The 72,089-nt window shown below is 34.2% G+C and overlaps 3 protein-coding genes, 1 long non-coding RNA gene and 2 pseudogenes across 10 annotated transcripts; all 6 read left to right on the top strand.

The window, feature by feature from the left end:
- Positions 1-2,696: 2,696 nt before the first annotated feature.
- Positions 2,697-7,005, top strand: LOC115990187 (protein LYK5-like). Its single transcript, XM_031114036.1, has 7 exons — positions 2,697-3,411; positions 4,153-4,275; positions 4,364-4,569; positions 5,919-5,982; positions 6,154-6,337; positions 6,455-6,605; positions 6,694-7,005. Exons 1-7 carry the CDS (start codon positions 2,697-2,699, stop codon positions 7,003-7,005), a joined length of 1,755 nt encoding a protein of 584 aa, XP_030969896.1.
- A 6,823-nt stretch (positions 7,006-13,828) lies between these two features.
- LOC115992540 lies at positions 13,829-15,858 on the top strand. 6 transcript variants are annotated; one of them, XR_004092547.1, is made up of 4 exons: positions 13,829-13,989; positions 14,142-14,262; positions 14,857-14,948; positions 15,721-15,858. It is a non-coding gene; the product is annotated as an uncharacterized LOC115992540 (long non-coding RNA). The 6 variants fall into 6 exon arrangements; XR_004092545.1 differs by having other exon boundaries at positions 14,797-14,948; XR_004092548.1 differs by having other exon boundaries at positions 14,793-14,944.
- Positions 15,859-22,139: 6,281 nt separating this feature from the next.
- LOC115990185 lies at positions 22,140-28,179 on the top strand (annotated as a pseudogene).
- Positions 28,180-36,642: 8,463 nt separating this feature from the next.
- On the top strand, positions 36,643-46,332 carry LOC115990184 (annotated as a pseudogene).
- Positions 46,333-60,740: 14,408 nt separating this feature from the next.
- LOC115992421 (G-type lectin S-receptor-like serine/threonine-protein kinase CES101) lies at positions 60,741-65,605 on the top strand. 2 transcript variants are annotated; one of them, XM_031116618.1, is made up of 7 exons: positions 60,741-61,577; positions 62,339-62,461; positions 62,546-62,751; positions 64,178-64,388; positions 64,511-64,748; positions 64,862-65,012; positions 65,099-65,605. In XM_031116618.1, exons 1-7 carry the CDS (start codon positions 60,836-60,838, stop codon positions 65,408-65,410), a joined length of 1,983 nt encoding a protein of 660 aa, XP_030972478.1. In that variant the 5' UTR covers positions 60,741-60,835; the 3' UTR covers positions 65,411-65,605. The 2 variants fall into 2 exon arrangements, with proteins under 2 accessions (XP_030972478.1, XP_030972477.1); XM_031116617.1 differs by having other exon boundaries at positions 62,333-62,461.
- Positions 65,606-68,895: 3,290 nt separating this feature from the next.
- Positions 68,896-70,650, top strand: LOC115990183. Its single transcript, XM_031114035.1, has one exon. It carries the CDS (start codon positions 68,896-68,898, stop codon positions 70,648-70,650), a length of 1,755 nt encoding a protein of 584 aa, XP_030969895.1.
- Positions 70,651-72,089: the final 1,439 nt, after the last annotated feature.

Raw genomic sequence — 72,089 nt, 5'->3', positions numbered from 1 at the left:
AAATTTCAAAGTGATCTTTTGAATCAAAAGTTTTTATTAAGGATTGATTGTAAATCTGCAAAATATGTTTTAGAAAAAGATGTTCAAAACATTGCATAAAAACATATTTTTGCATGATGGCAAGCCATCCTTTCCATTTTTGACTTTGACATTAAATTCATACAAGGAACTCAAAACAGTATCCCTGACTTCCTAACCCGTGAATTCCTGCAGACTCCAATACAAGATGTCCGGGAAAAGACCCGTACAGCCCCAACCTCCAAAATTGCCTAAGCAACAAACCTCCAAAGATACTAACCAGGCAAAGAACCCTGGCCCTTTAGTACCCTTTTCTCCCAGACCAACAAAAGCCTTACTTGTGTCACCATCTGTTGTTGCCAATCGGTATCTGGTTTCCACCATTCCAAAACCAAATTACGAAAGGCCCCAAGGACAACACAATTATAGCTCTACCTTAGCCACACCTCCCCCCAAAGCAATCACCCCATATATAGTTGAAGAACCTTTTGGTCCAATCGTGCCCAAAAAGCTTCCCTCTCTTCCTCCTAGAACAGGAAGATCCTTCTATATTAAGAAACCCTTTGTCCAGCACATCTCTTATATCGAACCTCACTTGGTCCACATAACAAATCCGCTGGCACTGGCAATGGAAGTCTTGCCCACAGGTTGGCACTTTCTCCCCAAAAGCTCGGAAAAGAACATCAAATTCTACAAAGGCATCCTCACTCAAGAAAAGTCTACTCGAGTAGAAAATATCATGGATCATAAGAACCCCTCTGAAGTCCTCTATCATAAATTCATAATCCAAATTTTTGTAAGCTGTAAAGATTGGGGACACCCCTTCTCACTCAGAACACTTACAGCCCTCAAGGGATCAGAACCCCAGTACAGTTATTATGATTATATGGACGCCTTCGAAAAGGTTTTGTTTTACTAGAATAAAAATTATGATCATTCATGGTTCATGCAGTTTGACAAGAAGTTCTCCAGTCCAATCCCTTTATGGTTCCTTAAGTGGTGGGAAATGTTTGGATCGATTCCTCATAACTTCCCTGAACCCCTTCAGGATGCATTAAGGTATTTCAACACCAGATTCCAGGTCGACAGCCATACTTCCCAATTCCCAGCAATTTTGTACATGACAATTAAGTACAAAATTCACTGGATTAGTATGTGGAATTATGCAATCAACCAGAACTTTTTAGACAGAGAATTCTTTGTGAAATGGTGGGATAGTTTCAGGTTCAATGAGATTATTGCCAAAACACACAAAGAATTCCCCCCTCCAGTTCCGAAAGCCATTGCTCATAGTACGATTACAATCTAGTCTAGACTCTGTCCAGATCATCGGGAAATCTAGCAAAGAGCTCAAAGATCTTGCCCAGCAATTTCTCCTCCAATCAGAACAATTAGAGTCAGAAGAAAAGAACTCTCCTGCCTCTTCAGAAGCCTCATGTAATTGTGCTCCAATAGACCCATTCCAGGACTCTCAAGATCCTTATGATGGTTATAACTTGGACAGCGATTATGCAATTCAGAACAGCTCCAAGAAGCTCCAGAATAGCTCCAAAAGCCCTAGAATAGCTCAAGAACCACCTTTGCAGCCCAGTTACTATTCCAAAACAGTACCCGCACCAGCAAAGTTGCAGACAGGCTACTATTCATTCACAGTCCCAGAACACTATGCATGATCACTATTCAGAAAAGCAAGGGGACAAATCACTATTCATGAACAGTGACCATTACTGTTCATCAAACAGTGCCCAGACAGAATCATTCAGTTTACTATTTGCTTTCGGTGGAAAAGAAATTCACCCAGAGTAAAAGTACATCACTCTCCGTGATTCCAGCAATCTCCTAAAAGAATCCAAGGCTTCCTCCAGCTATTTAAAAAACCCTTTGCTTCAGTCTTCAGCAGGTCCAATTGTTAGTCTCCATTCCCAGAGCTCAGAAACCTCCCTTCTCTTTACTTTGTAAACAGATGGCTTTCTCAGTTTATTTTCAAGTTTACACTTGTAACGCTATAGTCTTAGCCTTCACAACTGTAACCTTTTACTTATGCTTCCGCGCTGTGACGGCCTCAGTTGGCCTTCATCCCCTTTGTCTGTAACTTACCCCCTATATATATATATATATATATATATATAATAGTATGGTGAATGATTTAAAATTTTAATTAAAAAAGTATTGATTTGAATTAATGAATTTAATATAGACTTTAAATAAAATTCCAAATAAAATTATTAGCTTTGTTTGAAAAAAAGTAAATAAAATAAAACTCAATTATAGTTTAGAACAATGGACTTTTTATTAAAGCGCGTTTCTAAAACTACACCAAACACGCGGTTTAGATTTTGGGTAGCAAAAATGGCTTTTTAGGCTCCTAAAAGCCGAAACAAACACACACTAAGTCAAAGTTATGGCAAAGAGTTATGAAATAATTTGTATTTCTAAAACCACACTAGATTAAGTCCCAAAAGTCCAAGTGGGGAGCTGTAGCCTGACAGCATTTCACAGAGACGGTATCTTGTGAGACAAGCGCATGCGCCCATCGCCCATCTCCCACAAGACTTTTTCCCTCCCGCAATAGTTTACCCACTGTGCACTTCTTTTACCTGTCTCTACTATTCATCTTTATCTTCACACATCAGTCTCACAATTGTATTGCATATCAATTTGGTAATAGCAATTGGAGCATGAAGAAATATGATTTATTCCCCATTTGCTCCGTTTTGTTGTTGGTCGTGTTGCTGAAACAACATCCATCAGAAGCCCAACAACCTTACGTGAATGACAAGCAGTTCGACTGCGGCCAAGACCTAAACATCACGAATGGGTTTAAATGCAACGGCGCCGAAACCAGTTGCCAATCCTACCTCACGTTCCGATCCACTCCTCCTTACGATTCTCCACTGTCCATCGGCCTCCTCTTGCACGCTGATTTTTCCTTCATCGCCGAAATCAACAACATCACAATCTCCCAGGAAATCCCCACCGACACCAAGACCATCATCCCTATCGATTGTTCATGTCTGGGTCATTACTACCAGCACAACAGCTCCCACCAGGTGCGGCCGTCCGACAGCTATTTCAGCATGGCCAACGACACCTTCCAGGGCCTCACCACTTGCCAGGCCATGAAGCGTGAGAACCCTTATACAGTTGAGACTCTGAGCGTGGGCGTGAAAGTAAGAGTCCCACTCAGGTGTGCTTGTCCCACGTCCAACCAGACAGCAAGTGGCTTCATGTACTTGCTCGCTTATATCACTACCTCGGGAGATAACATCTCTACAATTGCCGATTTATTCGGTGCGGACAAGCAGAGCATACTTGATGCAAACGAACTATCCGAGGATAGCATTATATATCCATTCACAGCCCTTGTCGTCCCATTGAAGAGCAAGCCCACCGGTATAGTTAAAAGCGTAATTTTAGGTAACCATTCTTGCCAATTCCAACCCCCCTTCTCCTATTACTAATTTAATATCATACTATTTTTTTTTTCTTTTTTTTTTTTAAGTATCCTATTAGTCGGTAGCCAGTGCAGAAAATTTTAATATAATATGAAATTTAATAATTATGAACAGAAATTTATGATGATTTTGTTTATTTATCAAATTATATTTTCAATCATTTAAACAATTATGATATGCCACAATTCTTATGAATAGTTTATGTATAGAATAGAATTTAAATTCATTTTCAATAGTGATGTGTAAAATTATAAGATCTCAAAAACTTATATGACACAATGTTATGAGATCAAACAATAATTAAACGGTTTCCAATACTTTGTCAAATTTCACCGGTTGGCCCTAAAGTTACACTCACTCTGGCTTACATCCTTGTTGCAGTTCCTTTCGTTCTTGAATCACCCAACTACAAAGTATCTAAATAAGAGTTTCAATTATTAAAGTTATGTGTTATTTAAATTATGGATGAAGAGTCCTTACTTTAAAAAATATATAAAAACAAAGAGAAGAATCTTGAAAGATTTGAAGCCCCTATAGGTGAAGGACGAGAAAATGAATTTTATCAATCTTATTATTTTGTTTTCTAAAGAACAATTAGTCCCAGCATCTTAGAGCATAGTAAATGATAAGAAAATGCTATTGCTAGTAGAACATTAAAATTTTGGTTGTCCAAATGCAGGTAATTCAAAAAACAGGTCGGCTAATAGGTGGTGGATATGGCTCATCGTGACAGTTGTGGGAATTATTATTGCCTTGTTGTGCTTCTTATGTCATTCAAAATGGAAAAAACAAAAAGCCGAAGGTAATTGATGCTCCTACCACAGATTTTCTTTTATATAATTAGCAACATATTTTTTAAGTTATATTTTGCTTAATTTCGTGTTAATTAGGGGAGAGAAAAAAGAAACAAAAGATGCTCCTAATGGAACTTGGAGGTAATGAAATAACTTTCAATGTACATGACAAAGTGAAGAAACAAAGCAAATATGGGCAAGATGGATTGCAAACATTCAGCTTCAAAAGCATTTATGATGCTACAAGCAATTTCTCAACTGAAAATAAATTAGGAGTGGGTGGTTTTGGACCAGTTTATAAGGTTAGTTCTTCACATCTTTTAGTCTCATAAATTTTTTTTTATAGAGTTTCAACCTATAGCGTCCACCAAAGGTTTTGAAGATTTTGAACTAGACACATTATAGCAAGAATCTTTAAGCAAAAACTTGAGAAGAAAGTGAAGAAACTTTGCCCTTTTTGCTGCTGGAACCGTGTGTGTAGAGAGGAAGAGAGCTTAAGCTTTCTAGCTCTTTCTAGTTCTATGTGAGAAATGAGAGGAAAAGGAGCTTAAGCTTTCTAGCTCTTTCTCACATGTATTTGTGGCTTGCTACATGTCACACATGCATGGTAAGAAAAACAAGTGTCCTCTCAAGGATTGGGCAAAGTGTCTTAAGCTTATTGGTTCATGTCTCTAAGAAGTTACTAAAATACCCTTCCCTTAAGTAGCTAATTAAAAGAATAACTATATATATATATATATATATAAAGTATCAAACTTAGTTGAATGGTCCATGGTAATTAAGATTTAACCCTCCATTCCTAATTAGCTAGTGTAGGGCACCACACATACAATATATACAACTCTAAAAATAAAATTTTAACATTTTACGTAAATAAAAAAATCAATAGTTAAAAAGATGTGTGCAGACATTTATATTTATATATATATATATATATAATAAAAAATAAAAAACTCAATGAGGTAATAGATCTAACACTAATAGCATTTATTTTATAATTGCTGGTCAAGTTGGGGAGTAATAATGTTAGTGTTTTTTTTCATCACAATACATAAAATTTATTATATTGTTATTATACGATGATATATTGAAAATGAGTCAATAATAAATTTAAGTTTAAAAGTTTACGATAAGGTCATAATAAAATGGTCAGGTTAGTTTGGTACTAGTCAGAAACTAATCAGACTCAAATGGGTTACAATTTCTATTACACCTATTCTATTTTTTCGTTCCAATTTGGATGGGTTATTGGATCCTGGTCCAATTTAATTTGCTAGATCTATCTACAACCTTAAATTAACCTATTTCATCTCTTTATTTTTTGTTAGGTTCAACATTTAAACTTAAGACCTAATCAAGCTAGCTAATCCAACTTGACCAATTAATTTGCACTTGAACCTCATCCCAAGTGCTAGATAGAAGTTTGATAGAAAATTAAATAATGTAATTGGAGATTGATTTAAGGTAATGTGAGTAAAATATGACTAAAACAATATATTTTTAGGGTAAATTACCTGATGGGAAAGAAATAGCAATTAAGAGACTCTCGAGAAGTTCTGGACAAGGATTGCTAGAGTTCAAGAATGAAGTTGTTCTCATTGCCAAACTCCAACATATTAATCTTGTCTGACTTTTAGGATTTTGTATTCAGGAAGAAGAAAATATAGTAATATATGAGTACATGCCCAACAAAAGTTTAGATTTCTTCCTCTTCCGTAGGCTATATGTTCATTACTACGAAAATTTGCTTATATGATGATATTTTTGTTTTCATTTATTCTAAGTCAATTAATATATACACTTATTTGCTATTATTTTCTACTATGAGTCAGATTATACTAAAAAGTATTTATTAAACTGGAAAAAACGCTTCAACATCATTGCAGGCATTGCTCAAGGGCTCGTTTATCTCCACAAATATTCAAGGCTAACAATAATTCACTGGGATTTAAAAGCAAGCAACATTTTGCTTGATAAGGAGATGAATCCAAAAACATCTGATTTTGGCATGGCAAAAATATTTGGGTTAAAAGGATCAGAAGAAAACACAAATAGGGTTGTTGGAACATAGTAAGTATGCATTTCCTTTCAAGCATGCATAATTGAATTCTATTTGTGAGTGTGTGTGAGTGAATATATGTGCTTATGCATACACTAATTAAATTTTATTGTTAATTATTATTTCAGTGGTTATATGTTCCTAGAATACACAATGAATGGTGTTGTTTCAATAAAAATTGATGTATTCAATTTTGGAGTTCTACTATTAGAAATCATTAGTGTCAAGAAAAACAATAGTCGCTATCACTCTGAGTATCCACTCAACCTTATAGGATATGTAAGTTTCCCTCTTGATCCTTCTTATCATGTGCATGGAAATTTTGAACTTAATAGCTAACATTTATGAATAATTGGGCTTGTATCAGGCATGGCAGTTATGGAATGCAGGTAAAGGTATAGAGTTTACAGAGCCAACAATACTAGATGAGTCATTCATTCCATCTGAAGTATTGAGATGCATTCATGTTGGTCTCTTATGCGTACAAGATCAGGCAACAGATAGACCCACCATGCTAGATGTTGTTTCGTTTCTTGCAAATGAAACTATTCAACTATCTACTCCGAAACAACCTGCATTTTTTATCAACACAATCACAAAAGACTTAGATGTTTCTAAAAATAAGTCAAAAAATTATTCAGTAAATAATGTCACAATTTCAAAATTGGATGCCAGATAAATACTAAAATACTTGACTTAGGTTTCTAAAAATAGGCCAAAAAATTATTCAATAAATAATGTCACAGTTTTATAATTGGATGCCAAATAAATACTAAAATACTCGAGTTATTATGAAAATCTAGTATGTATATACATGCCTTTGTGATAGGGGCTATACTTGATTATGACTTAACAAGCTTGTATGGTTCAATGATTTATTACAATTTTTAATTAGGGTTATATACTTATATGCCTATATCTGATTACATTTATTTTTAATTCTGTTAAAAGTAATGAGAAGAATTAACAATACTTGTGTGAGTTAACTAATGTAACTAGAATAGATTGATTATAATATGCATCACTACTGTATCTTATTTTGCGGTAATAATTGTTGAGCCCAAAGGATTTTTCCCTTCCACAAGGGGAATCTGGACAGGGTGACCTACTGTCTCTAAATATTCTTATTTTTTGCAGAGAGAGAGAGAGTCTACAACACTCTTAGGACTGTAGCTAAGAATGAGAATGAGCTAAAAGGAATAACAACAAGAAAAGTGAACCTTGTTTAACCTTATTTTTTATTTTAAATTATATCCTCTTATTTTATCAAGCTAATATGGGAAATTACAGCAAACTTTGCAAGTTGCCATAGATATATGAAGAGGCCACGGCTCAATAGCTTAATAGGGAGAAAACTACAATTTTCTTCATTAAGAATACTAAGGTTGATATGAGGAGCCATATAAAAACCTTTTAAGGGTTTCCAAAGTTAAAGTCACTAGTCGCTAACCCGTGCAATGCACGGAAGAGTCAAACAAAAGTTATAAATTTTCACTTATAAAAGTTACAACTTAAGAGGAAAAAAAAAAATACTAAGACCAAAATACTAGAGGTTGCCATCTTTTGTTGGGAGGTCCAAACAAAATACTTTTTTAGGACTTTTGAATACTGTTTCTTGAAGGAGAATTTGCTATCAAAACAGGGTTGAGAGGTGCTTATTAAAGCAGTCACACAATCCATCCCAATGTACACTATGACTCTATGAGCTGATCAAGAATTCCCATTGCACTATGCAATGATTTGATTAACAAAGATGATGAGCGATTTTTTGGTACAAGTACGAAAATAATGGTCATTGGATTTATTGAGGTTTATTATGCAAACCTCAACAAGACCAAGAGAAGTTTGGTTTTCATGATTTGAGAGCATTTAAATACCATTTCTTGAAGGAGAAGTTGCTATCAAAACAGGGTAGAGAGGTGCTCATTAAAGCAATCACACAATCCATCCCAATGTACACTATGACTCTATGAGCTGATCAAGAATTCCCATTGCACTATGTAATGATTTAATTAACAAAGATGATGAGCAATTTTTTGGTACAGGTACGAAAATAATGGTCGTTGGATTTATTGAGGTTCATTATGCAAACCTCAACAAGACCAAAAGAAGTTTGGTTTTCATGATTTGAGAGCATTTAACTTGGGCTTGCTTGTCATATACTCGTTAATCGTGGACTCATTTTTGATTAGGTTATTCCAAATTAAATCTAGACATTAGAATTATTAAGATAATCATCTACATTAAAAGATAAATAATTATTGAAGTAATTAAAGAAATCACAAATTACGTGTCAAGATTATCATGTGATTTCATGTCTATCATTCTTTTTCATTTACACTAAAACAAATTGAGTTTTTTTATCAAATTTTATTTAATATTAAACAATGAATTAAAATCAACTAAATTTATCCTATGCATGAATGTCTATGGTAAAACCATCCATATACCAATAAAAAATCCTTTTTTGATTCTTTCTTTATTTTTTTTCTTTTTTTTTTGGTATTACCTTGGTCAAAACTTCGAATTTTGACTCAAAAACCATTTTACTCTTTTGTCTTATGATGGCCTGATATGATGAGGATTTTGCTGTCAGATCAATCATGGAATTTTTCACCCATGTGAAATGACTATTTTACAATTTTGAGTGTTGTGTAGCTAAAAATAAATGGTTTTGATTGTTTCCAAAATTGGGTGTCTACATATGCCCCAGTGGCAGACTTACTGAAAGTGAACACCGATTCTCCTAGAAAATACCACATTTCATGACCAAATCAAACTCATAATCATAGAGATATGATGCGGAATGTGATTATGTGAGTTCAAAGTTCAAACCACTTAAAATGTTAACTCATGGTGAATGATTACCGCTCAAGGGGCTCAGGGTGAACAATTAGCACCTAAGGCTTCACTTTGGGGTCAACTATAACCACTTAAAAGTGTTAGTTTGGGTTGAGCAATAATCACTTAAGCCGTTGGTTTGGAATGTCATACTAGGAAATGGTTTAACATATTTTCAAAAACCTAGTTTTTGGGATCTAGTTTCATGCTAGAAAAGGATTTTAGTTGTTTGATGACAACCTAGTCTTACAAAAACAAGATCTCATACTAGGAAATGGTTTTAATGTTTTGTTTTTTATTTCTTATTCCAGAAATTAATTATACCATTTTGGAATATATTATGAACGGTATTGTGTGAACAAAAGTTGACATATTTACTTATGTTGAACTACTCTTAAGATATTTTTAGAGGAAAGAAGAAAATCAATCTCTATCATTCAGATCACCCACTCAATCTTATAGGATATGCAAGTAATCCAAACTAATAAAACTTTGTAAATTGTATATTAAATCGGACCTTGATAGTCATTGCGTCTAACTGAATTTCTATCAAGCATGGCAAATATGAAATGAAGGTAGAGGTTTATAGGTAACTGACACAACATTGAATGAAGCATATATGCCCTCCAAATGAGGCATTAAGCCGCTTTCATGTTGGTCTCTTGTGCATACAAGAAAATGCAACAGACAGATGACCTAACATGCAAGATGTTATTCACTTATTTATATGCTTTTTAATGAAACCATCTAAATGCACTATTCATAAAAAGAAATTTCAGGGACGGATCCTATAGACAAATGCACTATTCATTTCCAAATGTATATATGTTCATTTAGGAATAGGTAGGGTAGTATTTTTAATTTATATAATTGCAGATTTAGAAGGATTTCTTGTAGGCACTATATGTAAGAGCATCTCCAACAGTGTAGCTAAACCCAAAATTCTCTCTATAATAAAGAATGAAACCATAATTCATTGCTCCAACAGTCTCTCTATATCTCAAAAAGTTTTTTGCTCATGAACAGTAACTCATCAAGTTTGATGAGTTACTGTAGATTAGGAAAAAAATTTATCATATTAAAAATTTCCAGAGCTAACTTTTTTGTGCCAGTGTGAATAAAGGAAGAATTAAAAAAAAATATTAAAGAAATAATATTTTAATAGAATAGAGAAAATATAGAGATTCTGTTGGAAAATTTATTTTATAAAGTGGGTAGATAAAAAGTAAAAGTCACTGTTCACTCATCAAATAGTACAAAAATTTAAAGAAATTGCTGGAGATGCTCTAATTAGTCTTCTTGGGTTAAAAATATTATAATCAGATTTAGAAGGAAATATAATCAGACTAATTATATAAAATAGCAGTTTCTTCTCTTTTAACTTGAGGGGTTGGGGTGGGGGGGGGGGGGGGTTGGTTGTGTGAGGGTGGTTTCTTTGTGTGAAATCCTCTATTTCTTGTATCAAAAAAAGTAAATTATACTTTGTCAAAGATATTGTTGGTCTTTCTTATCCTCCGGAAAATAGGATTATAAGGTTTATATATAAACAATAAATAAAGGTTTTGATGTCCTTGGCCCAAGGGTCCTCTAATATTGGGTGGAAATAATATTTCTAAACAAGAGTTTTCTTAAAAGAGAAGAAACTCTTCAAAAAAGAGTTCTTTTGATGGCAGAGAAGTCTTAGAAGAAGAGTAGTCTCTTCATAAAGTAGAAGACACCTAGAAGAGTAGTTTGATAGTTCTTTTAAAATTGAAAAGATACCATGATGAAAGTGATGTAAGAGAGGTCAAGAGTTGTAATTCTTCTTGAGTATAGTGGATTTGATCTCTCTCTCTCTCCATGGAGAAAGATTATTTACAAAACCATGTAAATTATTGTATATTTTTATGTTTATGCTTGTTGATTTATGCATTTATTTAGTGCTATTTGTTCAAATATTTTAGTGCTATTTGCACAACAAGTGAAATAAGAGATTGCACGATCGCACAACAAGCCGCATTAGAGCCCAAGGTTTATTCTAGTATAGTTCAAGAAAATTTTTGGTAAGAGTTTGCAATTGGTCGATATAAGCACAAGCGATGATTTTGGTTTGCAAACGATGATCATATTATTCAAGAAAAAGACGACTTGGATTAAGGTGGAGCTATCACAACAAGGAAGAAAAATTGTTTGATAGGATTTGAAGCAAGGTGAATATTTGTTGGAAACTGTCTCAAATTTCTATTTGGACTTTGTTATTTATTTGTATTGTCTTGGTGTGAAAGAAATGTTGAATTGATTACTTTTCTGGGTTTTGCACTATATAGAAGAAAGTTTATTCTTTGTCCGAAAACAACCCAGCCAAAGGTACTAAGACTGGACCTCTGTCATGTACCCAATATGTTGCTAGTTGCTTATAGAAGGAACGAAGACCTCTTAATTTGATAAATAGAGTTCAAATCTCCAAATTAGACTAGCATAAATTTTGTTACTCAGAAAGCCATGATTGATCTTTATTCATTGTTAATATTTTACGTAATTCCAATCAAATAAAAGATAATACAAACTTACTATAATTTATCAATAACACAAATCATAATTCACTAATCTAAGTAATCTTAATCCTGTCTCTCAACAAAAAAAAAAAAAAAAAAAAAAAGTAATCTAAATTCAAACTAATTTATTTAAATAAATAAAACATATCAAAAGATTGTACTCATTCTTAATCATTTTCTATCATTCTAAAGGCCGATGCCATGCTCATCACTCAATAATTTTCCGTCAATTGAACTGGGTGACTCTAAGCAATGGTGTACGACATGTCATTTTGCAAACTATGTGCTACAAGGATCTGAACAACATCAACCTACAAGTCGTTAACAGAAACACGTGCTAATGAGTCTATTCAAATGGACAAGCCGTCTGAAGTGGTTTCAATTCCGCCATTAAAAGCTCCTCTGGAGCTCAAATTGATAATCACATATAAACCCTCTTGCCGGTCCAAATGTACGGTCAGCTTCTCTATCACTTTTAGAAGCACACTCCCTTGTTAATGCTGATTGGGAGAGCAGATTCACTGGGTCAGAAGCAAATTTTCTGCCAGCTGGAGTATCTGACCATTCCCTTATGGTTCCCCGCCGATCGACATTGATAGATGGATTCCCGGTGTTTATTGAAAGCAAACTCACCTGCAAGAGAGAGGAGCAACGGACGATTCTACGATTTTTTTTTTCGTAAGATCAAGAATGTAGGGTTTTTTGGGGTAATGGCACTGGCACACTTTTCGTCTAAATAAGTTCTCTTTCGTCTTCCGATAGTTCTGACCTGCAAAGTGAGCTCTGAAAACTGGCAACCTATGACCAAAAAGCTAAAAATTAGGCACAGTAGCTTATAGAGTGGAAGGTGGGATTCTATATTCTATAGCCTATGCGCCTGCTTAGCCTAAAACATTCTTCATTGCCAATTTGCCATTTAAAAGAGCTCGAACCATGACCAATGTTGAACCCAATTTTCAAATTTCCCAAGCAAATATAAATATGAAAGAGAATAGGGATTTTCTAAATCTATCTATAGGTCACCCTTCCACACCATTCATTTCTTATCCAATTGCTCCATTCAGTCAACCTTAACATTTTCCATAAGATATTGACATCTTTGTTGAACGATAAATGTATCGTTCTCACGTGTTTGGCCGTGTAGACTAAAGGCACTTTTCCGCGTGGGTGTGTATACTATATATATTATTCTCAAGGACAGCTAACTTCTGTGGAATTTGGCGAAGTAAGAGAGAAACAGAGGCAAAGACCAGGCGGTGAAGAGAAAATCTGGTATCTATCTATGTAATGAAGGAATAGTAACTGTATTTTTCTTTCTTAAGTTTGGTGTTAATCTAACGATATATGCGGCCCCAGTGATAGAGTGTTGAGCCATTCAATGTGCCGTGTGAGATGGTGAGTCTAGGGCAAAATGGTGAAATAGCACTTTTTTGCAAAATATTCAGCAAAACAGCATTGTTCGTGAAATACGTAGTGTATCCTTGTGTTTTATGATTTTTATTAGAATTGGTAATAACTAGTACACACCTAAGCCTAATTTTGTTTATCTTTCTTGTAAAAGGGTCCTAGCTTAGTTAACTAGACATATCTATATCTATATCTATATCTATATATATATATAAAAGCAGAAGCTGAGAGAAAATGAGTTCCTAGAATTAAGGAGGTAATGACAAATAGGAAAAGTCCCTACCTAAAATTCAGACATGTGTAACTTTAAAAAGCGATACATTATATTGTTTGGCAATGCTATGCACCGTTTAAAAGCTTCTCATTATAAATATCAAAAAATTAACCGGTTGAAATTAGATGTGCACCAAAATAGAAATAGATAGGAGCGATGCGGACACGGAGAGTAACAGAGAAAGAGAGAGGCGATGAAATCAAAAACCTTCAAAAACTTTTTTGCAGACCCAAAATACTGTTTACCGCAAAACAAAACCCAATTCTCTTCTTAAAAACTGAAATTAAAACCCGTTATTCCTCTGCGTTAAAACACTGTTTCGAACCGTCTTGGTATAAAAGGGTACTAAGCGCTTAAAAAAAAAAATACAACAAAGATTGCTACAGGGAGAAAGGAGAGAGTGATCAAGAGAAAAGAGTGAGGAATAGAGAGACAGAGATAGAGAGAAGAGCGATGAAACAGAGAGAGGCCGAGAAAGAGAGAGGCGATGAAATAGAGAGAGGATGAGGCCTGGGACACGGAAAAAGAAACAGAGAAAGAGGCAGAACGGTTAACACTGCATCGATTGGGCACCATACATTGCTTTTTTTCCATTTTTTAGATTTGGGTATGAAATGTTACTTTTTGATTGAGTTTTTTTGTTGGATAGGTTTAGATTTGATTCGTTTTTGCTTTGGGTTTCTGGATTCTCTATCAAAATTTTTTTTTTTTCAATTTTAAATATGATTTAGGCTTTTGAAGGACTTGATTTTGGTTTAGGGTTACGTTTTTGGTCCAGCACCATCCATCTTCGGCTCCATTCAATCACAGCCTCAACGGTGACTTTGATTCCCAGTTCGTTCTCTGGCCGAGTTCGTCTCTGCAACAGCATATTTTGAAGGTATGTAAACTTTTTTCCCTCTTCAAATATTGTTTTTGTTTTCTGAAATCTGCCATGTTTTTTTTTCCATTCAATTCGGTTATGAACTTATGAGTTAGTTTTGGGTATTTTGGTTGGGTTGGTTTTGATTTAGGTTTTTGGGTTAGATTTATGTTTTGGGTTAATTTTTTTCTTTCTTAAATATAATCTATATCTATATCCATCTTCTTTAACATTATCTACTTTTATTTAACCAAACCGTTTCAAATAAATTTTTCCCACCGATTGGTGTTTTGTTGCCTATAATAAATTACATTTTTTTTCCTGTTGCTACGTTGCTGTGAATTGATGCTCTAACATTTTTAGGTTTCCATTGGTTGAGATATTTTCTGACCCACACCATTTTTATAATTTATAACTGGGTCTTTACGTTAGTGGTTTAAATATGTTACATGGGGACGTGATTAAGGGAAATTGTCAAATTTGATACTATTTGGATCCTAAGGCTAAGACTGGGTTGATTGAATAATTTGCTTTTGTTGGGCATGTAGAAAGATCTATGAGGAAGAAGCTTAACTAAAGGATTGAGCTCTTTCATGTCACATGCAATCACAGCGTAGACCCATGTATCTATGTGGATTGGATCAAAGTGCCAGTGGTGGTGAAACTTTTGTAGTGGATTCGAATTGCAAAGAGCCCAAGTGTAGGTATATATTTTATTTTGAATCCATAATGTTTGATAAAATGCTTGAAAGAAAATTGATTAATTATATTTCTATCTTGATGAATTTATAATTTATTTTCGTTTCTTCAGTATTTTGTTTGGGACTAGAAACAATTAAATTTGTGAAAAGTTGATTGAAAGAACTTACAATTACAGATACATAGCTTGCGTTCATTGGGTTTTCTTCATTTTTGCTCATGCTGATGTTGGTTGTATGATGTATCAGCCTCTAATTGACACAGGTGGAAACAAATTAACTTACCTTTGGATAAAAAAGCGGTTATTTCTTTAAAGATATACTTTGTTTTTAACTATTGACGGTTAAGGATAATTTAGAAGTGAATTTTTAAAACAATTACCATAATCTGCACATATTATATATGTCTTGCTTATTGTAGACTTTTACCATGTAGATGGAAGCAAATTATCTTAAGTCTATGAAATGAGATGTGCTTAGGGTTAATAATTATATTCAAGTTTCTTTAGAAGCCTCTAAAGTGACACCCCATATTATCCAATAATATTTATTTTAAGCAGAAAATAACTTCCTAAATGGGAATATTTAAGAGTCATGTCCTTCAACCTAAGAATACATGTGACAAATGTAAAGTGTGTGCATTAATGCTAAGGATGACAAAAATTAAGAGCGATATGGATATGATGATTGTATTTTACTTTGAAGAAAAAGACAATATATTGCAATGATTGTTATATTTAGTTTCACTAATGATTGTTATTAATGATTTCTTTTTCAGGCATAATGGCTATAAAACTGTGTTATTAAAACTTTTGGTTTGGTATTGCTTTACAAGTGTAATCTGTGTAGGACAGTCAAGCTCCTTTGTTTGACTTGCTCTTCCTTTACATTTAAAAAGGTACTACTGATGCTGTAATACTCTATGCCTCTTTTATGCAGCTTAGGTCGTATGCAAGGTTTGTTGCAAGAGGATATATTAGTTCCTAAAGCTAGCAAAAGTGCTTTTGGCTTTCAGTAAATTTCTGTTGTATCTATAGCAATTCAATATCTTCAATTTTGCCTTTAAAAACCAGGCTTTTCCAAGTGGCGCATAGAATTGAAAGACTTGCTACATTCTTTTAGCCAGTAAGACTTTCCTATTAAGTGCCACATTAGCTTACTCTCTTCAACCTATATTTTAGCATGCCTGAACTGCTACACAATCTCTTCTAACCTCTTGTCATTTGCTATTTCTGTCTCCACTCTTTCCCATTCATTTGATCATTTTGCTATGAACTCATTTGGCCTTTGTAAGGTTGAATTTATTCAACCATCTAATTGGCTTTATTCCGTGCCAAATTTGCTTGTAATTCAGCATTTAGTAACCCTGTATTTAGGTGGGTTTGATGTAAGGGTAGTGAGTGAGATAGAGTGAAGTTTGCTCAAGAGTGTGCAAGAAAACAGAGTGTCGCGGCTGGGACTCGCGGGTGACTCGCGGCTGCAAGCCGCCAGAAGTAGCACACGTGCCAAGCATGCTGGAAGATGAACAGTCATGCTAACTGGAGCACTACAGGACAAAACAGGACAACTGGCTATACGGTTATCTCGCGACTGGATCTCGCGACTTAGTCAAGCCGCGAGCCACCCCTGTTTTGTAAAAACCTGACGTTTCACATTCCTCTCCACTCCAGTATAAATACCCCTATTACCCACGATTGAAAGAGAGCTTCCAGAGAGAATTTTGAGAGAGAAACCCTAAAGAAAAACCAGATTTTTTCACCCACAATCTCTACCTTAGAATCTCTTCAAATTCCTCAACTCTCTTCCTCTCCATTGTCAAATCCTTGAGAGGCATTATACCAAACCTGGTTCTCACCATCATCATCACTGTGAGACAGTTGTTTGGATTTCTGGGAAGCAGTTAGGAAGGAGCCAATCTTCATTGGTTGATGCTACGGTCTAGTAGAGGAATCCGGGAAGCTAGAAAAGAAAAAGGTTCGACGCAACCTCGTTGGAGCAAGAAGCTTGGAGGGCTTAGGTGCACTGGGTAGATTAGGCTTGGAGGGTCTATTGTTGTCCTTGTATCCCAACTATATTTTCTAGTGGATTGATTACTGCTTGGAGGGCGGCGGAGAGGTTTTTCGCCGAGGGCTTCGGTTTCCTCTTCGATAACACATCGCGTGTTGTCTTTGTGTTTGCATCTTCCTTCCTCTCTATCTTTGCCTTTTATTTATCTGCTGTGGATTTTATTCTGTTATGGCTTAGATAGTTTTTAATCAATTTCGTATGATAGCATATGTTAAGTTTCCGCACACTTGTTGTTTGACATATTGCTTGAATTGATTAAGTTTTATTTTGGGGGTCTAAACGTTCAAAGGTGTTTTTACACGTTTTTGAACTTTCAGCCTTAACTATAGGGTTTGTCTTGGGTGATAATATTTAGGTTCTATTAAACCATTTCTTTTGTTTATTTTTCTATAAGGATTATGTCAGTAAGAACAAATGACTATATTTTCCAAGTGTTTATTTTTCCAGTAAGTATTTTATTTTGAAATTCTCATTTGATCCGTCTTCTTTTGTTTCTATACAAATAAATCTCTTGTGGTGGAGCTTAATGCTCTAAAACATTGAAAGAGAATCACAAGTAGCATATGCAGCCAGTTCTTCCAAAGTTCAACACATTTTTTCTTTTGTTTTACTTCGTGACAAATAGTGATGTCTTTATTTAACTTCAATTGAACTGGTGCTTCTTTTTTTGTTTTATTGGAGTCATTTGCAATTTGTGGAGCCAAGAATAAATGTTATGTTAATCGAAAATTGTATTGATGGAGCATGTAACTACAATTTTTTTGGTTCAATGACAATTAGCGCTGCCCCTATATAACTTCAAGTGAGTTGATGCTTCCTTTTTTCTTTATTGAAGTCATCTACAATTTCTGAAGCCAAGGATAGATGTAATGTTTATGGAAAATTGTATTGATGCAACATGTAACTAATTAGTGAATGCCATTAGTAATTTGCATTTAGCTTTTGTCTCTTTCTTTTTCTTCTCCTTTTTTCCCCCAAATTTGCTTTAATTATTATAATTATTTAATGCACTTAGAAATCTATGACTTCCCTCTTTAATATTTCCAATAAACCCTCCTTCCTCATTTACTACTTCTACTTTCTATTTATTCTATTGAAGTGTCATATTATTCATCCAACTCACAAGACTCCTCATATGTCCCATTAAAACACAAAATGGTTAACATTTCTCCGTTATTTACTTACCCATTAAATCAAATTCGTTGTTTTGGCCTTCCTTTAACTCTCTTTGTTTGGACTTTTCCTCCTTTTATCAAATACTTCAATGGCCGCCTCTTCAGAACTAAAACCCATTAATTTGGTTTTTTATATTTATATATAGATTTTCAATTCTCCTTCCACCTCCGCAGAAGTTGCCAAAGTACAAGCAGGGTTGGAATGTCTCTTTGAGGTGAGTTTTTCCTTTTCTGTTTTCCCTCATTCATCTTCAGTTTGTTTGGTGCAAATTGCATTTTCTCCCATTATGCAAAAGTTTAAATGTTTGATTTGCATGTTACAAAAATCTGTTATAGCTCGCTGCTAAAGTGAACCAGTGTAATGGGTCTTTCAAAAATAAATTATCATTTTTGGACAAGGCTCGCAGCTTGATATTTTATTGTTCAATTCTTGATACTCTTGGAATATTAAAAAATGTGATAAAAATAACATAGATAAATAAAATAGAATGTTGATCTATTTTGTAAAATGTCAATGTAATGCATATTTCTTCTCTCTCTCTCTCTCTTTATATTCTACTAAATTTTAAATATTCTAAAAGTATTTAAATTGATTAGAATGGATAAGGTCAATATATGAAGCTCAAGAAGTTTTGCCAAAATAATAGGGATGATCTTTAGCGTTAGCAAACCAATCATTGCTGCAATACTATCGGGGTATGACTCAAGAGAATTGTATCTGCATTTAAGTATTGAATTTTGGTGTTTTTTTTTTTCCCTTAGGCATTTTGATGGGAAGTCAGTAATCAGTTTTTCATGGCCTTACTTGGATGTTTTCTAATGACTCATTGTAATGTACACATTTTGATTACTTAAAAATTTTCTTGCGAAAGCTGAATTGGATATGCCGTTAACTCTTTTTTTATCAAGCTTGGTGCATTACAAAGAGGTCCCCCTCTTCTCAACAATGTTCAACTCTCTATGCATAGTCAATGTAACAATTTGCCTTTTATGTAATTTAAAAAAAAAAAAAAAGTGTTTGGCTTCAGCTTTGCTAAGTTGATAGGTTATTTTTCTAAAATCATTGGTTTATATGTTCTGCTTTGGGTGAAAGCCATAGACCTTGAAAAGATAGACAGTTCCAAAGCTACTGCATGAACCTTCGGAGAACAGGAGTAGTAAAGTTGATTTGGAAGAACAATGACTTTCTTAGAATCAATCAATGCCCATGTAACTAAAGTTCAATTGGCAATGAGTAAAAAGTATTAATTTTTCTGCTCATAAGAAGTCATTGTTTTTTACTTTTTCCCTCAAACTTCTTAATGAGAAGGGAATTTGGCATATAGTTACAAATTTTCAGGGGAAATCAACCTTCTAAGAGTTTTTATTTCCCTATTGCATATATGATATTCCAATTATGCGAATTTTTAGAAATTAAGATGATATTACAAGTAGTACCTCAGCATAACATAGAGATTCTTCATCATTCCATGATATTACAAAAACAAATATTGGTTTCAAACAAGATTTAGCATATGAACATATGCATGATCTAGATATTTACATAATTTTTTTTACAAAAGCATAAAATGTATGATCAATTGCAAACTAAATCATGTTCAAATCATGGTGTCATTTCTCTTTCCTACAACAATTCAGGTTTTAAAAATGGACATTTATAAACAGTTGTCTTAAAAGCAAACTGTTTATAAATGGAGTTTATAGCAAACTTTTCATAATTCAAGTTAAAAGTTATTGACCACTTAACTTACAAAATATATAATACATTATATCCAATCATACTCGATTAGAAAAATAATTATATAATTTTGAGTTTAAGACTAATACTTATAAGCTTCACGTATTTATTTCTTCTTTCACTTATCAGTTAAAAAAAATGTCAAAATTTCCCGCGCATCGCGCGGGTATACAACTAGTTCGATATAATAGATGCAGTAATGGATATGTAATCTTGATCATTAGTTAATAAGTCATAACTGAGGTTGTAATTGAGTATTGACAAGTAGTGAATTGCTGAACTTGACTCAACAATAATAAAACATTTGTTCAAAATCGATTCAAACTCAAGTCAAGCCTACAGACAATATTTGAACTCAATCTTATTAAAAAACCCAAAAGTTTAAACTTGACTTGACAAGATTTGATTCATTACTTAAGTTGAGCTCAAGCTTTATATTGAGCTTAAAAATCAAGCTCTTGAGTTGGAACTCAAACACAATCTTGGTATCAAGCTCATTGCACTCAAGCGTAAGCTAAAGCACAAAATCAAATGCTTAAATCAGAAAGAAAAAAAATCAATTTGATGATAAAAGATACAAATTACAATTAAATTATAATCCTAATTTCCCAATCCATTGTCTATTATTTATTAACAATTGTTCAACTTACAATATTACCGAACTGACATTATTATTATATTGTTAAGTGCATATGCCTAAACTTATATTGTTATTTTTACATTAACTTTAAAATTTGGTACATAAATCAAATAAACTGAATAGATTAAAATATAAATATATATATATATATATATATATATATATATATATATATATTATAGAAAACAGTCTCTCGGATTATATATGATATAACACCCTAAAGAGACCTTGCCAATGTTCTTCATTAGCCCCGAGACTTAATCTAAAAAACCTAATCAATGATATTATAAAGATTATGAATCATCTTTAGAAATATAACTGGATTAGGTAGTGGATAAAGGATCATATATTACGAAGCAGAACTGATATTTTGATGTTGATTGGCAATGTAGTCCTCCTCTGGAATTATTCTTATTTGTCAATTGGATATTCCAAATTACGTGGTTTAGGGGTATAGACTTGTCAGTCATTGATGAAATACTGTATTGATTACTATGGTCCACTTTGTTCCTTTTATTTATTTATTTAATTTCATATTATTTCAAGAAATATAACTCATTCCACTCTGAAATTTGAATAATTGGATCAAGGTTCCTCATAATGGTCAAGACACCAGTTGAAAATAGGGAGCAACAAGCCCAATTGAACATTTTCCCTGTTTTGGACCCGCACTAGCAAATTACACCTTTAAAAGTTTGTGGTGTTTGGATTTTATATCCTTAAATTTTAGTATTTGAATTTTACTCTTAAGTCTGAGAGTGTTTTGATTTTATTCCCTAACGTTTTAGAATTTAAATTTTATCCCTTAAATTTTAGAGGTGCTTTGATTTTACTCCCCAAAGTTTTTGGGTGCTTGAATTTGACACCTTAAGTTTTTTAATTTGGGAGTATAAAATGCAAACACTCCTAAACTTTAAAGGGTGAAAGTGTGAACATGGATCCTATATAGGAGTATATATATGAAATTTTATATAAAGAATCAAAGAAATTGAAGGTGAAATTTTATTTAGAAAATAAAAAAATACTAATAATTAGGTACACGTAGTCCCATGATTACTCTTTCTATATAAAAAATAATCTTTGGTCCTATGCTTCCCCAGATCCCCACCCTAATTTATTAAAAATTAGTGTTCGTTAGTTATTATGCCCAAATTGTTCTACAGGGTTTTACAAACTTGCTCAAAAGCAATTGGAATCGTGACTTAAAGTTGAAAGTCATGTTTATTAAACACAAACTATTTCCCATAATTTTAATGTTCCCTTCAAAAAAATTAAGTTTTCTAAATAGGACTAACAATTTGGAACATAGGTAAAATAAACTTTTGTAAAATTTGAGAGATCTCTCTAGTGCTTGAGTGAGCCCTTCAGTTGAACCAATCCTTTAATAAGTTGAAAATTTCAATCAATAGGCGGCTGATTAGTACCTGGACTATGACCTTACCATTTTTTGTTAGTAGAATATGAACCAAAGTACGTTTCTTTCGTAATTAAAGCCTTCCAAACTGTCTCTTTAATTACCGTCACTGTGTACTCAGTGAACAAACACATTTCTGACCATAGCTAATTACCAGAAAGAATCAGAGGCTGTCTTTCATGGCAAGCATAGCACGAAAATTTATCCCCAATTTTTTATGTCTGCTACTCTTCCTGGGTCTATCTTCTTCTGAGCAGCGAAACACATTAGTGCAACGACAGGAGCTCAAAGATGGAGATGAATTAGTTTCAGCCGATGGAAAGTTTAGATTAGGATTCTTCAACCTTACAAGTAACAATTCCTACTTAGGAATATGGTACAATGGTGACTCCCTCACGAATGTAGCGTGGGTTGCCAATCCAAATGCTCCTCTGTTTGGCAATTCTGTAAGTCTTATTATTGATGACTATGGGAGCTAGAAAATTTCAAACAGCAAAGTGGGTCCTTCTATTTCACTAAATACAGGACAGGAAGCCAGTAATTGTAGTGCTGTTCTACTTGATACTGGTAACTTCGTACTTCATGAACTGAATTCAGATGGAACTGTGAAGAGGGAATTGTGGCAAAGCTTTGATTATCCCACTGATACACTTCTGCCAGGAATGAAATTGGGATTCAGCAGAAAAAGTGAACAAGCTTGGTCTCTAAAATCATGGAGAAGTGATGTGGTACCTGACACAGGGGCCTTTACTTTTGGCATGAACGTGGACTATACTTGGAAATGAGTTCAACATCATGCAGCACGAGGACGGGTATTGGACAGGTGGGTTTTCGCAAGATGAGGGTTACCAGCACAAGCCAATAAATGGTTTCACTTTACAAGATCAAAGAGGTTCCTTTTACGCCTTTTCAAAGATATCGAATGAGAATGAAACATACTTCAGCTATTCAGCTAATAAAGAAATCAAAACTTTCCCACGGTTAAGAATAGATTACTTGGGAAAGCTTTATTTAGGTGAAAGGTTGATTGTTCAATGCAATACTTCTTCCCCTGCTTCAAATGAAGGATGTGTGAAGCAAGAGCTTCCGGAGTGCCGGGGCCAAGATATTACATTTGCTGAACGTTCAGGTTACTTTGTCGATAATGATGGATTCGAGTTTCATGCGGATGACAACCTGACCCATGTGGATTGTCAGGACAAATGCTTGAAAATTTGTTCTTGTGTTGCCTTTGCACCATCAATGAAGGATGGCACCGGCTGTAAGATTTGGACCACGGTGCCAAATTTTCAGATGTCTGAAAATGCATCTAAAGTGTACTTCCTTGAATATAAAGGTAAGACTACTTAACGCTGAATTTATCACATATATTGCTTATAATTGATGTAGAACATGTGCTAAGGACATACGATATATGCATGACTTTGAATTGATGTGTATGTTTGATAATCTAGATGCTTACTGAAGACCTTTGTAGAAAACAGATAGAATCAACTCTATTGAGTTTTTAACTAGTAGATCAATTGCCGTAAGTTTTATCTCGAGAGGCTTGAGAATCATCCATATTTGCGGAATAAATTAAAACAAAAGGTATCGTAATATAATAACAAACATAGAGTCCTAGTCCTAGCTTAAAATATATATATATACAAAGGGAAGAGAATCTCAGAAGATCTAAAGGCTCAATATGTCAACGCTTATTAAGAGAACTTATATGACATGTCGTTTTGTAAATTTAAATACAAACGGCAGGTAGCATAGGAATAATCTTTTAGTGGAGTCATGTAGGTCGTTATAACCGTTGATAGTTTGTTATTATTTTCTGTCCAACTCTGTTATTAACTTACTAGCTATATAAACAAACAGAGCTTGTAATTCACTTTAATCTTAATAACGCTTAAGATGAATTTTTTCTTCCTTATTTTGATTTCTAAAGCACAAAGTAGCCTATGCATCTTAATGCATGGTAAATGATTAGATGAAGAAAAACGAACCAATAACAAAGAGAAGAGAATCTCAAAAAGTAGGAGTGTAACACACATGGGTTGGGTTGAGGGGAATTTTTTCAACCCAACCCAACCCATTACAAGTGTTTAACCCAATCCATCACAACCCACATGATTCAAATTGGATCAGGTTGAACCCATGAGTCGGATAGTTTAATATATATATACATATATATTACTATTATTATTTAATTGAGTAGAAAAATATATATCTCACTTGCCACTTGAGTTTACAAATAAAATATATATGAACTAGTATTCCATCTCAGTTATAAACAAAATATATCAAATTAAATTGATAATCAAAATATATATGAACTAGTATTTCAACTTAGTTATAAACAAATAGGAGTGGAGTGAGAGAGTGGGAGTGAGAGGCGGTAGAGAGAGAAATAAGATTGTTAGGATTTGTGAGGTAATTGAGTTTTATATAGGAAGAGCCGGATAGGGGAAATAAAATTAAATAAAAAATTATTAATTATATAAATATATTTTTAAATATATATTCTTTATATATAATTTAAAATTTAAATATATTTGAGTCAGGTCAAATTCAGCAGGTTTATCATTGTTATGACTTGAATCCAACTCAACCTACTATTAAAACAAGCTTGGTTAGATTTTTGTAACCCACCTCTCTTAAAAATAAGGCTAAATATGTAATTTTGTTCCAGTTTTATGTCTCTCTCCTCCAAAAACACAAGGAAAAAAAAAAAAGAAGGATCAAATAAGATAAAAAAGAATCCAGTGGAACACTTGCATCATGCAATTTTAAACCATAAGTAGGCAATTTAAATTTCAATCAAACTTTAAGTGGGTAAAGTGTCAAATTTCAAACAACAAGTAGGCAACTTAAATTTCAATCAAATTACAGGCAGGTAAGTTGTAATTTGCCCTAGATTTGGATTGGGATCAACATGAGAAATGATAGAAGTAGAATCTGTGTAGTTGGATAATGTGTAGATCGAACATCTTGTGTTCCCAAAAAAACCACATGGCAAGAAAGCCCAAGGCGTTTGGCAATGGGATCATAACATCTTTACCGCTTTTTTTCAATACCATTCCCAACAAAGCAACATTACTGTGAATGGGTTTGAAGTTTTGTGTGTTCATGCAATTGAAGCGGAATAAAGCAAGCACAGCCAAAGACTTTAGGAAGCTTGTAATTGAGAGTTATGGCAAACAAAAGTTCATATGGTGTTTGGTTTTGTAAGATAAGTGTAGGACACCTATTAATGGTGTAGACTGCAATCAGAGCATCTTCTCCCCAATAGTGTGAGAGAGTGGAAGCTGCTAACAGCATCTAGAATGTGACGAAATTTATGCTCAGCTTGTTTATTTTGTTGTCCAGTGCCTAGATAGGATGTATGAGGAATGGTGCCATAATTTTTAAGAATATCAAGAAAGTGGACGGGGGACGCTAACATGCATGGTGCTAACGCGGCACAATAAAGATGTGACATGTGGCTTGCAGGGAATGGGTGACACGTGCTGGCACGTTGGATCGCATGACTGCGTGTCTAGGCGTGTGTGGTGGAAGTCCGACAATCCTAGTGGCATATGAGTGCGGAACTCTCCAACCCGCTAAGCCATGTATGTGGTTTCACTGGATGACTCAAAATCAAAGCTTTGTGATGTGCAAAACCTATGATGATGAGAACTTAGTTGATGGTGGTGGTTCGCTTCTAACAAACACACACACACACACACACACAAACAAATTAAAAGATTTGAAGCCCTAGGTCAAAGCCAAAGTAATGTATTTTATGTCTAAATTTTGATTTCTAAAGTACAGCAGTCCACATATGCGTCTTAAAGCATAGAAAATGGAAAAGAAAAAGAAAAATAATAGAATTACTATTGCTAGTAAAACATTAAAAATTTGTTTGTCATTGTTGTGGCTGACCATGTAGAAGAAACGTACAAGCCAATCAAAAAGAGGTGGTGGATATGGCTCATTGTGACAGGGGGAGGAATTATCATCACTTTGTTGTGCTTATTAAGCTATGCAAAGTTGAAAAAATTCATCGCGGAAGGTAATAGATGCTGCTGCTATAGATTCTTTAGATATATTATTGATGATTAAGCAGTAATAATTTTTCTAATTATATTTGGCATGTATGTTAATTAGAGGAGAGAAAAAAGAAACAAGAATTGCTCATAGTAGAACTTGGAGGTAATGCAATTCCTTCCACTATTCGTGACAAATTGAAGAAACAAGGTAAGGATGGGCAAGATGGCCACAAGCTGCAAATTTTCAGCCTCGAAAGCATTTCTATTGCTACAAGTAATTTCTCAACTGAAAAAAATTAGGAGAGGGTGGTTTTGGACCAGTTTATAAGGTTAGTTCTCTCTCCCTCTCACTCATCAATAACATTTGAATCTACCACCTTAACTTAACCCAATCCTCTCTCTTTACTTATTTTTGGTACCAAATTTTGGTACAAAATTTGCACTTAGACCTAGCCTAGATAGATAGTCCAATCCTTCAAATAAATAAATAAATTGGCTCTTAGAATTCAGCCCAATGAAGTGGTAAAGTCTAGATAGAAAATTAAATATGTAAGTGGAAACTGATTTTGAATAATGTCAATAAAATAAGACTAACGCAATATACTTTCAGGGTAAATTACCTGATGGGCAAGAAATAGCAATAAAGAGACTCTCAAGAAGTTTAGGGCAAGGATTGGAAGAATTCAAGAATGAAACTATTCTCATTGCCAAACTCCAGCATACTAATCTTGTTAGACTTTTAGGATTTCGCATTGAAGAAGAAGAAAAAATATTGCTCTATGAGTTCATGCCCAACAAAAGCTTAGACCTCTTCCTCTTTGGTAGGGTCGTTACTAGGATAATTTGCTTATATAGTTATATTTTTTCTCTTTTATATGAATTCAATCAACACTCATTAATTGTTTGCTATTATTTTCTACTTTGAGTTAGATTCTACTAAAAAGTATATATTAAATTGGAAAAAACGCTTCTACATCATCGAAGGCATTGCTCAAGGATTTATTTATCTCCACAAATATTCAAGACTAAGAGTAATTCACAAAGACTTAAAAGCAAGCAACATTTTGCTTGATGAGGAGATGAATCCAAAAATATCTGATTTTGGCATGGCTAGAATATTTGGATTGAACAAATCAGAAGAAAACACAAATAGAATTGTTGGAACATAGTAAGTATTTATTACATTTCAAGCAAGAAAATTTATTCTTATAAATATATAAAAGTAGAAGATGATAAGAAGTTCAATCAATACTATAAATTAGATTCTAATTGCACTCCAATTTTGTGCCAAAATGTCATTCTAGTTGTCCTATTCTTTGATGCTAAGTAGCTACAAATTTTAAATACTGTCCAATTTCATGCACAATATTATCTTTCCAATAATACTATAATTGTGTTGCATGTTTACGTTCAAATTTATGTATCTAAAATTAAAAAAAATAATAAGGCTTCATTCGAATTTATTATGCTTTTATGTAATATTATAAATGTGAACAATCTATTACTTATTAAGGACAAATATTGTATATATATTGCAACCATACGTGTGTAGGGGTTATAAGCTAGTTAAATTTGTGTGTGTTTGCGTTTATAAATGCTTGTTCATACACTAAACTTTAGTGGTCAATTAATATTTCAGCGGTTATATGTCTCCGGAGTATGCCATGAGTGGTATCGTTTCAATAAAAACTGATGTATTCAGTTTTGGAGTCTTACTATTAGAAATTGTGAGCGGCAAGAAAAATAATAATCACTATCACTCTGACTACCTACTTAACCTTATAGGATATTTAAGTTTCTCAGTTAACTCTAAAGTTATTCATTAAATTTTGAACATAATAGTTAACATTGTTTGTACAACTTGACTTGTATCAGGTGTGGCAATTATGGAATGAAGGTAAGGGTTTAGAACTAACAGACCCAATAATACTAGATGAGTCATGCCCTCCATCTGAAGTATTGAGATGCATTCATATCGGTCTCTTATGCGTACAAGACCAAGCAATAGATAGACCCACCATGCCAGATGTTGCTTTTATGCTTTCAAATGAAACTCTTCAACTCTCTCCTCCAAAACAACCTGCATTTTTCATCAAGCCAGTTGCAAAAAAGTTAGGGGATTCTGAAATTAAGCCAGAAATTTGTTCCTTAAATAAATGTCACAATTTCAACGATGTAAGCTAGATAATTATTAAAATACACTATTTATGTATGAAGTATGAACAAACATATATGCCTTAGGGCTATACATGATTGTGACTAGACAAGTCTTTATCCATGTGTGTAATGATTTATTAGGATTTTTAAAGGCCTATACGCCTAAACTTGATTGCGATTATCTTTCTTTCCTGTAAGCAATGATAATAATTAGCGATGTTCACTGATTCAAACTTTGGCCAAAGTGTCCTAACTTAGTTGTGATAGGTAAGGCCAACCACCCGGGTTCAACTGGGTGGTCCACGGATCCTATTTACTTTATGTTAACCAGGCATATTTGAACACCTTAAATAATAGAAATTCTTATAAATTTTACAAAATGAAGAATGAACTTAAATGATTGAAATTTTTAGGAATTTTATAAAATCAACAATGGACACTTTGAATGGTTGAAAATTTGAAATTCATAAAAATTCTACAATATCAAGAATGAACACTACCGCAGATACCTGAAATTCATAGAAATTCTACAATATCAGGAACGAACACTGTAGATGGTTGAAATTGTTAGAAAATTTTCAAAATTAAGAATGAACATCTTAAAATAGTTCAAATTTAGAAATTTTACAAAAAAAAGTTAAGATCAACACCTTAAATGATTGAATTGAAAAAAAAATACCTATTAAAAGTGGATTTCTTGAGTGTTTGGAATTCTTAAAATATTAACACATTAAATAAGTGGTTGGCATTCCTAAATATTGACGCTTTACAAATTATAACTTTAAATAATTGGAATTTTTAAAATCTATGACATATAAACTATATAATGAACATCTCAAATGGTTGGAATTATTATTTGATACACACAAGATGAACCTTAAACAGTGAAATTCCCACAGGAAAGCAAAAACTTGCCTTCACCAAATCTCACTAGAACTTCTCCAGTAGGTATCAAAACCATCCTCCATCACATAATCTTTGAGGAGTTCATAGGGTGGGCCCCACCCCTTATGTGAGAGCATGGTTTTAAAAACTGGACCGGAGACAAAACCGAATTTGTCTCCAATTTCTGGCTTTTACCAGTTTAACCTTGGTTTTATGTCTTTTTACCGAACCTAACTAGCCTCCAGTTCCCGGTTCAACCAGTCGGACTAGCCGGTCTGGTTCGGTTTTTAAAACATAGTGTCAGAGCTCGAAGCACTACTCCAAGTCTATTCTAAAGACATTAGACATCTCATCAAGTCTAAAAATTGTTCTATTCAGCTATGGAGCCCTACTATTGGAAATCATGAACAGCAAGAAAAATAATAGTCATTATCACTCCAAGTATCCACTCAACCTTATAGGATATGTAAGTTTCTCACTTAACTCTTATAAATTTATACACAAGATTTTGAACATAATAGTCGACATTGTGATTCTCAAAAACAAAATAGTTAACATTGTGTGCACAACTGGTCTTGTATTTAGCATGGTAGTTAAGGAATAAAGGGAAAGGTTTGGAGCTAATTGACCCAACAATAATAGATGAGTCATGCCCTTTTTCTAAAATATTGAGATGCATTCATGTTGGGCTCTTATGCATTCAAGACCAAGCATCAAATAGACCTACCATGCCAGATGTTAATACTAAGCTTTCAAGTGAGACTATTCACTCTTTCCTCCAAAACAACCTGCATATCTTATCAACATTGTTCAGGAAAAATCATTAAGGATTCTAAAATTAAGCTAGAAAATTGTTCCATAAATAATGTTACAATTTCAAAGGTGGAAGCAAGATAAATACTAAGTGAGGATTGTTACAAGAACACCCTGACTTGCCCAAAAAAAAAAAAAAAAATCATTCTTCCAAAAAAAAAAAAAAATTATTATAAACAATTTGTTTTCAACTAAACTATTTTGTCTACCCTAAAAAAAGTTATTGACCACCGGACTTAAGAATCTCAAGAATTTGGGTTCAACAAAAATAGAATAACGCTACGTCCATAATAGCTTTACAATAATTTTACAAAAAACTCTAGGTAGCTAGTTGTTGCTGGGTTTAAACTAGGCCCACCATTGATATTACTTTCTTATGCGTCAATAACAACTTGTTACATAAGATTTGTTATGAAAATATTGTGGATTTAGTATTTTTCACAAAAATAATTTTGGCCACTCAGATATAATCCTTAACCCTTTAAATAAAAATAAAAAAATAAAAGCCTAAATAATAAAAATAAAAATTATTTAGCCCAGTTCAAACCTATGTAAATACTTAACCTAAGATAGCGGACCGAAGCAAAGAAAGTTAGAAAATTGTGATTTTTTCCTCACCTAAGATAAGATTTTTTCTGTGGGTTTTAATTAGTTCAATTGATAAAATCTCTGATAGTTGAATAAGAGATCTAGGATTCAATCTCTACATAAACCAAAAACCGATTGGTGTTTTGATCTAATAATAAAGAACTATTATCAGGAGCGGACGCCATATGTTGTAACTCTCAAAAAAAAAATATATATATATATATATATAAGATTTCTCCCCTAAATTTTAAGATCCAGTTCCTCCCTCTTGTCACAATCTTACCTCTTCTTCTTTGTTGTGTTTTCTTTGCTTCACACGTCTTTTTTTTGGTTTCCTTTGGCCTTTGTTCTGCGTCTTCTTCATCTCTCTCTCTCTCAATACTGGATTCAAATGAATTTTTAATTCAAAGATAGCCACCCTCACGTGATACACCATTGGAGAGGCATCATTAACCAGAGAAACCCCAAACTCAGAGTGAAGGTAGTGGATTGGAAAAAGCTTTGATATACCTTTAACACATCAGGCTTGGTATCCTTGTTCATCTCAGAATCTAAATAATCCTAACCTTCAGACCAAAACTGTGGCTGATCTAATTAACCACAGTACTGTCACTTCGTAAGAGCCATGCATGTATCCTTACCCGATTAGTGAAGAAATCATGAGCAAGGAACAGTATCTAATTAATTGCTTTGGAATTTCTTAAATTTAGGGGTTTTCAAGGTAAGGAATGCCTATAAATTACTTCAGAAAGGTACAATTTCATCTTGCTCTAACCATCACAGCTACACCTCTATCCCAACTGATATCCAGAAGCTCATTTGGAAGGTGAAACTTCCTTTGAAGATTGAGAGCTTTATTTGGAAGCTTATGCATAACATCCTCCTTACTCTTCTAACTCTCAAAAATAGAGGAATCCCCACCCCCAGTACCTACCCTCTTTGCAACTCTGATGAGGAGTCAACTTCACATCTATTTCTTTATTGTTCCTTTGCTAGAGCTACCTGGCATGGCACCAGTTTGGCAATTCACACCTCTAAGCTAATGACTATCTCTGTCCAAACTTGGATTGGAAATTTATTACTCAGACATAAGAGGATGGATAGTGTCTCAATGAGATACCTTCAAGACATTTTTACCACTCTTTGGACTATGTGGAATCACAGGAACATGGTGGTTCATGAAGGCAAACAACCAAACCCAATAGAAGTGATTCTTGATGAAAACTCAGTATCACAAACTAAGTAATAGTGAATACTAGTCAACAATCACGGCTACGCACAGAAAATAAAATATCTAAGAAACTGAGAGAAAGCGTGAGAAAGGGAGAGAAAGTCAAATAGAGAGAAGAAGAAAGAGAGAGAAAAGATGAGTCTAGAAACTTGTATTGACAATTCTGAATTACATAATGATTAGTAAGGCTCATAGAGCACTTTATATACACAAGATTAATGAAGTTAAACCTCCCACATTATGCGGACCTAACTCCTGGAAAAAGGGGAAGTTTGTTAAATCAGTTATGCTAAACCACTAACTAAAACTTGTGCTTAATCCAACATCCCTTTTAATAGAACCAAATGCACCGTTTTACTTAAAACAAAACGTTACGTTTACTATTCTTCTTCTTCATGTTTGGGCTTCTTCTTCACATATGCAGGACTGTGTTCAACATCCCCCCTTAAACTGATGGGGGAGGAATCAACCAAAAGTTTGGAACGAATAACACGAAACAGCGAAGCTGAAACGGACTTAGTAAAAATATCTGCAAAATTATCTCAATCTGAAACAAATCCAATTTGTAATTGTTTGCGAAGAACCTTCTCAAGAGTGTAGTGATAATCTACCTCAAGACGTTTGGTGCGAGGATGGAAGACTGGATTAGCAGACAATGCAATGGATGAAACATTATCGCACCAAATGACTGGAATATGAGAGAGGTAAATATGAAGCTCCTTAAATAAAGTACATAACCAAGACAATTCAGCTGTTGTGGTAGCCAAAGCACGATATTCAGCCTCTATTGATGAACGAGAAACAGTACTCTACTTCTTAGCAGACCAGGATATAGAATTAGGCCTAAGAAAAACAACCAAGCCTATAGTAGAGCGCCTATCTGTAGGATCCCCAGCCTAATCTGAATCTGAAAATGCAGTGAGAGTTAATAGGCCTAGAGTAAAAGAAATCCCAAAATTTAAGGTACCTCTTATATAACGAAGAACACGTTTAGCAGCCTCAAAATGTGTAGTGGTAGGATGACTCATGAACTGACATAATTGATGCACACTGAAAGCTATATCTGGACGAGTAAAGGTTAGATATTGTAGAGCACCAACCATGCTCCTGTACTAAGTAGGATCAGAAAGTGTGACTCCATCATGAGGAACTAGCCTTGTGGAAGGGCATGAGGGTGTTTTAGTAGGCTTGGAATTTTCCATATTGAATCTGTGAAGCACATTAGAGGCATACTTGGACTGTGTGAGGGTGAGACCATGAGATGTCCTAGTAATTTGAATGCCCAAGAAGTAATTAAGAGGCCCCAAATCCTTAAGCTCAAACACTTGACCAAGAGCTGTAATCAAATTGTGAATTTGAGTGGAATCATTGCCAATAACAATGATATCATCCACATACAAGAGAAGATAAATGATGGTATGAGTTGAGCTGAGCATTAAACAAATAAAGAACTATCTACCATAGAAGCAATGAAGCCCAGATGAAGCAAATGAAATGCAAACTGTTCAAACCATGCCCTGGGTGCTTGTTTAAGACCATAAAGGGACTTATGTAACTTACAAACATAATCTAGATGAGCAGACTCAATATATCTTGGGGGTTGATGCATATAGACTTCTTCTTTGAGATAGCCATGAAGGAAAGCATTTAACACATCAAGTTGTCTCAATTCCCATTTACAGCTCACAGCAATAGCTAAAACTAATCTCACTGTAGCAGGTTTAATAACATGACTAAATGTCTCATGAAAATCCACACCTACCTGCTGATGAAAGCCCTTAGCAACCAGCCTGGCCTTGTATCTAGAAATAGTACCATCACTATTCAATTTTAACTTAAACACCCATTTACATCCAACCAAATTAACATGAGGAGGAGCAGGAACAAGGGACTAAGTTTGTTGTCTCTGGAGAGCCTGAAATTCAGCATTCATAGCCTCACACCACATAGGATATTTAGCAACAATCCTATAATTATATTGGCGACAAAAGCTTTAAATATTGTCACTAATTATATTGGCGACGAAAAATGCCGTCGCTAACTTTCGTTAAACAAAAATGGTAACAAAAAAGTTTTTTAGTGACGATATTAATGTCGTCGCAAATACAATACTATTAACAATGACAAATTCGTCGCTAATAGTGACAATTGTCGTCATAAATAACTCGAGAACCCAAGACGAAATGTTATCGCTACTAGTTCATTAGTAGTGACAAATTTTTTTGTCGTCACTAATAGATTATTATTAACGATGACATTTTTGTTGTCGCTAATATGTCATTATTAGTGACGACACTTCTTGTTGTCACAGATAATAATATATTGTGACCATAAACATGTCATCACTAAAGTTTGCATATTAGCGATGATATTGTTTATCGTCACTGATGATATGATAAAATATTAGCGACGGCAATGTCCTCGCTAATAACATTTTACATTTTTTTGGATTTTTCTATAAAATCTACATTTTGAACTTTACATGGGTACCTAATGGAAAATAATAAACCACAATCCCACACATCACAAATTTTCAATCACAAATACACATATAAGCATAACAACTGCTCAATCAATAACTACTACATCAAAAATTTTCAATCACAAATACACATAAGCATAACAACTGCTCAATCAATAATTACTAATAAGGAAAAACAATACTAAAATTCAATATCATAAAACATAATTTAAGTTCCAATCTATTCTCTCAAGTACTAATCAAATAATAACATATCCCTCATGAAGATATGTTGCCAAGCTAATACTTGTTGCAATGAAATATATCTCCCCTCGACATCATCTGTAAGACTGTAATCCAAGGCATGCAACATTTTAACCTGAAACAAAGAGTATAAACCAATGTAAAGGTCAACTAAAATAGATGATCAAGATACTTACTAAATAGTTTTAACATTCAAGTAAAATTTTAACATTTATATTTTTCAAAAATACCATAGATGTGGTTATAAGTTAGTAAACTTCTTGCTTTATAGATGCTTATAAGTTAGTAGGTAGTGTATTATGTATTAATCATTATAAAAAAAAAGTAGCTAGTGTAGCATGAAATGAAAACAGTGGGACAAAATAACAAAACTTCTATCATCCCTCATTTATAAGAAGACTAGCACAAAATCTAAACCTTTACTTATTTTATTATCTCCATACATATAACTCAAGCATAATTATACAACCATTAACATTTTCATCACTTGCACTTCACTAATTAAGTTGGAAGGCTCACACAAATATTTTGGGAGTTATAAATTCATGGATAGCTGAATCAAGATGAATTGATGAACTTAGAAAGAGAATTGAAAATCTAGATGAAACATAAATAAATTTTTCTATAAAAAAAAATTGTAAAATTGTCTTTTCCAAACCTACATTGTAAACATGCTTGGTGAATTCAATGAATTATATAATCAACATGACATGTTTTCGTTCAATTTCAATTACCTATGTTGAATTCATTCATAATGGGACCTTAACTAAGTGTCATTCTTTTTAAGACAAAGGTATTAATAAGCTGTAGAGTACAAAATTCCTTAGAATATAGAAGACAAGAAAATGAGATGTTTGTGTTTCCATGGTTACCCTGACAAAACAACTTTGCAAGAAACTATATAGTTGAGGACCAAAAAATACAATCCAACACCAAAATTTAGGACTAACCATCATTGCAAATCAAATATTCAAATAATAATTTGATAAGTCAATCATTCAAAACAGTATTATAATATCATCCATTTTCAGCCCAACCCATGAGCCCTGTTTCAACTTCTTGAGTTTGGATGAGACATGATGTGGATACTTATTTTCTAAAGTGCACGAAGTATCATGTTTACTACATGGTAAGACTAGCATGAAAGACAATTGTAAAATTTTGAGAATTCATACAAAGAGGGAAAAGAATCATGAAGTTAAAAATAAAAAAATAAAAAGAAAAGAAAAAAGATGAAGAGAGAATGTAAATTCATTCATCCCCATTATTAATTTTCTCTAATGTTTTAATATTTTTCTCCATATGTGACATTTATTACTCAATTCTCAAATAAGTAATAACAACACATAAGAAGAAAACATGTATCTGTTATGATCTAAATTCTAGAATGTAGCCTAGCTAGCCAAGGTATTGATATTATAAGAAAAATCTTTGTGTTGTTCATCTAAAAATAAAACCTACATATTTGTAGGAACATAAAATAGTTTTTATTTTATAACTTAGTTATTTCTTCTCAATAAAAATAAATAAATAAATAAATAAAACTAATTTTTTCTTCTACTCCCCTAAAACAGAAAGACAATAACCTATCTAGGAGAAACTTTCATTTTACTAGTAACAAAAAGAAAATAGTAATATTAAAAGTCCCAACATCCAAAAAAATCAATCTAACAATAAAAAGGTATGTGACCACATTCTTAGTAGAAAAAAAAATAAATAAATAAAGAGCATCCATATAGCAGTGGTGGAGTTAGGAAATTTGTTTAGAGGGGCAACTAAATAATAAATATAATGAAATTGTTAAGTAAAAAAAAAATTATTTCATAAATAAATTTTAACTCAACAAAATTGTGCCCTACATTCTTCATTATGCTAAACATTTTCTTCCTTAAAATATATAGAAATTGTGAACATTTTCCCCATAAATGACTCATATTTTGAAACATTAATATTAAATTTTATGAATTTACAACTCCCCTTTCACCAGCTCTTTGATGTGAAATGAGTAGCGAGGCCCTGCACCCTATATAGACTTTCCTCTACCGTTTAGACTTTCTGCTGGTGCACAATTCCTCATCCCATCCTCCATCTTTTTCTTTCTTGTCTCCTAACAACTCCCCTTTCACGAGCTCTTTTCTTCAAAAATTTCCGTCCATTTTCTAAAAGGTCCGTGGATTTTGGTCTCGGACTACATGATCCTGCTAAGTTTTTTTAACAAAAAAGAAAAGAAAATCAAAGTCTGTCTGTTATGGCAAGCAAATCACGAAAACTTATGCTCGGTTTTGTCTATTTGCTACTCTTCCTGGGGCCATCTTCCCAGCTAGACAGATTATTGCAAGGACAGGAGCTCAAGTATGGGGATGAATTAGTTTCTGCTCAAGAAATCTTTACTCTAGGATTCTTCAATCTTGCTACTTAGGAATATGACTCAACGACAACCATACACGCCTTCAAAATTTAGTGTGGGTTGCCAATCGAGATGCTCCAATCTTTAACAATTCTGGAAGTCTTACCATTGATGATTATGGGAACTTGAAAATATCATACAATGGGAGTCTTCCTATTGTACTATATTCCGGACAAGAAGCAAGTAATGCAAGTGCTGTTCTACTTGATACTTGTAATTTTGTGCTGCGCGAAACGAGTTCAGAGCGACAATTGTAGCAAAGCTTTGATTATCCTACTCATGCACTTGTGCCAGGAATGAGACTTGGAGTTAACCAAAAAATGGGACATACTTGGTCTCTAACATCATGGAGAGGTGAGCTGGTACCTGCAGTACAGTCCTTTACCCTTGGTCTGGAACCTAACCTTAAAAATCGATTGGTCATCTTGTGGCGCGAGAGCCTCTATTGGACGAGTCCTAATGTGCATTTGAACTCAACTTCAAGTCGACTAACATGATATGGCTACAGTTTTAGCTACATATCGAATGAGAATGAAACGTACTTAAATTACACTAGTGTGGAAGAATACTACAAAACACGAGGTATACGACCACTAAAGATAGATTACTTCGGAAGACTTTCTGATGAGTTAGTCACTCGACTTGATTGTAATTCTACTGAAATTTTTATAAGTGAAGGATGTAAGGTGCAGTGCATGTTGAGGAAAAATCCTAATCCCCTCTATGTCTATGTGTGAATTAAAATTAATGACTACCAAGCAATAGCAATATTATGGAAACAAAAAAAAATTCCAGTAAGCATCACATAAATACAATCACACAAGAACACCAAATCTTACGTGGAAAACCCTCTAGTGTAGAGGGAAAAACCACGGGGCAGCTCCGAAAAATATCCACTATGAAATAGAGATTACAACTATCAAATTTATGCTAAACTTGTGTTCACAATAAATTGGATATACAACAAATAAATCTCAAGGAGTAAATACAATCTCACTACAAAACCAGTAGCAAAATCTTCCTCTGAATACTCCAACTCTCCATGGTTGTAGCACTCAAAAACTCCATGAGAACTCCACCAATTTATCTTCCTTGTGTGTAACTTGAGCAAAGAAAAATGTCTCCTTTTTCTTTTTCACTCTCTCACACTCTCACTGTGTTTCTCTCTATTTCTTCACACGGACTGCACCTTTCAAAATGGATGAATATTTCTTTGTGTTTTGCTCTCTCTGGAACTCACACACACTGGCCGAATGTGGCACTCTGTTTCTTGCTTCAGCACTCTACAAGGCCGAATGGCCTTTTCTTCTTTCTTTTCTTTTTCTTCAGCGTGTCTCACACGCCTAAGTCACTGCCCAAGAAAATGGCATGCTGACTTTTGGAACACTTCTCATTAAGAGAAGTTAGACCTCTCCATGTTTTGGTCACTTCTCAATAAATGGAAAGCTGAATTTGAAGACTCTTGGAACCAAGCTCATAAATGAGCTTTGACAAGGCATGGCAAGCAAGTGGGCTAGACCCACACGGTAAGGCACCCAACAATCTCCCCCTCCAGCCCATTACGGAGGAGATCTTCAACCCAAGTCTTCAATTAGAGTTCATGCCGGCCAACCCGACACAAAGCTTTAGCTTCTCTCTTGACACAACCTTGGTCAACATGTCAGCTGGATTTTTATCTGTGTGAATCTTCTCTAATTCAAATGACTGTTGTCCAATAACTAGTCTCAACCAATTGTATCTCACCTCAATGTGCTTCGAGCGTGAATGGTACATAGAATTCTTACTCAAGTCTATAGCACTCTGACTATCACAATTAACTACATACCCATCTTGCTTCAAACCCAATTCTTCGAGAAACCGCTTCAACCAAAGCATCTCTTTACCTGCTTCATTAGCTGCAATATACTCAGCTTCAGTTGTAGATGAGGCAACACACTTCTGCAATCTTGACTGCCATGATACAGCTCCCCCTGCAAAAGTAAATAAATACCCCGATGTAGATTTCCTACCATCAAGGTCACCTGCCCAATCTGCATCTACATAACCCTCCAAAATTGGTTTAGAATCACCAAAGGTCAAGCACAATTTAGAGCTATCTCTCAAGTACCTGAAAATCCACTTTACTGCTTCCTAGTGATCTTTACCAAGATTAACCATAAATCTGCTGACAACACCAACTGCATGAGCAATATCTGGTCGTGTGCAAACCATAGCATACATTAAACTCCCAACTGCTGAGGAATAAATAGTTGATGCTATGTCTCCCTTCTCTTTCTTGGATGAAGAACAAAATTTCTTTCTTAACTTGAAATGAGAACCAAGAGGTGTACTGACTGGCTTGGCATGCTTCATATTGAACCTTTCAAGAACCCGCTCAATATACTTCTCTTGTGATAACCATAGCTTCTTAGCTTTCCTATCATGTAGAATCTGCATACCCAAAATTTGTCTTGCAATACCCAAGTCTTTCATATCAAATGACTTGAACAAGTCCTTCTTTAAATTTCCAATCACACCTGCATCTTGTCCCACTATCAACATATCATCTACATATAGCAGAAGAATAACAAATTTACCATTGGGAAATTTTCTAACATACACACAATGATCTGCATTAGTCCTCGTGTACTCGTGACCCACCATGAATGAGTCAAACTTCTTGTACCACTGTCTTGGAGCTTGTTTCAAGCCATACAAACTCTTCTTTAACTTGCAAACCATGTGTTCTTTCCCTTTCACTTTGAATCCCTCTGGCTGATCCATGTAGATTTCTTCTTTCAAATCACCATGAAGAAAAGCAGTCTTCACATCAAGTTGCTCAAGCTCAAGATCTAAGCTAGCTACTAATCCCAGAACTACCCGAATGGAACTCATCTTGACTACTGGAGAAAATATCTCATCAAAGTCAATCCCTTGTTTCTGACTGAAACCCTTAACCACCAATCGAGCTTTATACTTCACTAACTTGTCACCATATTTCTTTAGCTTGAACACCCATTTGTTTCTCAATACCATTTTGCCTTTAGGAAGTTCCACCAAGTCATAAGTCTTATTCTTGTTCAAAGAATTTATCTCTTCATGCATAACCTTCAACCAGCTTTGCTTATCCTTATGAGACTGTACTTCCTGAAAACTTTTTGGCTCCCCCCTCTTCAGTAATCATAGCATACTCAAAAGTGGGGTATCTAGTCGATGGACGACGCTCTCTAGTAGACCTTCTCACCTGAGATTCTACCATCTCTAGTGGAGGAGGCTGCTCCCCCTGCTCAACACCATCTGTATCTGTCACATCATCACCATCAACACCTGCTGGCTCATCAGCATCAAATTCAGTTGGTTCATCACCATAATTCTCATCTTGTACCTCTTCTCTATTTGTGGCATTATCTGAGGAAGAAGAGGTAGGTGTAAGATCAAGAACACCTCCAACTATAGCTTTAGGCTTCTCAGTTTTTTCAAAGTCTGCCAAGTTTTCATTCTCATGAAAAATTACATATCTCGACTTTTGATCATCTTCTTTTCTTTTGGATCCCATAGCTTGTAGCCAAATTCTGCATCTCCATATCCAACAAATATACAAGGAGTGGATTTGCTATCAAGCTTTGATCTTTGTTCCTTAGGCACATGAACAAATGCCTTGCACCCGAATACCTTCAAGTGAGAGTAAGAAACATCTTTCCCTGTCCATACTCTTTCTGGAATATCAAAATCCAAAGGAACTGATGGAGATCTATTAATTAGGTAGCATGCAGTCACAACAGTTTCACCCCAGAATGACTTAGGCAGATTAGCCATTCTTAACATACATCTGATCTTCTCAACAATAGTGCGGTTCATCCTTTCTGCCACACCATTTTGCTGTGGGGTACCAGGAACTGTTTTCTCATGTCTAATGCCTCTCTCGGAGCAATAACTCTTGAATTCATTAGATGTGTATTCACCTCCGTTATCACTACGAAGACACTTCAAAGGCTTCCCTTTCTCTCTTTCCACCATGGCATAGAATTTCTTGAAGTGCTCAAATACCTGGTCTTTTGTTTTCAAAACATAAACCCACACCTTTCGTGAAGCATCATCAATAAATGTAACAAAATATTTATTGCCACCTAAAGTCTCAACATCAATGGGACCACATACATCAAAATAAACAAGTTCTAATACATTGGGTTTTCTAGTAGAGGGTATATTAAATGAAACTCTATGTTGTTTACCAAATAAACAAAAATCACAAGGATTTAGTGACGTACCTTTGGCAAAGGGAATGAGAGACTTCTTTACCAAAATCTGCAACCCTTTTTCACTCATGTGAGCCAGCCGCCTATGCCACAAGTTAGGCGAAGAATCCTCTTGAGCTGCACTAACAACATCCTTGCACAACTTTACTTGTGTCTTGTAAAGTGTACAACAAATTTTCCCTCTAGCTAACACCAATGATCCTTTGCTAAGCCTCCATTTTCCATCACGGAAATAATTGCCATAACCTTCTTTATCAAGAACATGAGTGGAAATCAAATTCAGGCGAATATCCGGAACATGTCTCACATCCTTTAAAATCAAGGTGTATCTAGTGTTAGCCCTAACACATATATCACCAATTCCCACAATGTCGGCATAACTATCATTGCCCATCTTCACTCTCCCAAAGTTTCCCGCTTTGTATGAAGTGAATAATTTCTTTCTAGGAGTGACATGGCAAGAAGCAGCTGAATCAATCACCCACTCAACATAAGGATCTAAAACTGTACAACAATCATCTTGTCCTATGGCTAGGACCTCATCTTCCAATACTATAACAGCAGCAATGTTCTCATCATCCACCCTTTTTTTATTTTTATCCTCTTTCTGTTTGTTCTTCCAAGCCTTGCAATTCCTTTTTATGTGACCTTCTTTATCACAATAAAAACACTTGAATTTCCCTTTCGACTCTAACCGACTTCTGGATTTACCTCGCCCTTTAGAATTTCTACTCTTACTTCTCCCCCTGTTCTCTGTGACAAGAGCATGTGCAATATCCTTGCCCATATCCTTTCTTCTAGTTTCTTCATTAAGCAAACTATCTTTAACCATGGCAAGTTGTAACACACCATTCGGAGCAGAATTACTAAGTGACACTACCAAAGTCTCCCAACTATCAGGTAAGGAACCCAGAAGCAATAAAGCTTGCAACTCATCATCTATTACTAGCTTCATTGTAACCATCTGATTAACCAAGTCTTGGAACTCACTAAGGTGCTCGGCAATGGACTTATCCTCTTTAAGCTTCAAATTCACAAGCTTTCTAGCAATAAAAGCTTTATTTTGAGTTGTCTTTCTTTCATAAAGACTCCTTAATTTTTTCCAAAGAGCCTCTGCATTTGTTTTCTGAGACACGTGGTGAAAAACACTAACATCGATGCATTGTCTAATACACCCGATAGTTTTTCTATTTAATTTCTCCCAGTCTCTATCTGACATATCACTAGGCTTGGCACTATCACCCTCAATAGGGTCATGCAAATCCTTACAATAAAGGACATCCTCCATCATCGGCTTCCATATCGAATAATTCGATGTTGAGAGTTTAATCATAGTGTTCATAGCCATATTTTCCATTTAATCCAACACAAGACAGTCAAACCCAAGCAACCAAAAGCTCTGATACCACTTGTTGGGGAAAAATCCTAATCCCCTCTATGTCTATGTGTGAATTAAAATTAATGACTACCAAGCAATAGCAATATTATGGAAACAAAAAAAAATTCCAGCAAGCACCACATAAACACAATCACACAAGAATATCAAATCTTACGTGGAAAACCCTCTAGTGTAGAGGGAAAAACCACGAGGCAGCTCCGAAAAATATTCAATATGAAATAGAGATTACAACTATCAAGTTTATGCTAAACTTGTGTTCACAATAAATTGAATATACAACAAATAAATCTCAAGAAGTAAATACAATCTCACCACAAAACCAGTAACAAAATCTTCCTCTGAATATTCCAACTCTCCATGGTTGTAGCACTTAAAAACTCCATGAGAACTCCACCAATTTATCTTCCTTGTGTGTAACTTGAGCAAAGAAAAATATCTCCTTTTTTCTTTTTCACTCTCTCACACTCTCACTGTGTTTCTCTCTATTTCTTCACACGGACTGCACCTTTCAAAATGGCTGAATATCTCTTTGTGTTTTGCTCTCTCTGGAACTCACACACACTGACCAAATGTGGCTCTTTGTTTCTTGCTTCAGCACTCTACAAGGCCGAATGGCCTTTTCTTCTTTCTTTTCTTTTTCTTCAGCGTGTCTCACATGCCTAAGTCACTGCCCAAGAAAATGGCATGCTGACTTTTGGAACATTTCTCATTAAAAGAAGTGTTTTGGTCACTTCTCAATAAATGGAAAGCTAAATTTGAAGACTCTTGGAACCAAGCTCATAAATGAGCTTTGACAAGGCATGGCAAGCAAGTGGGCTGGACCCACACGGTAAGGCACCCAACAGTGCAGGAGTCATGATGATACATTTACTCCAGTTTCCAGTTCCGTGAAGGATGGATTCAAGTTTGATGAAAGTGACAACCTTACCCACAAGGATTGTGAGGCGAAGGGCTTCGACAATTGTTCTTGTGTTGCCTAAGCATCTACAAATCAGGTTGCCCAAACTGGTTGTGAGATTTGGAGCACAACGGATAGATTTATTGGATTTTCAAATCCTAATGCACGGACAATATACTTCCTTACTTCAGCACTTGGTAAGAAGTCTACTCCATGGTCTACCCTTTTTTTTTGAGTAAACATGGTCGACTTAATTATTAACATTAATGCATATAATTGATGTATTACATGTACATGTATTGGTAACCTGGCTGCTTGATATAAAAAGCTAAATCAATGAACTATTTTGTTGAGGACATAGTAAAAAATAGATAAATACGCATTGTTGATGATTTCTAAGCTAATTGAAATGTTTGTTATCAAAAAAAGGTTGAATGTCAGCCGTAAGCTTTATCTTTAGTAGATTGTGAATCATCCGAATCTGTAAATGGTACCCGTTAAGAGATTTGCGACTATTTATTCTACATCTAAAATACTAGCAAAACATAAACAAACCCAATCAGTATTATTTTTTTTTTTTTTTTTTTTTTTTTTTTTTTTTTTTTTTTTTAATGACCATCCAATTTTGGGGGTTATTTGGGTCATCACTGATATTTCGGAATATTTTTTTAATGACCATCCAAGTTATTACGAAGGTTTTTAAGGTCTTTTTTTTATCATTTTTTTAAAATAATATTTAGATGGCAGAAAAACAATTCGGTAGTTACCTTTATAATACCCATTTAAAATGTGTACATAAATAGCTATTTTCTTAGAAGAAAGTATATAAATATATAGGTCGTTATCTATTAAACTCATTTTTTTTAATTGAGCCGGTTATAACTTACTAGTGGATGGATGGGCAAGGGTATAATAGGTTTGGATGAGACATTAATTACCAATTTACCAGTTACCACCCTTTTATGTCCTAACATAAAAATGAGGATAGAATCCTAAATTTAAAACCCCACTTTTCAAGTCCGAAGTAAAATATTTTATCTGTCTTCTATGATTTTGATTTCTAAAGCACTAAGTAGTCCATGTATCTTGATGCATATAGTAAATGAAAAAAAGAGAGTAGAACAATAAAACTTTGTTTGTCGATCGATGTAGCAAAGGCAAATAGGTCGCAAGTGACCAAGTGGTGGATATGGCTCATCGTGGCAGTAGGGGGAATTATTATGACCTTCTTTTGCTTCTTATTCTATGCGCGATGGAGAAAACACAGAGTAGAAGGTAATCGATGCTCTCATTATAGCTTTTTTGGATAACTTACAAATGTTGCAAGGACAAATCTATAAGTCGTATTTTGCATGTATGTTAATTAGGGGAGAGAAAAAAGAAACAAAAGATGCTCATTAAAGAACTTGGAGGTAATGTAAAAGCTTCAACTGTAAATGGTGAAGAGAATCAACAAAATAATGATGAGAAAAATCTTCAGCTTTGAAAGCATTTGTGCTGCTACAAGTAATTTCTCAATTGAAAATAAATTAGGAGAGGGTGGTTTTGGACCAGTTTACAAGGTTAGCTCTCTCTCTCTCTTAAAATTTGATCCTCTCTTTTTCTTTTTGGTTGTAAATTCGAACACCTACGTATTCAATCCATCTGATCTACAACATAGCACTTGAGCTGAGACCAGGGGCTATGTAGAATCTTGATAAAATAAAAATAAAAATTAAATAAGTACAGATTGAGTTAAGTACATTTTTGTAAAATATGACTAACACAATGTACTTTTAGGGTATATTACCTAATGGGCAAGAAATAGCAATAAAAAGGCTATCAAGATGTTCTGGGCAAGGCTTGGTAGAGTTCAAGAATGAAGCTATTCTCATTACCAAACTCCAACACACTAATCTAGTTAAGCTTTTGGGGTTTTGCATTCAAGATGAAGAAAAAAATACTAATATACGAGTACGTGCTCAATAAAAGCTTGGATTTCTTCCTCTTTGGTAGGGCATATGTTCATTATTACTACAATATTTTTTTTCTTTTATATAAAACAACTCAAACAGTTTATCATTTTCTTGCTATTATTTTTCTGATGTCAGACTCTACTAAAAAGCATTTATTAAATTGGAAAAAACGCTTCAACATCATTGAAGGCATTGCTCAAGGTCTTGTTTATCTCCACAAATACTCAAGACTATGAGTAATTCATCGAGACTTAAAAACAAGCAACATTTTGCTTGATGAGGAAATGAATCCAAAAATATCTGATTTTGGCATGGCAAAAATATTTGGGATAAAAGAAACAGAAGGAAACACCAATCGAGTTGTTGGAACATAGTAAGTTTGTCTTTCATTTCAAGCAAGTATAATTTTATTTTATTTTCTAGTGTGTGTTTGTGGGTGAGTATATATGTGCTTATTCATACACTAAACTTCATTGGTTAATTATTACTATAGTGGTTATATGGCTCTAGAATATGCAAGGAATGGCCTAATTTCCATGAAAACTGATGTATTCAGTTATGGAGTTCTACTATTAGAAATTGTGTGTGGCAAGAAAAACAATAGTCGCTTTCACTTTGATTATTCACTCAACCTAATAGGATATGTAAGTTTCTCACTTAGCATGTCTAAACCTATATGTGAAATTTTGAAGTTTATAGTTAACATTGTGTGTACCACTGGACATATGACAGGCGTGGCAGTTATGGAATGAAGATAAAGGTATGGAATTAATAGACTCAACAATACTAGATGAGTCATGCTCTGCATCTGAAGTATTGCGATGCATTCATGTTGGTCTCTTATGCGTACAAGAGCATGCAATAGATAGACCCACCATGCTAGATGTTGTTTCTTTTCTTGTAAATGAAAATATTCAACTATCTCCTCCAAAAAGACCTGCATTTTATATCAACACAGTTGTGAAAGAGTCAGAAGTTTCTGAAATTAAGCCAGAAAACTGTTCAATAAATAATGTCACAGTTTCAGAGATGGAAGCCAGATAAATACTAAAATAATCTAGTTAGGCATGAAATCTAGTATGTATGGAAATGCCCCTATAATAAGGGCTGTACCTGATTATGACTATACAATCATGTACCCATCTGTTTAGTGATTTTATTATGATTTTTAATAAGGGCTATATGATTTATTACAGTGATCTTTCTTATTGTTGTAAGCAATGACAAGATTATTGGTGCTTTGTGAGTTAACTGATTTAATTGGATTAGCTTGATTAAGATATGTATCACTATTGCGTCTTATTCTATAATGATAAATGGTGAATCCAGCCTCTGTAAGGTATTATAGATGGTGTTATCAATAAAACTACTAACAAAATATAATAGATGGTATTATCGATAACACAAATTAGAGATATTACCTTCTAGTGAAAACCATTGTAAGTGGGAATGGAGATCCTACCCAATGTATAGCTCTCATCAAGCAATAATCCACGTAAAGAATGAATATCTTAATATATAAAAAATAAAAAAAAAACTTATTATTTATTATTAATAGCCTAAAGGAACTTGCACCTTCTACTTTGATATGTGTAGACACGTCATTTTGTACTTCCTTACGACTCGAGCTGCCATTCACCAATGACGATAACACTAGAAGGTCTAACGCTGATCTAGGGCCTATCCATGGAAACACTTTAGTTGAAAGATGCATTTGGAAGAAAGAAAAACCTTACAAAAATTAACCCTAAGGGTGCATACGTGGCCTTGAGCCAGGGTACACAGCCTTAACCCTTGCATACATAGCCATGAGCTTGCATACACAGCTAGAGTTCCAAATTATCTATATGGCAAGCTTTTACTCAAAAATGCGGCAGAGGCAATCCACAGTGCTTGGGATTGCCTCCGCACCTTATTTTTGAACAATATAAAAAGGTCCTACAATGCTTTTCCCAAAACACACAAAATCTATTCCAAAAAAGTGACTCAAGAGAAACATTTTTACTTTGAAAAGTATTCTAAACTAAAGTATCTTGGCTGTGAAAGAGAAGATAGTTGGAAAGTTGAAATTGTAAAGATGATAGGAAATTGGAAATTTATTAATGTAGGAAAGCACTAGTTCTTTGTATAAATCACGCTTGTATTCCATTCATGACATTTGTATAAAAGCAGCTTCCAAAAGTGCTTGGCAGTCTCCTAAAGTGAAGGCTTCTTTGAAGAATAAGAACATATACGCTCCAATCTCGCTAGAAGCAGAAGTCAAAAAGGGAGCCGCCATGGCAGTCTGGAGATGTGCACAAAATCTCACTTCCTAGATTTTCGCCAAAAGTCTCTCTCAATTTGATTTCTCTTGTTTGTCTCCTCGTTTCTCATTTCTCCTTGTCCTCTCTTCATTAGAAATGGTGAATTTTAATAAAACCAATACGCATCGTTTTGGCTCACTTGACTAAACCAAAAAAAATACTGTTCCTTTGCTCATTCACTCTTTTTTTTTTTTTTTTTTAAGTTAATTGATAGAAATAGTAATAGATATAAGGAAATTACAACTCAGTAGTTGTGAAAATATTGTAACACAAATAAAATGTCTCAACATTTTTACAATACTTTTATTTTCAGTTGTTGTGAGTTTTGGTTTGACATTTTGTTATCTTATTTTGACCTATAAAGAATTGACACCTTAATAATTGTAAAAATATTGTAACAACAACAAAATGTTATAACATTTTAGCAATAAATATTTTATTATTTTATTTTATTTTTATCTATAAAGAACTAACAACTCAACAATTTTAAAAATATTGTGACAATTTATTATACCCTTATAACTATTTCTAAACCAAATCACTTTGTGAGCAAATATAAATATATATTTTTTAAAAAGCAATCTCAATGTATCAAACCAATGTCAATACATATAAATGAAAAAAAGAAAAAAAAGAAAAAAAAAAAAAAGAAGTTAGTTGAAACGTTGAGTTTTGGCTCACCAATTACTAACTAAAAGGACCTCTTTGCCTTTTTCTTACAAGCTTTGTGTGTTTAACTGAAAGCTTTTCTTTCTCAAAAAAAAAAAAAAAAAAAAACTGAAAGCTTTTTGTTTTTCCTTATTTAGGAAATATAGTATTTTTTTTTTTTTTTTATGAGAAGGAAATATAGTATTAAGATGAGAATATTTCATCTACAACATTTTTACTACTTACACAATAAAATTTAATGTAATAATTTGTTATTGGTTCTAATTTAAACATACCACTAATTTTTTTTCTCAATAAATAACAAAAATTATATCAAATCAAACTTCAATAAATGACAAAAATTACACTAAACCAAGCTTACGGTAGAAAAGCTATTTGCGCTATATATATATATATATATATATATATATATAGTTGAGTAGAAATAGAAGTAGAAATAGATGTTTGATAATTCAAGATAAGTAGAATAAGCACGTAGACAACTGATATTTTGATATTGATTGTAATTGTAATCTCTACAATCATTCTAATTTGTGAATTGGGTGGTCAAAATTACGTGGTTTAGGGGCTGAAGACCTGTCAGTCTTTGATGAAACGCTGTATTGACTATGGACCATGGACCTTGGAACTTTATTAGTGTATACACCATACGTTGTAACATTATTGCTCCACTCTGTTCCATTTTTTCTTTCATTATTTCAAAAAGTATCCTTGGGATGGGCCCCCGTGTGAGGAGAAAGTAGGGAGCGCGGTAGGCCCGATTGAACATTTCTCCCATATAAATTAAAATGCATGTGATGGACATTACCACAAAATGACAATAGAGGATTCTGGGTCGCGCCCCATGGGACGAAGGACACGTGGTAGAGGGGACGCTACTTTTTAAGTCAATGGCCGACGTAGCAAGGACCTTATGGACATCTACTACAGTTTGTCGTCTAATATGTGTTTGGCCTTCAGGGATTCTTTTCAATAGTTTCTTGGCGTGTGTCGGTGAGAGTCTACATACATTCGGATAATGAATATTTAAGTATTTGACTACTTCTAAAGAGTTATAAAAGAAAACAATAATATCTCTTTGAAAATCATGAAGTCTAAAAATATATTAAACAAATTTTACAAACAAACTGTCATATATTAATTTTTTTTTTATATAAAGTAGAATTACGCAAGATTGTTTTAGTCATTTTTATATAATATATATGACTAAATAAATTTTGATATAAAAAACTGAAACCAATAAAATAAATGAGCAGTTGAAGCTTCAAACTATTGTTTATATTACATAAATTCAGTGGCGACGCCACATTCAGCCCAGGGTGACTCCCTAACCTGGAAAAAAAAATTATATATAATAATTAAAAAAAATTTATTTGTTTACCCTTAAAAAAAATTAGAAATACCCTCAACCAAAATTACGAACACCCTCAACCAATGTTATTGATTCCATGTCGTTTCAGTCGAGATGTGGATTTCGGCCGGTACTGATTTTGTATCTAACACAGAAGAGAAAAGAAAAGAAAAAAAAAAAGTGAAGAAGTGGCTGTGACAAGAACATAGAGGGTAAGATAAAGAAAAAGTAGAAAGAAGATGAGAATATAAGAGAGTTACGATAAAGATCTGGGACATTCAAACGAAGAAGAAGGCTATAAGAAGAGAAGACAAACCAACACTCAAGACTCCTTAGAAGAGATGAATCTTAAAAAAATAAAATAAAATAAATCATAAGATCAGCAAATGTGTTAATAAGGCTAGTTTCAAGTTTCAATATATTGGTTTCCAGCTGTATCTAGAGTAGAATGCTAAAGGCTGTTATTTCCAACTGTTTTTTTATTATTTAAAAAAAAAAATAGTGAGTGGTTGATAAGGTGCTTAGACAATGCTAAAGGCTATTAACAATACTTATCCAAGAGTAATATTTCTACTATTTCTAGAATATATATATATATATATATACGAAGTAAAGGATTCTTTTTGTACATACAAGAGGTGCTTTGACTTTCATATTTATTGTACATTTGTACTGTTTACAACTATCCAAAATGTGAATTTTATTTATAAATAAATATTTTAATCCAATTTTATTTAAATATTAAATTTAATTCATTATTTTATATAATAGTAATAATATATATATATATATATATATATATATATTATTTTAAGAAACTCTGAAATACTCTGAAACGGTACATCAAAATAGGCTGGTACTGAAATGGCCCACTCAACTTTTAATTACATTATACATATTAATTATACACATAACAAATTATAGAAGACAATTAATAAACAAATTAAACAACTAAATTATGTTAGGCTAAATAATAATGAAACAATACATTATAAAAGACAAACAAATTAAATTATGTTAGGCTAAAAAATAATTAATAATTTTATAATTAATAAAACAACAATATCACAAATTATAGTTTATAAAAGACAAAAAAATTAATGAAACAACTAAACAACAATAATTAATATTTGATAATTTATTGTTTATTGTTTTGCTAGAATTATGGACAAATATTTGATAAGAAAACCACGTAGAAGGCAATTGTAAACTTTATGTATTTGCGTATTTTTTTTATTGTTGTTGTTGTCAATATAAATTTTTTTTTTATTAGATTGTGTAATTTATGCTTATTGACGAATAGCCTGAAAAAAATTTCTAGAGTCGCCACTGCATAAACTTTCATTACTTTTCTTCACAAAGTTAAAATGTAATATATATATATATATATATATATATATATATATATATATATATATATATATATATATATAAATTTGAGTAGAAACAAACTCAGAAATTGTCAAGGTTGACGGCTAAATGCAATGAGAAATGATGGCCAATATGAAACAATCTTGATTGAGGGAGATCAGAGATTGACAAATTATCAACTACGGCGAAAAAGAAGAAGAAGAAGAAGAAGAAGAAGAAGATAGAATTTAATGTCGCAGAAGCCTAAATAAAGCACACACGATGCTTTCTATGATGGATAGAAACCAAACTATTAGTTCCTGAGTACTAAATCTCGAATTCACGAGGGATTCTTCGAATCCACAAGGTGATAAAACTAAAATCCAACAAAAAAGATAATTGACAAAAGTCTGTGTTTATTGATAATAGTCTAAAAACTAAATTGCCTTTGGATTTTACAATGCGTTTAAATAGTAAAAACAAAACCTAAGGCAACTAGAAACTCCCAAGCGGCTAGAAAGCATATAAAACCCTAATTTAACTAAACAACATTAAAAACACCTAAAAAAAAAAGAAATAAATAACCTAAACCTAAACAAAAAATAACGAATTTTACATAAAAATACCAAAATTAATAAATTACAGAAATTAAATAGTAAATTTTTTTCTACATTAGAGTTAGATAAGTAAAATGAGATTTTTTTCTCCCCTTCATCAAAAAACAAATCAACTTGCTTTAAATTTTGGGTCAATCTAACTCAACCCTCTATTAGAGCATTGGCATTAGGTGTGCCAAATGCTAATAGCACACCAAACACCAAAATCATTGTTTCATGAAGTGTGCCAAATTGCAAAAAAAAATTGCATGGAACTACAGTACCCTTCTAATAGTAGAAGGGTTACTATAGATCCATGTTATTTTCTACTTAGTTTTTTATTATATTTTCTCTTTTCTATCTTCTAGTCAGCCACTCTTCCTCCACTCTCTTTTTCCTTTGCCTCTCATTCTCTCTTTCGTTTGGGTATTTCTTTTCTCTCTCTTATATGACCATACATGATATGCTCAAAAAAAAATATATGCAAAGAAAAAACAAAAGCAAAAAGAATCAAAATGCTTTTAAATATGGTTGCAAGCGTGTTTTTAGGAGATGTGGAAATTATAGGATATATCTTGAAGGTGATAGTCCCCATCAAGTAGTTATGATTGTGTGTGAGTGATATTGATTTTCTCATATCTTAAATCGTCATAATATGAGACACTTATGTACTCTTGCTATGTTTTCACACACACACAACATGCAAATTATTTGCTACTTTTGATACATGTGCAGGTACAATGTGATTTGGCTATCATAAGGAAAACATGTATTAATGTATACTCACTAAACTGTCTTGACTTATTTTTGAAATATAAAATTGGTTGTGTGTGTGTGTGTGTGTGTGTGTGTTGGATCTATGGATGCTTTGTATTTTCTAGATAAGAGATGTTTTTCAGAGCTTAACATGTCGATTGGATCTATATTTGAGTATCTTGCTTGTTGCATTCATATCTATGTGTTTTTCCTCTCTTTGAAAAACTCCTTTTCTTCAAGCTCGATAACTTCCCGACAGATCCTCGACAGATTCTTATCTATCAAGCCCCTTTGACTTCCTTTCTCAATAGAAGTTAGTGCATACTCGATCCATCGAGCTTTCTGAAATTTGTCTCGATAGCTCCTTGACAGCTTCTCGATCCATCGAGAGAAACTTTCTGTCTGGTTGATAGATTCTCGACAGAATCTCGATCTATCAAAGTGTTTTTGCCAACGACGGCACCTCGACAGATTCAAATTTGTCGAGAATTAGTGCTTGGCAGATCTCGACAGATGCTTCGATCCATCAAGCTACGATTTCTATATATATACTTAGTGCGAAATCAGATTCACTATTCTCTCTTCTTTCTCAACAGAAAACCTTTTCTCTCCCTCCAAACACTTTTCCCTCACCAAAATCCCTTCACTAAAATCTGAAAAGACTTCTCATCTTTGTAGAAAAGAGCTTAATGAGGTAAAAACTGAAAAGGCTGATTTGTTAGTCAAACTAGATGAGACTACAAGGTTAGTTGAGTCTCTTGTTTTGGAGAACACCTCATTAGAAGAGAATGTCAAGAATCTCGAGGTTGAGTTTAGTCAAGTTAGAACTTAAATAGAGAGGATATCTAGTGCAAAGCTTGATGAGGTATTAAGTGCTCAAAAGCCTAGTTCTAATAAGACTGGCTTAGGTTATGCTGTCTCCTCCGACCCCTCCTTTTCCACGGCTTCTGGATCAAAGACTGTCTTTGTGCTCCAATCTGAAAAAGATAATAAAGATATGAAATCCAAAACTGATCTGGCTAATTTTAAATTTTTTGTTAGATCTCATGTTTGTCACCATTGTGGTGTTTCTAGACACATTCGTTCTAATTGTTTTAAGTTGTATCCTCATAAGTAATTGTCTAAACGTCACAGGTTTCCTTTCAAGGATTTATACCTTTGTTTGGAGAGTTATTAAAAGTTTTGAGCTTAAAAACTCAATTTTAGGCGAAATTTAATTCTTCTATGTCCTTTAGTAGACATACTAGGACACGTGTCTTTTCATTTTCACGCCCAAAGACTTGTGCTGTGTGGGTGAGAAAGAAGCCTAAGACTTAATTGTCTTTTCTGTTTGTCCTGTACCTTAATTCCTTCTATCTAAAGTAGGACTCTCTTTGCTTGATTTCTTATTTGCTTTTGGAATCATGCTTTCATGCTTCTGCATCTTTCTATCATGCCTTCATGCATATGCATCTTTCTTTCATGCTTTCATGTTGTTTGTCTGTTTTTGTTTGGTTGTTTAGTCTTTATTTTTTTTTTTTCAAAATAAAAAGAGAAAAATCAGAAAAATACAAAAACAGTGTGTGTATGTGTACATTGGTACTTGTGTACCTTGGATGGCTATTGAAACAAAATTTTCTAAACTTTGTATTTCTTGTAACTTAGATGAGCATCCCTATGCATAACTAAGCAAGTGAGCTTTATGGCTCTTATTTGTGATGAGTAAGATTAAGTGATCTCTTGTACTTAACACTCGTATCACTCTTTTTGACATGAATGACTAAAAAATCCTAAGAGAAAGGCATAAATAACCATCTCACCACTGTTGCCCGCCAATCATGATATGACATTTATATATTTCGACATAGTAAAAGTGCAATGTCAATGACATTTGTGTGTTTCGGCATAGTAAAATTGGAATGTCAAATGCTTAACATAAGTGGGCATTTCTTTTCTATCTCTTATATGCCTATGCATGATTTGGTTAAAAAGAAAAAATATGCAAAGAAAAATAAAAGCAAAAAGAACAAAATGCTTTTAAATATGATTGCATGCGTGTATTTTAGAAGATGTGGGAGTTATAGGATGTACCTTGTAGGTGATAGTCTCCATCAAACAGTTATGATTGTGTGTAAGTTAAAGTGATTTTTTCATATCTTAGATCGTCATAACATGTATACATTTATATAGTTTTGCGATGTTTTTCACACACAACACGCAATATTCTTTGCTACTCTTGATACTTGTGCAAGTACAATGTGATTTAGCCATCACAAGGTTTTATATGTGTTAATGTATGCTCACTAAATTGTCTTGACTTATTCTTAAAATATAAAATTGGTTAGACTTTTTTAGTGTGTGTGTGTGTGTGTTTTGGATCTAAATGCTTTACATTTTTTCTTGTTAAAAGATGATTTTGAGAGTTTAAAATATTGATTGGATCCTTAGTTGAGTTGGATACTTGATTGTATTCATATCTGTGTTTTTTCTTTCTTGAAAAATTGTTTTTAGGCAATCTCGACAACTCCTCGACACCTAGCTATATGTCGAGCTTTTAAGCATTTTTTTTTTTTAATCGCAATCTCGACACCTCTCGACAGCTAGGTGAATCGATTGAGAAATCTCCTGTCTGCTCGATAGCTTCTCGACACCTCTTGATCTATCAAGATCCTCTTGCATACATTGTTTTTCACATGTTTTGCATCTTTCTTTTATCTTGCCATCCATAGCATCTTGTTTCATTACATTCATGCATTTTTATAGATTCTTTGTACCCCTTTGATCACCTTTATACTTCTTGGGTGAAGCTTTTTAGCTTCTTGTACCCTTTGTCAATCATGACAAAAAGGGGAAGAAATTGTGGAACTATGTGGTTTCTTTTTAAAGTATCTATATGTTAGGGGGAGAAATATATGCCTTTGTAAGAGGGAGATGTGTTTCATCTTATTGGGGAGAGTGCTTACTTCCTTTTTCTTGTACATGGGTCTTGTGACCATGTTTACATACATTGTGCTTTTCTTTGATATATATATATATATATATATATATATGATGATGTATGTTTTCTTTACTTACCTTTACATGTGTTTTTTTTTTTCTTTCTTTATACACATGGTTCTTATTACTTATATGCAATCTATTATTTTTATTTCACACAAAGATGCTTTGATGAGTTTTGTTTAAAGTGTTTCAGAAATACAGGTTGTCAAAGTCTATTTGCCATAAACTTTTTTTTTTGCAAAGTTTTTTAAGAGTTTGTATTAGGATAGATTTTATTGTATTCAACAAGTGAATGTGAGTTGAGTGATTTATGACTTCTCTTATATGTTCATTTGTTTGTTGTGGTTTTGTCACGGATTGCCAAAAGGGGAGATTGTTAGGACATATATGATTTACTTGTTAGGAACATATGTCACTATTTTATATAATTTGCTAATCATTTGACAAAACGCACTTTACTTGTATTTTGGTAGATCTAGGATGTGTTTAATACTTCAAGAAACATGTTGTTCAAGTCTAGTATTAAAGTCATAAAGATTGAATGGAAAAACAAGTGAAGAAAAGTTATTCACTAAAACTGGACAGATAGCTCGACACCTACGGACAGATAGCTCGACAGCTACTCGACAAATAACTATCAAGGTATCTATTGAGATTTAATGAGGCTCGACAGATACTATCTATCAAGGTATCTATTGAGGTTACGGGAATTCAAATTTTCAAATCTGATTTGCATCCCATGCTTATGTATTTGTGTAGGGTTTCTTTTCTCACAACCCTAAACATATATAAGGCTTATTTTAGATGCTATCACATAAGAGAATACAAGGAAAACATATGTAAAAGGTGACCGAAACCTTATTCTCTCTGAAAGAAGCTATTGCATCTTTTACGCCTTAGGGTTTTGTAACCAAGTACTTCTTGATCTTCATTGTTGATGAAGTGAAGAATTTTACAACCAACATCTTCTTCAAGTTGGTATGTTAGTCATGTACTGGGAACTGTGCATCATTGGTTAGTCACGTACTGGGATCTGTGCATCAAAGGGTGGCGTTCATATATTGAAGAGTTCAGAGGTTCTAAAGAAGTAAAAGATTTCTATTGTGAGTTCATCTACGAGGATTGTAGAGTCTAAGGATAAAAGTTTTGTACTAGATCTGAAACTTCTCTTTACTATAGTGGTCGCTTTTCGGGAAGGTTTCCCTCCAAGTTTTTTACTATGAAATTAGTTTGTTTCATTGGTTTTCCTAGGTCATCATATCTTGTCTTATTTACTTTTCCGTTGTGCATGATGTTGACATGATATTGATGTTAGGTTGTTTTAACAAGGTTTATTCATAATAAATCAAATTAACAACTTAGGTTTAAAACTTGTTAATTCTATCAACCGGGGTCTAAATTTCCTAAAACTTTATTATTCCTTTGAAATGAGGGATATAAACTTTCTCAGTTTTGGGTGATTTAGATCACATTGATCAAGTGTTGAGGTGCATTCATGTGGGTCTCCTATGTGTCCAATAAAGCCCAGTTGATAGACTTGCCATGTTAGATGTGATATTTATGATATATAATGAGGCTAATAAGCTACCTTGGAAGGAATATGCCAGAGGCAGGAATTGTTGAATGCAGACCAGAAAATTGTTCATCAAATGGAGTATCAATTTCAGAGATGGTACCAAGGTGAAGGGACCTGAGTCTTTCAACCTATATTGCCGTAAAGCAAATTTTACCATAGAAAGCAACAGTAATATTCCATGTTAACATGGTGGCTGTGTGTCACATTTTCATTCTGGGAGAATCACAAGATATATATGTCTATGTATATGGCTCAATGCGCACTGTAGTTTAAAATTTATTTGATTATCTTCTTCAGAATGTTATTAATTTACACATGTTTGCATATGCTCTACAAAAAATGATCCTCACTAAGCAAAATAATCATACCTATAAGCTATAACCGCTTCCATACCTTAAAACCATCAGATGTGAATTGTAATTCCAAATTTTCCTTCCACCGCAAAAATAGATCTTTTTGAGCACAACTGCTACATCTTTTTATTATCTCTTTCTTGTTTATTTTTAGAGCTCCTGCCAGATTAATTTTATGAATATCAGTTAAATTAATCTTTTAGGTAAGGTTAGTGGTAGAGAACTTTACATGATCAACATTTCTTCTCTTGGTCAGCTCCTGATGATTATTCCCTCAAAACAAGTGGAACCTAAAGATACAGGTTAAAATATGAACAAATAAGGTAAGAAAAGTAAGAATACAAAAATGCTGAGATTTTGTAACTAAGAATTAAGAATGTTGGAACAAAGATCCGAATTTGCATTGGCATAAGACCTAAGTGGGTCCACGTGTGGTGTCATTAACACATGGCAAACAATTCTGTAATCAAGTCAAAAAAGAAAGTTCAATAATCTGACCAGAAGGAAAAAAAAGGTCAAAAAAGCCAGCAGTTTGGCTCTAGCGATTGACAATCAACGAGTTAGACTAACTTCATGATCTCGTCATAAAAATTTCCATTGATATGGCTATCAAAGGAAGGAAGCTTATCATGCTCAATTTGATTTATATTTTTTACTGATTAGACTCACTCATACTGAGACAGATATATTGGTACAAGACCAAAAGCTTAGAGATAAGGAGAGCCTAGTCTTAGCAAATTGGACATTCTGGTTGGAAATTTTTAGTCCAGGCACTTTAAGCAATACGTGCATTAGATTTTAATTCAACATTGATAGCAGATGATTATAGAATTTAATCTCTTCCGTTTTTAAGCGGCCTAGCTAATCAAATCTTTTTTAAGGAGGGCTAGCTTTTCTTTTTTAGGATACCAATTCTTCCTTTGAGTGCCTAATATTTAAAAATTTTGTAATATTATATTTTAATGATGGATTCTAGTTAACTCAAATGAAAACTCTCTGATGGTTGAATAAGAGATTTAGGATTTAATCCCTAATTTATGTGTATGAATTTTATTTGTGGAAGTCTAATCATTGAAAATTGAGTGCTACAAGAGTGTGGATTAAAGGCAAGATTCTTTGAATTCTTCTCATCAAAGATTTTGTGGAAGTCTAATAATTGAAAATTGAGTGTGACATGATTGGGGTGTGGATTAAAGGCAAAGAATCTTTGAATTCTTCTCATCAAAGATTTTTTCTATGGACACACACTGCATACATTTTGACACAAAATTTATATTTATTAATATATGATTACATTTCATTACTTACCATTTTTTTTTTTTTGGGAGATAGTTTTAACCTATGGCGTCGGCTGCTGATAATAGTTCTTTATATCATCAGACAAAGACACCAATCGATTTTTTGTGTAGGCGGAGATTAAACCTCAGATCTCTTATTCAACTATCAGAGACTTTACCAGTTGAGCTAACTGTAACCCACTACTTACCACTAATTGTTTTGAAAATTAATCTAATCTCCCCATTATATATGTGCTACTTATGCAAATGTGTATGTCTATAAACTAACAAAACTTCCAATTAAAAAATAAATAAATAAACATAAAAATTAATTACGGTACAACTCAAGGTTAAGATTACGGAGAAAAAAAATATCTAATATTACAACTTATTATCTAACTTTTTTTATCACAACTATGATGCAGCAGAATGTAAACTATGAAAAAAATAATAATGAATTTATATGTAAGGGATGAGTAATCATTAATAATCTATTATGTCAAAGTTGCAAAAAGAGTGGTAAAATCATTTGTATTTCTAAAACCACACTAAGTCATTTGTATTTCTAAAATCATTTGTATTTCTAAGTCCCAAAAGTCCAAGTTGGGAGCCGCAGCCTGATAACCTCCCGCAATAGTTTACCCACTGTGCACTTCTTTTACTTTTCTCCTTTGTCTATCTTCATCTTCACACATTAGCCTCACAATTGTATTGCATATCCATTTGTTAATAGCAATCAGAACATGAAGAAATATAATTTATACTCCATTTGCTCCGTTTTGTTGTTGGTTGTGTTGCCGAAACAACATCCATCAAAAGCCCAACAACCTTACATGAATAACAAACAGCTCAACTGCGACGCATATATACCCAGACATCACGAATGGGTTTAAATGCAACGGCGTCAAAGCCAGTTGCCAATCCTACCTCACGTTCTGATCCACTCCTCCTTACGATTCTCCACTGTCCATCGCCCTCCACTTGGGGGCTGATTTTCCTTCATTGCCGAAAACAACATCACAATCTCCCAGAATATCCCCACCAGAACCCAGACCATCATCCCTGTCGATTGTGGTGCTAGTGTGGCTCAACCGGAGCACAGCAACATTAACTCCACGCTTGAGCTTTTAGATATATATAGATTAACATATGATTAGATTTCATTACTTACCACTAATTGTTATGAAAATTTATTCCCATAATATAAGTGCCAGTTATGCAAATGTGTATGTCTGTAAACTAACAAAACTTCCAATTAAAAAAAAACATAAAAATTAATTACGGTACACCTCAAGATTAAGATTAAAGAGAAAAGAAAATATCTAATATCACTAATTACTATCTAACCTTTTTGTCACAACTATGATGTAATAGAGTGTAAGCTATGAAAACATATAATGAATTTACAACTATGATGTAATAGAGTGTAAGCTATGAAAACATATAATGAATTTATATGTAAGCGATAAGTAATTACTCACAATCTATTAAGTCAAAGTTTTGGCAAAGAGTTATGAAATAATTTGTATTTCTAAAACTGTACTAGACTAAGGGTTTGTTTGGAATCCGCTTATTTTGTTAAAATTGAAATTTTTTTTACTGAAAGTACTACAGATAAAGGTAAAAGTTAGTTGAAATAGTACAACGGGACCCATGAATAGTACCAAAAAATACAGTGAGACCTATGAATAATAGCAAAAATAATCTGAATAGTAAAATAAACTGGTTTTTTAAGCTGAGCCAAATGCACACTAAGGATCCAAATTAAAATACCAGTTTATTTTACTATTTAACTTATTTTGCTACTATTCATGTGCCCACTATACTTTTTGATACTATTTATAGGTCTCACTGTACTATTTCAGCTAATTTTTACTTTTATCTACAGTACTTTCAGCAAAAAATTTCAATTTCAACAAAATAAGTGGATCTCAAATAAACTAGAAGATCTATTTGGATACCATTTATTACTGAAAAGTGAAAATACTGTAGTAAAATAATTTTTAAAAGTGTAAATAAAATTGTAAAACCCAAATTTTAAATTATTTTTACTTAAAAAAATACTTACGAGTTTCGTAAACCGTGCACAAAATGTACACACTAACGAATTCCATGAACGATGTACAGGACAAAAAAAAAAAAAAAAAACAGACGCGGTGTCTGCTCGGTATCGAAACCCAGCCTATAAGTCCCAAAAGTCCAAGTTGGGAGCCGACAGCCTCCCGCAATAGTTGACCCACTGTGCACTTCTTTTACCTCTCTCTTCTATTCATCTTTATCTTCACACCTCAGCCTCACAATTGTATTGCATATCCATTTGGTAATAGCAATCGGAATATGAAGAAATATAATTTGTACTCCATTTGCTCCGTTTTGTTGTTGGTTGTGTTGCTGAAACAACATCCATCAAAAGCCCAACAAGCTTACGTGAATAACAAACAGCTCGACTGCAGCCAAGACCTAAACATCACGAATGGGTTTAAATGCAACGGCGTCGAAACGAGTTGCCAATCCTACCTCACGTTCCGATCCACTCCTCCTTACGATTCTCCACTGTCCATCGCCCCCCTCTTGGGGGCTGATTTTTCCTCTATTGCCGAAATCAACAACATCTCAATCTCCCAGAAAATCCCCACCGGCACCCAGACCATCATCCCTGTCGATTGTTCATGTGTGGGTGATAAGTACTACCAGCACAACAGCTCATACCAGGTGCTTGCGTACGACACCTTTTTCACCATCGCCAACGACACCTACCAGGGCCTCACCACTTGCCAGGCCATAAAGCGTGAGAACCCTTATACAGTTGAGACTCTGGGCGTGGGCGTGAATGTAAATGTTCCACTAAGGTGCGCTTGTCCCACGCCCAATCAGACGGCAAGAGGCTTCAAGTACTTGCTCGCATATATGATTACCTGGGGAGATGACTTCTCTACAATTGCCGATTTATTCGGTGCGGACAAGCAGAGCATACTTGATGCAAACGAGCTACTCGAGGATAGCATTATATTTCCATTCACAACCCTTCTCGTCCCACTGAAGAGCAGGCCCATCAGTATAGTTAAAAGCGTAATTTTGGGTAACCATTCTTGCCAATTCCAAGTTTCCAACCCCCGTTCTATTACTAATTTAATATCAGACTAATTTTTTTTAAATATCCTATTAGTCGGTAACCAGTGCAGAAAATTTCCATATAATATGAAATTTAATAATTATGATGATAGTTATTGTTAGACATTTATCTTGTGATTATATATATTTCATCATTAGATATTTATGATGATTTTGTTTATTTATCAAATTATATTTTCAATCATTTAAACAATTATGATATGCCACAATTCTAATGAATAGTTTATGTATAGAATAGAATTTAAATTCATTTACAATAGTGATGTGTAAAATTATAAGACCTCGAAAACTTATATGACGCAATATTATGAGATCAAACAATAATTAAACGGTTTCCAATACTTTGTCAATTTTCACCGGTTGGTCCTAAAGTTACACTCGCTTTGACTTACTAAATATCTTTGTTGCAGTTCCTTTCATTCTTGAATCACCCACCTACAAAGTATCTAAATAAAAGTTTCAATTATTAAAGCTATGTGTTGTTTAAATTATGGATAAAGAGTCCTTACTATAAAAAATATATATGAAAAAAGAGAAGAATCTTAAAAGATTTGAAGCCCCTATTAGTGAAGGACGAGGAAATGCATTTTATCAATCTTATCATTTTGTTTTCTAAAGAACAAGTAGTTCCAGCATCTTAGAGCATAGTAAATGATAAGAAAATGCTATTGCTAGTAGAACATTAAAATTTTGGTTGTCCAGATGCAGATAATTCAAAAAAAAGGTCGGCAAATAGGTGGTGGATATGGCTCATCGTGACAGTTGGGGGAATTATTATTGCCTTGTTGTGCTTCTTATGTCATTCAAAATGGAAAAAACAAAAAGCCGAAGGTAATCGATGCTCCTACCACAGATTTTCTTTTGTATAATTAGCAACATATTTTTTATGTTATATTTTGCTTTCATGTTAATTAGGGGAGAGAAAAAAGAAACAAAAGATGCTCGTAATGGAACTTGGAGGTAATGCAATAACTTACAATGTACATGACAAAGTGAAGAAACAAAACGAAGATGGGCAAGATGGATTGCAAACATTCAGCTTCAAAAGCATTTATGATGCTACAAGTAATTTCTCAACTGAAAATAAATTAGGAGAGGGTGGTTTTGGACCAGTTTATAAGGTTAGTTCTTCGCACCTTTTTGTCTCATAAATATATATATATTTTTTATAGAGTTTCAATCTGTAGCATCTACCAAAGGTCTTGAGGGATTGGGAACTAGCCTCATTATAGCAAGAATCTTTAAGCAAAAACTTGAGAAGAAAGTGAAGAAACTCTCTCCTTTTTGCTGCTGGAACCGTATGTGTAGAGAGGGAGAGAGCTTGAGCTTTCTAGCTCTTTCTAGTTCTATGTGAGAAATGAGAGCAAAAGGAGGTAGGAATTTTGGTTTGTTTGGCCGGCTAGGGAAGTTTCTCACTTGAATTTGTGGCTTGCTACATGTCTCACATGCATGGTAAGGAAAACAAGTGTCCTCTCAAGGATTGGGCAAAGTGTCTTAAGCTTAATGGTTCAAGTCTCTAGGAAGTTATTAAAATACCCTTCCCTTAAGTAGCTAATTACAGAATTAACTATATATATATATATATATATATATATATAAAGTATTAAACTTAGTTGAATGGTCTATGGTAATTAAGATTTAACCCTCCATTACTAACCATTAAGGCTCCTAGTTCAATTTAAGTGCCTAATTAGCTAGTGCAGGGCACCACACATACAATTTATACAACTCTAAAAATAAAATTTTAACATTTTATGTAAATAAAAAATCGATAATTAAAAAGATGTGTGCAGAAATTACCAAAAAAAAAAAAAAAAAACCTCAATGAGGTAACAGATCTGACACTAATAACATTTATTTGATAACTGCTAGTCAAGTTGGCGAATAATATCGTTAGTATTTTTTTTACAATATATAAAATTTTATATATTGTTAATGTACAAAGATATATTGAAAATGAGTCAATAAAAAATTTAAGTTTAAAATTTTATGATAAGGTCATAATGAAATGGTAAGGTTAGTTTGGGTACTAGTCAAAAACTAATCAGACTAAAATTGGTTATAGGTTCCAGTTAACTTAACAGGTAAAGTTTTTGATAGTGGTATAAGAGATTTAGGGTTCAATCCCCGCCTACACTAAAAATTGATTAGTATTTTGGTTTGATGATAAAGTCATAGGTTGAAACTCTCTCTCCCAAAAAAAATAAAAATAAAAAAACTAAACTAAACTAAAGTCAGTTAAAATTTCTATTACACCTATCCTATCTTTTCGTTCTGGTTTGGATGGGTTATTGGATCTTGGTCCAATTTAATTTGCTAGATCTATCTACAACCTTAAATTAACCTATTCCATCTCTTTATTTTTTGATAGGTTCAACATTTAAACTTAAGACCTAATCAAGCTAGCTAATCCAATTTGACCAATTAATTTGCACTTGAGCCTCATCCCACGTGCTAGATAGAATTTCAATAGAAAACCAAATAATGTAAGTGGAGATTGATTTAAGGTAATGTGAGTAAAATGTGACTAACACAATATATTTTCAGGGCAAATTACCTGATGGGAAAGAAATAGCAATTAAGAGACTCTCGAGAAGTTCTAGACAAGGATTGCTAGAGTTCAAGAATGAAGCTGTTCTCATTGCCAAACTCCAACACATTAATCTTGTCCGACTTTTAGGATTTTGTATTCAAGAAGAAGAAAATATACTAATATATGAGTACATGTCCAACAAAAGTTTAGATTTCTTCCTCTTCGGTAGGCCATATATTCATTACTATAAAAATTTGCTTATATGATGATATTTTTTTTTTTTCGTTTATTCTAAGTCAATTAATATACTTATCATTTTCTTGCTATTATTTTCTACTATGAGGCAGATTCTACTAAAAAGTATATATTAAATTGGAAAAAACGCTTCAACATCATTGAAGGCATTGCTCAAGGACTCGTTTATCTCCACAAATATTCAAGGCTAACAATAATTCACCGAGATTTAAAAGCAAGCAACATTTTGCTTGACAAGGAGATGAATCCGAAAATTTCTGATTTTGGTATGGCAAAAATATTTGGCTTGAAAGGATCAGAAGAAAACACAAATAGGGTTGTTGGAACATAGTAAGTATGCATTTCCTTTCAAGCATGTATAATTGAATTCTATTTGTGAGTGCGTGTGATTGAATATATGAGCTTGTTCATACACTAAATTTTATTGTCAATTATTATTTCAGTGGTTATATGTCCCCAGAGTACGCAATGAATGGTGTTGTTTCAATAAAAATTGATGTATTCAGCTTTGGAGTTCTACTATTAGAAATCATCAGTGGCAAGAAAAACAATAGTCGCTATCACTCTGAGTACCCACTCAACCTTATAGGATATGTAAGTTTCGCTCTTAACCCTTCTCATCATGTGCATGGAATTTTGAACTTAATAGCTAACATTTATGAATAATTGGGTTGTATCAGGCATGGCAGTTATGGAATGAAGGTAAAGGTTTAGAGCTTATGGACCCAACAATACTAGATGAGTCATTCATTCCATCTGAAGTATTGAGATGCATTCATGTTGGTCTCTTATGCGTACAAGAGCAGGCAACAGATAGACCCACCATGCTAGATGTTGTTTCTTTTCTTGCAAATGAAACTATTCAACTATCTACTCGAAAACAACCTGCATTTTTTATCAACACAATCACAAAAGAGTTAGATGTTTCTGAAAATAAGTCAAAAATTTATTCAGTAAATAATGTTACGATTTCAAAATTGGATGCCAGATAAATACTAAAATACTTTGAGTTAAAAAAATTATTCAATAGATAATGTCACAATTTCAAAATCGGATGCTAGATAAATACTAAAATACATGAGTTATGTATGAAAATCTAGTATGTATATACATGCCTTTGTGATAAGGGCTATACTTGATTATGACTTTACAAGCTTGTATGGTTCAACAATTTATTATAATTTTTAATTAGGGTTATATACTTATATGCCTATATCTGATTACGTTTATCTTTAATTCTTATTGCTAAAAGTAATGAGAAGAATTAATAATGCTTGTGTTAGTTAACTGATTTAACTAGATTAGATCGATAATGATATGTATCACTACTGTATCTTATTTTGTAGTAATAATTGTTGAGCCCAAAGGCTTTTTCTCTTCCAAAAGGGGAATCTGGACAAGGAGACCTACGGTCTTCAAATATTCTTGTTGTTTTCAGAGAGAGAGAGAGAGAGAGAGAGAGTCTACAACACTCTTAAGACTGTAGCTAAGAATGAGAATGATCTAAGAGGAATAACAACATGAAAAGGGAACCTTGTTTAACCTTCTTTTTTATTTTAGATTATAACCTCTTATTTTATTAGGCTAATATGGGAAATTATAGCAAACTTTGCAAGGTGCCATAGATACATGAAGAGGCCTCAGGTAAATGGTTAATAGGGAGAAAACTAAAATTTTCTACTATTGTGGGTTTTAAATACTTTTATTCTTATTTATTTTCTACCTGTTGGGAATTTATGAGTAAAATAGCCGTTGACAATTATAAGAAAAATAGCCGTTGGACAATAATGGATAATGTAGCCGTTGGGCTTTTATGGGTAATTAGTTACTAATAACTATATATTATTATTGTTATGAGTAGCCTATCTAATACCCATCACTACACCCTTTCCTATAAGTCTTAAAGCAAAAACTTGAGAAGAAAGTGAAGAAACTTTCTCCTTTTTGCTGCTGGAACCACATGTGTAGAGAGGGAGAGAGCTTGAGCTTTCTAGCTCTTTCTAGTTCTATGTGAGAAATGAGAGCAAAAGGAGGTAGGAATTTTGGTTTGTTTGGCCGGCTAGGGAAGTTTCTCACTTGAATTTGTGGCTTGCTACATGTCTCACATGCATGGTAAGGAAAACAAGTGTCCTCTCAAGGATTGGGCAAAGTGTCTTAAGCTTAATGGTTCAAGTCTCTAGGAAGTTATTAAATACCCTTCCCTTAAGTAGCTAATTACAGAATTAACTATATATATATAAAGTATTAAACTTAGTTGAATGGTCCATGGTAATTAAGATTTAACCCTCCATTACTAACCATTAAGGCTCCTAGTTTAATTTAAGTTCCTAATTAGCTAGTGCAGGGCACCACACATACAATTTATACAACTCTAAAAATAAAATTTTAACATTTTATGTAAATAAAAAATCGATAATTAAAAAGATGTGTGCAGAAATTACCAAAAAAAAAAAAAAACTCAATAAGGTAACAGATCTGACACTAATAACATTTATTTGATAATTGTATATTGAAAATGAGTCAATAAAAAATTTAAGTTTAAAATTTTATGATAATGTCATAATGAAATGGTAAGGTTAGTTTGGGTACTAGTCAAAAACTAATCAGACTAAAATTGGTTATGAGTTCCAGCTAACTTAACAGGTAAAGTTTTTGATAGTGGTATAAGAGATTTAGGATTCAATCCCTGCCTACACTAAAAATTGATTAGTATCTTGGTCTAATGATAAAGTCATAGGTTGAAACTCTCTCTCCCAAAAAATATAAAAATAAACTAAAATCAGTTAAAATTTCTATTACACCTACCTTATCTTTTCATTCTGGTTTGGATGGGTTATTGGATCTTGGTCCAATTTAATTTGCTAGATCTATTGGTGCGGACACGAGGTACAAGCCCCCAATTACACACACGTATAGGAGGAAGAGCAAAAAGAAGACGGCCCAACCTGTGGCCTTATGGATGGAGCATGCTAGTTATTGGGCTTGAAATTAAGCAAGCCCGAATATTTAATGATTAGGGTTTCTTTAGGGTTTTTATTGTTGGCTATTTAAACAAATTTTCAGATTATTGTAAGACAGTTTTTTGAGAATTATTAAAAATAAACGTGTGTTTTCTTTCACTGGTGCCGACTCCAGTTTGCTTGGTGCTGACTCCAAGCAGCCCTTAGGTGCTGACTCCTAGGGTTTATCTTTTGTTCTATTGTTAGTGTGGTTGTCCTACATCAGTTTTGGTATCAGAGCCAGGTTCCGGTCCATACAACACAACCGTAGACAACCAATAGAAAGCAAAACCATCAAAAGAGCAAGCCAGCCAAATATGTCAGTACCTTTCAAGTATTTGCCCCATGAGATCTTGAACAAGCCCAAATCAGCCCCGGCAATCCGTGTATACCCCGCAGCCCCACATGAGTTTTTCATCCCCAAGCCAACAGAGAAGCCAGTGACGCCTCCCAAGCCGGTGACCACCATCCGTGCCCGCCTCTGATCATAGAACCCACACCCACAAGCCCAAAAAAAAAAAGAGAAGAAGGCGACCTACGTAAGCCCATCAACCACCAGCCGCCGGTACCCACAAATTAACCCTCACCGCCGCAAGACCCAGCCGCCAAAACCCATTGTCGACCCACCGCTGCTGAGATCGAAGAGCAACTGCCGCTGCTGAGATTGACGAGCCACTGCCGCTGCCGAGACCTGAGAAAAGCAGCCACCCGCCGCTGTCTGCGTTTCCTTTACGCCGCCATCAGTCTCCTACACCGGCAGAAGACTCTCATCGCAGAGAAATTTTTTTTCTTTTTTCTTTCTTTTCTTTTAGTCCTAAGTTCGTTGTTTGTTTCTTTAGTTTCTATAGCCTCTTTCAGTCTGTAGCCTCTTAAGTTTTAAGTCCGTGAACTGTATTTTATTATATTTCATTTCAAAAAAAAAAAGAGTAAGTATTGTTGCTGTGAGCCCATTGCATGTATTGGGCCTTAAATTGTTCTCCACAGGTTCACTTATCCAAGTCAGATCCATTTACTTGGCTATCCAGTGCAAAAAGATTGGCCACTGACTAGGTACAACTCTTACTCTCTTTTGGTGGGTTCAATTTTGTCTCATTGAAATATTATCTTTATATTTTTTATGTGCATATCCCACCATACCCCATTGGCCTACCCATTTTGTGCTCAAGTTAGCTAGTTTATTACTTGTGCTTTTTAGTACCCATTCTAAGATCCAAAAAAAAAAAAAAAACCAATTTCTTTGAAATATCTAATCCTCATTATTAAGCTTATTGGAAATTGACTTTTATTTGGGCTATCTTTCAATATTGTGAACCCTGTCACTACTTGACTGCAATTTACTCCTTTGATTCATTACTCTAATCTCTACATGCACTCTTGCTTGACCTTAATTTTAGATTGAGAATTGGTTACTTGAACTTTTGTGGATCTCAATTGCATTCATAAATATAGTGTGCATGCATTTACGTTGTGGTCGCATCATGTCAAACTCTGAACATCAATCCACTTCTGAACCTAGGCCCTCCTTAGAGCAAACCATAGATGACCTAGCAAAAAATATCCGTAATTTAATGGATAGGGTTGAGCAAATTGAGGCATCTCAAAGAGAGACCATTAACCATGAAGGAGATAACATGCTTAGGCAAAATCACCACGGTTACTTTAATAGGGCTCCAAACTTTGAACATAATCACTATAATCACAATGACCCTAGAGATTATGATGATAGAATGTTCAAGGAAAAGATAGAAGCACCCACCTTTGATGGTTGCCTAGACCCATGGGTTTTCACTGATTGGTTACGTCAGATGGATAAATTCTTTGACTACTACCATTGGGCTGAGAATAAGAAAGTGAGGTATGCTAGGATGAAGTTAATTGGAAGAGCTGACCTTTTCTGGGAGGACCTTGAGGATAGCATTAGGCGACGACATGAGCCCCCCATTACTAATTGGCTTGAGATGAAGGGTGCACTCTCAAGGAATTATCTTCCTTCAACTTATAGGAGCTCCCTCCTTGAGGAATGGGATCGCCTAAAGCAAGGCACTGCTCCTGTGGCTGAATATATAGAAAAGTTTAAGGAGTTCAAGAGGCGAATTCGAATAGTCGAGGAAGAGGTTGTCACACTCAATAGGTTTAAGAAAGGTTTAAATGCTAACCTATTAGGCGAGATTATCACCCGAGGGGTCACTACCTTAAGAGAAGCATATGACCTCGCTAGGAATTGTGAATTAGCATCCAAATCTATCTTTTGGCGGCGTTCTGAGCCCCGAAGTTTTCCCGCCAACCCTCAACCTTTTGGTAGCAAACCTAGACTTGCCTTACCCCCTAAGGTCAACCCCAATAGCACCCCAATAGAAAAAGAGGACAAGGGAAAAGGTGTGGTCAATGAGCCTTCAAGATTAGGGTTTCGCCTCCAATGCTTCAAATGCAATGGGGTTGGACACATTGCTGCTAGATGTCCCTCTAGGACCCTTGTCATTCAAGAGGGTGATGAAAAGGTAGAAGATGTTGAGGAGCTAGTGTATGATCCAAATGTTGAAGAAACCCAAGATGTTGAAGCAGAATGGGAAGATGATCCCAGCTATCTCGCATGCATTAGAGCCATTTCTCCCCAAGTTGATGACTCTAAGAACTCTGGTGTCCCAAGAGTGAATGTGGTAAGGTGTGCCTTGGCAGAGCAAAGAGATGCTGATGATTGGCTAAGAAGTGCCATCTTTCAAACTTACACTAAGTGTGGAGACACAACTTGCAAGGTTATCATAGATAGTGGAAGTTGCATTAACACAGTGTCTTCTAACGTGGTTTCCCGCCTAGGCTTGAAATTGACCCCACACCCTAACCCATATAAAGTTTCTTGGGTGGATACTTCCTCCATAGCCATAAAAGAAAGATGTGTTGTCCCACTTCAATTCCTCACCTACAAGGCTGAAATATGGTGTGACGTAATTCCCATGGATGTAGGGCATATTATCTTAGGTAGACCTTGGCTGTATGATCTGGATGTCACCCTTCATGGGCGATCCAATTCTTGCTCATTTATGTTTGAAGGTAAGAAGATTGTGCTCAATCCTTTGAAACCCAAGCCAATTGGCATGAGCAAGAAGACAGAAGCACCAAAGGCGAAAGGCCTGAACATTATAAGTCCAAGGGCATTTGAAAGGGTAGCAATTCAAGAGTCCATTGTGTTTGTCTTAGTTGCCAGGGAATTACGTGGAGAGACCAGTGAGGAGTAACCTGAAGAAGCGAGGTTAGTGCTCCAGGAATTTAAGGACGTTTTCCCTGAGGAACTCCCCGATCATTTGCCACCCATGCGTGACATACAACATGCCATAGACTTTGTGCCCGGAGCGGCCCTACCTAACTTGCCTCATTATAGGATGAGCCCTGCAGAGCATGCCGAGTTGCAAAGGCAAGTAGAAGAACTACTTAGGAAGGGTTTTGTACGTGAAAGCATGAGTCCTTGTGCGGTCCCTACACTCTTAACTCCAAAAAAAGATGGAACTTGGCGGATGTGTGTTGATAGTCGTGCCATCAACAAGATCACTGTGAAATATCGATTTCCTATCCCCCGGTTGAATGACATGTTAGATATGATGGCTGGAGCAATGATCTTCTCTAAGATAGACTTAAAGAGCGGCTATCATCAAATTAGGGTTCGTTCGGGTGATGAGTGGAAAACTGCCTTCAAGACGAAGGATGGTTTATATGAGTGGATGGTGATGCCTTTTGGGTTGTCCAATGCTCCTAGTACCTTTATGAGAGTGATGACTCAAGTGCTCAAGCCTTTTATGGGGAAATTCTTAGTTGTGTACTTTGATGACATCCTCATCTATAATAAGTCTAGGGAGCAACACTTAGACCACTTAACTCAAGTTTGTACTACCCTTAGGAAGGAGAGTCTATATGGCAACCTCAAGAAGTATTCTTTCTTCACTAATAGAGTCGTCTTCTTAGGTTTCATAGTGTCCTCTGAGGGAGTTTCTGCCGACCCCCAAAAGATTCAAGCGATTGTGGAGTGGCCCGAGCCCAAAAATATCCATGAAATTCGAAGCTTTCATGGGCTCGCTTCCTTTTATCGCCGATTCATCAAGGGGTTTAGTACCCTTATGTCCCCCATCACTGACTGCATGAAACAAGGGGAGTTTGTTTGGACTAAAGCTGCTGCAAGCTTTCAATGAGGTAAAGCAAAAGATGACTGAGGCACCTGTCATGCGTCTCCCTGATTTTACTAAGCCTTTTGAGGTGGAATGTGATGCCTCAGGTATTGGTATAGGGGGAGTACTTAGTCAAGAGCGTCACCTAATTGCTTATTTCAGTGAAAAGTTGAATGACGCTAAGCAAAAGTACTCCACATATGACAAAGAGTTTTATGCCATTATTCGAGCTCTTTGGCATTGGCGCCATTACCTGTTGTCTCGAGAATTTGTTATCTACTCTGATCATGAAGCTTTGCGCTATCTCCATTCCCAAAAGAAGCTGAATTTTAGCCACGGTAGTTAGGTTGAATTTTTGCAGCGCTACCACTTTGTAGTGAAGCATAGGGCGGGAATTGAGAATAAGGCTGCTGATGCACTAAGTCGAAGGGTGTCTTTGCTATCCATCATGAGTGTTAAAGTTACTGGGTTTGAACGACTCAAGGATGATTATGAGTCATGCCCAGATTTTGGGGACC

Source organism: Quercus lobata, chromosome 5 (genome assembly GCF_001633185.2).
Source record: "Quercus lobata isolate SW786 chromosome 5, ValleyOak3.0 Primary Assembly, whole genome shotgun sequence".
In the NCBI taxonomy this organism is placed as follows: Eukaryota; Viridiplantae; Streptophyta; class Magnoliopsida; order Fagales; family Fagaceae; genus Quercus; species Quercus lobata.
This window is presented reverse-complemented; position numbering and strand designations above follow the sequence as displayed.

Coding starts and splice junctions, on each gene's coding strand:
- LOC115990187 (XM_031114036.1), top strand. CDS start 2,697: ATGAAGAAATATGATTTATTCCCCATTTGCTCCGTTTTGTTGTTGGTC. Junction 4,276..4,363: donor GAAAAAACAAAAAGCCGAAG/GTAATTGATGCT, acceptor CGTGTTAATTAG/GGGAGAGAAAAAAGAAACAA. Junction 6,606..6,693: donor CACTCAACCTTATAGGATAT/GTAAGTTTCCCT, acceptor GGCTTGTATCAG/GCATGGCAGTTATGGAATGC.
- LOC115992421 (XM_031116617.1), top strand. CDS start 60,836: ATGAAGAAATATAATTTGTACTCCATTTGCTCCGTTTTGTTGTTGGTT. Junction 62,752..64,177: donor GTTTTGGACCAGTTTATAAG/GTTAGTTCTTCG, acceptor ATATATTTTCAG/GGCAAATTACCTGATGGGAA. Junction 65,013..65,098: donor CACTCAACCTTATAGGATAT/GTAAGTTTCGCT, acceptor GGGTTGTATCAG/GCATGGCAGTTATGGAATGA.
- LOC115990183 (XM_031114035.1), top strand. CDS start 68,896: ATGTCAAACTCTGAACATCAATCCACTTCTGAACCTAGGCCCTCCTTA.